Source organism: Ornithodoros turicata, chromosome 4 (genome assembly GCF_037126465.1).
Source record: "Ornithodoros turicata isolate Travis chromosome 4, ASM3712646v1, whole genome shotgun sequence".
NCBI lineage: Eukaryota > Metazoa > Arthropoda > Arachnida > Ixodida > Argasidae > Ornithodoros > Ornithodoros turicata.
In genome coordinates this window covers 18,827,788-18,894,032 of record NC_088204.1, presented here as the reverse complement: position 1 = coordinate 18,894,032, position 66,245 = coordinate 18,827,788, and the positions used below count along the sequence as shown (strand labels likewise).

At 46.2% G+C, this 66,245-nt stretch overlaps 1 protein-coding gene across 1 annotated transcript; it reads right to left on the bottom strand.

The window, feature by feature from the left end:
* Positions 1–5,670: 5,670 nt before the first annotated feature.
* Positions 5,671–42,148, bottom strand: LOC135391320 (leukocyte elastase inhibitor-like). The gene is made up of 2 exons (XM_064621553.1): positions 41,701–42,148; positions 5,671–7,255 (listed from the first exon to the last, which is right to left on the bottom strand). The coding sequence occupies exons 1-2, from the start codon at positions 42,146–42,148 to the stop codon at positions 6,129–6,131; spliced, it is 1,575 nt and encodes a 524-aa protein (XP_064477623.1). The 3' UTR covers positions 5,671–6,128.
* Between the last annotated feature and the right edge of the window lie 24,097 nt (positions 42,149–66,245).

Genomic DNA, 66,245 nt, shown 5'->3' with positions numbered 1-66,245 from the left:
AACCACGTGCAAGAACGAAACTCATATACTTCCGTTCTAGAGGGAAAAACACGAGGGCGAAATGTGTCGAACAGTGTGTTTATTGTGGCGCCACCGCAGTCGTGTTGGGAACGAAGAAAGGAAAATATGACAGGAACAGCTACGTTCTTTTTTCACGCCAGCTGAAAAGCGACAATCCAGCATGGAAACATTAGTCCTAAAGCGTTTCCAAAAACCACGTGCAAGAACGAAACTCATATACTTCCGTTCTAGAGGGAAAAACACGAGGGCGAAATGTGTCGAACAGTGTGTTTATTGTGGCGCCACCGCAGTCGTGTTGGGAACGAAGAAAGGAAAATATGACAGGAACAGCTACGTTCTTTTTTCACGCCAGCTGAAAAGCGACAATCCAGCATGGAAACATTAGTCCTAAAGCGTCTTCCAAAAACCACGTGCAAGAACGAAACTCATATACTTCCGTCTAGAGGGAAAAACACGAGGGCGAAATGTGTCGAACAGTGTGTTTATTGTGGCGCCACCGCAGTCGTGTTGGGAACGAAGAAAGGAAAATATGACAGGAACAGCTACGTTCTTTTTTCACGCCAGCTGAAAAGCGACAATCCAGCATGGAAACATTAGTCCTAAAGCGTTTCCAAAAACCACGTGCAAGAACGAAACTCATATACTTCCGTTCTAGAGGGAAAAACACGAGGGCGAAATGTGTCGAACAGTGTGTTTATTGTGGCGCCACCGCAGTCGTGTTGAGGACGAAGAAAGGAAAATATGACAGGAACAGCTACGTTCTTTTTTCACGCCACCAAAAAAGCGACAATCCAGCATGGAAACATTAGTCCTAAAGCGTTTCCAAAAACCACGTGCAAGAACGAAACTCATATACTTCCGTTCTAGAGGGAAAAACACGAGGGCGAAATGTGTCGAACAGTGTGTTTATTGTGGCGCCACCGCAGTCGTGTTGGGAACGAAGAAAGGAAAATATGACAGGAACAGCTACGTTCTTTTTTCACGCCAGCTGAAAAGCGACAATCCAGCATGGAAACATTAGTCCTAAAGCGTCTTCCAAAAACCACGTGCAAGAACGAAACTCATATACTTCCGTCTAGAGGGAAAAACACGAGGGCGAAATGTGTCGAACAGTGTGTTTATTGTGGCGCCACCGCAGTCGTGTTGGGACGAAGAAAGGAAAATATGACAGGAACAGCTACGTTCTTTTTTCACGCCAGCTGAAAAGCGACAATCCAGCATGGAAACATTAGTCCTAAAGCGTCTTCCAAAAACCACGTGCAAGAACGAAACTCATATACTTCCGTTCTAGAGGGAAAAACACGAGGGCGAAATGTGTCGAACAGTGTGTTTATTGTGGCGCCACCGCAGTCGTGTTGAGGACGAAGAAAGGAAAATATGACAGGAACAGCTACGTTCTTTTTTCACGCCACCAAAAAAGCGACAATCCAGCATGGAAACATTAGTCCTAAAGCGTTTCCAAAAACCACGTGCAAGAACGAAACTCATATACTTCCGTTCTAGAGGGAAAAACACGAGGGCGAAATGTGTCGAACAGTGTGTTTATTGTGGCGCCACCGCAGTCGTGTTGAGGACGAAGAAAGGAAAATATGACAGGAACAGCTACGTTCTTTTTTCACGCCACCAAAAAAGCGACAATCCAGCATGGAAACATTAGTCCTAAAGCGTTTCCAAAAACCACGTGCAAGAACGAAACTCATATACTTCCGTTCTAGAGGGAAAAACACGTGGGCGAAATGTGTCGAACAGTGTGTTTATTGTGGCGCCACCGCAGTCGTGTTGGGAACGAAGAAAGGAAAATATGACAGGAACAGCTACGTTCTTTTTTCACGCCAGCTGAAAAGCGACAATCCAGCATGGAAACATTAGTCCTAAAGCGTCTTCCAAAAACCACGTGCAAGAACGAAACTCATATACTTCCGTTCTACAGGGTGTCCCAGAAAACGTGTCATTGAATTATAATAAAAAAACTACGCCACCTAGAATCATGCGGTCAACAGCATTTGTTCTTATTAGGTTTTTGCCACCTCCTAATGTGAATGTCATGTACTCCAAGTTTAATTATGTAAATATTTGCGAACTGAACCCGGAAATTTGCCAAGTTAAGGTCACTTTTTTACCAGACCAATATGAAGAGCGTGCCGAATTCACTCAAATTCATGATAATTCACAGTGATATTCACGAGCTATTCAATCGGAAAAAAATAGCCGAATATCATGGTTTTCGGAGCACCGGACCATAGCGTGCGATGACTTTTTGAGCGCAATCGCTCGCAGTGCGACGAAAGGAGGTTCCGAAGCCAGCCCACAGAGTGATAGTAGAAAAAGTAACAGTTCCTAATAGCGTCCTCGATAAACTTTCTCCGGAATTGCCCCGAAACCACAGTGGTGCGTGGCGCTCTACACTGGCGGTGCCCTGGGCGGAGGCATTATCGAACATGAAACTGCACTGCACTGGTGGATCTGATGGATACTAGCATGCGCTACCTAGAGATCTGTGCTCGTTGTGGCTCGTAGGCTGCGCGACCCGTAGCGAGAGGCACCTGGCGAGCGGCACCGATCGAATGCCATGCTGACGATGACTGTCTGCTGCTACTTGCCCGGCTACACCTGGCTGCTTGCCGCTTCTGCCTTCCTCCGTGCTTCCGGCAATCGCGATGCTCCTTGGGATTGCACTCTGGCGCTCGCCCGATTTTCTCGGTGTGGGTTCGGGGCAACTCAGTGCTGCACTGAACGGGTGCACTCCTTTAATCGAAGACGTTCAGTGCGCACCAGTGCAGTTTATCGAGGATGGCAAGCCGCACCAGGTCGCACCGGGGCGCACCGGTGCAGTTTATCGAGGACGCTATTAGAGATATCAATTGCGGTGTACCGCAGGGAAGTATCCTGGGACCCCTATTATTTAATAGCGTCCTCGATAAACTGCACCGGTGCGCCCCGGTGCGACCTGGTGCGGCTTGCCATCCTCGATAAACTGCACTGGTGCGCACTGAACGTCTTCGATTAAAGGAGTGCACCCGTTCAGTGCAGCACTGAGTTGCCCCGAACCCACACCGAGAAAATCGGGCGAGCGCCAGAGTGCAATCCCAAGGAGCATCGCGATTGCCGGAAGCACGGAGGAAGGCAGAAGCGGCAAGTAGCCAGGTGTAGCTGGGCAAGTAGCAGCAGACAGTCATCGTCAGCATGGCATTCGATCGGTGCCGCTCGCCAGGTGCCTCTCGCTACGGGTCGCGCAGCCTACGAGCCACAACGAGCACAGATCTCTAGGTAGCGCATGCTAGTATCCATCAGATCCACTAGTGCAGTGCAGTTTCATGTTCGATAATGCCTCCAACCCAGGGCACCGCCAGTGTAGAGCGCCACGCACCACTGTAGTTTCGGGGCAATTCCGGAGCAAGTTTATCGAGGACGCTATAGGTAGCGCACGCTAGTATCCATCAGATCCACCAGTGCAGTGCAGTTTTATGTTCGATAATGCCTCCGCCCAGGGCACCGCCAGGGAAGAGCGCCACGCACCACTGTGGTTTCGGGGCAATTCCGGAGCAAATTTATCGAGGACGCTATGAGAAACGTGTACCCTTCCACCACCAAGTTGCCACCATCCTCGGCCGGGTTTGAACCCGCGATCTTGGGATCAACAGGCGGACACGCTACCGACTGAGCCACCGAGGCCGGCCTTTCATAGATGTGATTCATTACATCATGGACGCATTGTACTGCACGCCAGAATACCGAGGAAAAACGAATTATTCTTCTACGTTTCGTACTTAGCGAGGTACAAGCCCTCGAACATACTCCGGAGCAAAGTGCAGACGTCAGAGAGCTCAGAGCTGCGTCCATTCCCATTGGCAACATCAAGAACGTGACCTCTCGTGGGCTTCGTTACTGGCGACGGCGAGGGCTGTGACGTCAGAGCGCATCAGTTTCGGTATTCGCGGAGCGCATTTTCTCCGCTTCTATTACCCTCTTCGCTGTGAAACTTTCCATGCAGGTTCACATTGGTGCAAAGGACCGTCTTTTACGTTTATCTGGGATAACCTGGTATGACCTGTCGCAACCCCTTTAAGCGGGAATCTGTAGCTGGGTGGCTTTGTCGCAGGCATTGTGCACTGCGGTTCCTGGCAGATTGCTTGATGAATGAAACAGGGTATCGATCCATGTTAAATGTCACTTCTGTGCTCCTTTAATGCACATATGTCATCATTATTCACCTACGGATAATCTAGTTAACTGTGTACAATAAACGCATCCTGCAACAAAACGAACAAATAAGTAAAACTAACTAAATATTGGGGGTCTGAATAATACAGTAACTACAACACAAATGCAACACTTGATGTCAATAAACACAGCGGAGCCGCTAATCCCTTGACGCAGGATGCGTTCGAAGGATTGGTGGAAATTAAAAAAAAATAATAATAAAGAAATAGAAGACGCAAAGCGCAACACCAACGAACAAACGCCATTGAAGAGAACCTTAGTGGGTCGTACGGTATTTTTCAGTGTTTGCGGAAGCATCTCGTAGGATTCCGGCTAGGATCGGCTATTCCGGATCGGCTATTCCGGCTAGCGAAGAAGGGACAACGGCAAGTCGGTTTTCGTCACCACCACCACCAGTGCAGCTCCGCGTAACATCATCCAACTCGGATGGACGTCAGCCAATCACACGAAAGCGGTGTCCCGGCGGAGCAGACAATACGCGCGAATTTGTCGTGTGACGAATTCAATCTCGCCTTATTATTTTTCTTCATCAACATCAACATCAACGATACGCGCTTCATTGGAGAGACAGCATCCAAGAAGGCTGACGTATCGCGAGGGCGAGGAGATATTGGCGAGGCCTTCTCTTCCTCCACCAACAGTACAGAAAGCACTCACAACGATATTGAGTGAAACATCTCAGAGTCCATCAAAGTGGTGGCGCTAACTCCAATTCTACGGTGGCGCGTTCTAGTGCTGGCCGTGAAACACGGCGAGTGTCTCAGGCCTGTGACAGAAGGCCTGCTTATTGCCTCATCTCCATCCTTCGCTACGTGGACATATAAAGTCAGAATTCGTCTGCTATTAGTGCGATTCGAGGTTCTGCAAACTGAAGAACTCGCAAATGATTGCAACTACCTTACAACCTGTAGACCTGAATTTGTAGATAAAAAGTTGAACACGCTTTCCAGAAAATCAGTCTCGAGAAAGATATGGGACCATTTTGCGCTTGATTTTAAAATTTTCCCATTTAGTACGCGGGGACGTTCAATCACTACTCGCAGACGACAGTGGCTAGTCCCCATTGACCGCTGAAGACACATTCGTGATTGGCAACCGCCGTTGAAAACACGATCCTGATTGGCTGACTCTTAGTGGTTACGTCTCCTCGACGAGTAGCAGGCTTTCACTATCTAGGTGGTGTTGCCACTTCTAGGGGTGTTCACACTATTGCGTTCCAATGCGTGCGTACGCGTTGACATGCGTCTTCTTCTACCTGGAGCGCAACCTATGAATTCCCTATAACACCCGAGGCGACGCACAGATTGGTTACCACGTCATCTGCATGCACACGCACTGGAACGCAATTAAGATCGAAAAGTAAAGTATACTGATAGTGCAAAATAACGTGAAATAGAGTATTGTCTCGTTTAATAGAGTCTTGTCAGTTGTTATTACATTCCAGCTGTCCGGTTGCCTGTAACCGTTTGGTTACAGACGACCGCTTGGCGACACTAGCGTCGATAGCGTTTGTGGAAAGAGTTTGCGGACGAAGTGCGCTATCACTAAAGCGTATTTTCGCTCATTCTGACGCTGAACGCGTAGCGTACGTAAAACCTACCGTGTATTTCCAGCACCGTGTATCGGAGATTTCCGGCGCACGTCCAAAGAGCTTCAGATGGTCGGAATTATTCGCAGCATGTCGCCACACTAAGTCGACACATTTTACGTGTAACTAAAGTTACCATTACGTAAAACGATAGCGTGCGATCGACTGAATATGTCTAATTACCACAATAACATGCCGATAACAAAGGCGGGCCTCCAAATCCACCACCGCTACCTGTAACCAAGACACACAGCAGTACTCCACTTGCGGCTCCGCACGTGACCCGCGCCAACGTGATTTAAAGACTTGTCAGTTTTCGGACGCTTCCCAGAAAAAGAACAACGCCCGAAGGCTGGTCCCTCACGAAGAATACGAATGGTCGATGTGCCTCCGCACGGCCAGCCGCGTAATCAGCTTCGGCGTCGTCAAATGTCAGCGCTAATGCCTCCGTACCACGTGGCCCGACCTCCATGACGACTCTGTGAAGCACTTTCGAAAGGTACAGATCGTTCAAGTTGCTTATTCCCGTCATATCCGAACGGAACGGCGCAAACACTGACCGAAGTCCCATTGACATAAAGGCACTCTTCAGATCGTACTGTTCTTCAATGCGGAACTTTGGAACACCGACATCACTTCCATTCACTGTGAGGTAAGCGTCGATGTCTTCTAGTGTTGCAAAACTTAACGACTCTTCTACTTGTTCAAGATGATCTGGGTTTCGTGGAGCGATCATGTAGAAACTGAGGTTTCCGGATCTGTACTTGAACTGCGTGACGTCAGATTGCAGCGCTGGATGATAGCCCGCTTTTTGTGTTGAGACATCCGCCCATTTGTCCCGGAAGTAGATGGCGTTGAGCAGCATAAGGCTCGTGTCGGAGTCTGGTGGTCGATGCAGGACCTTCTGGACGCCATCGCCAGTCTTCCAGCGTACCCACGCGTTCACCCAGTTAGTTACAGCAGCTGAGTCGCTTTCAAACAGCGTTCTTTGAACGTAAGCATTGTAGAACTCCTTCAGGCTGAATGTAAAGAAAGGAATAACTGGATAAGTCTCCTGACTGAGGAGGACGTTGGCGGTTTTTAGCGACGTGCAGTTTTCCAAGTGGTGAGACAACTTTCGGAAGCCGTCGTGAATATGGCTGTTCTGGAGGTGAAGGTTCTCCAGTTGGAAAAACTTTCGGACTTCCGTCGACGTCGCACCTCGTGTGCCGAGGTAGACCATGGCGAAAGCCGTGCTGATACTGTACGGGGACACGAGGATGTTGTCGTCAGCTTTTGCGATCCGCCGGAACAGGGAGAGGGCGAGGTTGTTAGTGAGAATAGCCGCTTCTCTGGCAACTTTGGGGGGCTTTTTGGTCGATTCTTTCGTGTGCGTGAGGCTGATGAATGCCAACACAAGGATGAATGTGGATGGATGAAAAGTTTCTTAATCATGTTGTAGAACGCCTGAAAGAAGAACAGTGATGAGAATTGCAAGCTTTCTTCTCTTTCGTTTTTTTTTTATTGGGTGTGTTTCTTTCTTTCATTTTTTAGGTGACAACGTGGTTTTGTGCAGTCAGAGTTCTAGGCTCCAAAAGGTGTAGACTGTTACATCACTTTACTTGAACAGTACGCAGAACTTGCAGACTTGTGCGTAACGCGTTACTAGTAATTGCGTTACTTGTAATCAATTACCTTTTTGAGTAATTTTCCGAGTAATCAGTTAGTTTACTGTCAAAGTAATTTATCCAGTAATCAATTACTTTTCTGAGTAATCGATTACTCAGTAATTGATTACTTTTCCGGCAGAGATTAGCTTATCTTTCAGATGTTCTGCCCCAAGTCAAGCCCCTGGTGCCATCAGCCTTTGTTGGGCTGTTCTACTATTGCAAGCGGAGGTCATTCTAATAACGCTCTGGAATTTCAGAGTCTCTCTCCCTAATCTCTTCCTACACCAGTGTGATGGTACCTGAAGCTTTGGCGGTTTAGTGAGTCATGGAGAAGTTCCATGCAATGCTCTTCCACAATCGGGTCAACGTCTTCCCGGGCGTACAGATTTCCTTGTCCTACGTGTTTTTGTTTGTCTTGTTATTTCAGCTGTTCCGCTGTTGAACCTTTTTTTTTTCTGAGGCACACAAAGACGGTTATAATTTGCGTGAATGCAGAGTAACGACAGAAGTAACGCGTTACTTTTCTACTCGTTACTCAATTACATTTGAAGTCGAGGAATTGGTAATGATAATCAATTACTTTTTCCACAGAAGTAACGGTAACGGTAATCAATTACTTTTTTCGAGTAACGGGCACAAGTCTGCGCAGAAGTGATCATAATCACGATTGTACCGCGGGATTGCAGCCGGGACACACAGTGCTTCCACTGCTTCCGGTGTGCCAGGTTCGTCCAGCGTCACACTTCTCTCATTTATTTCCATTGATTATTTTTCTTTTTCAAATAAAAGACTCAACAGCTACAGTCAAAAGAAATGCAAGTGAAAGGAAATACATCACTGACAAGCCATGCCGAAGCTGAAATTCACTCACATATTCATAGCTGGGTTCAATATCTCTATATTTTTCTTTATATATGGTGTTTCCTTTTACCTGCAACAAATTTTCATAAAAAGGGGAGTTGCCTTAGGGCGTTTTTACTTTTGGCATTCGATTACTCGGCGGGGCTGCTACTAGGAATCCAATTTTTTCCTCAGTTGGGGGATTAATTAACAGAGATATTTCAATCAACTTTTTAATTATTGACTTTAGGGAGCACATTGCAATTGCAATATTAAAGCCCGATCACCACATGATCCGCTGGAACCACTCATGCAGCGAGTAATCTCAGCGCGTGCTATAGATCCAAGTATTTCACCTCGGCCGTCCGCTGGAAACAGAAAGTGATCACAAAAAGAGCAACGGTGACGTCGATGGCAAACCCTTATCAAGATATGTTTCACGACCTTTGTTTTGTTTTTCTTTTTCCTTCCTTTCGTTCTTTCATGTGTTCGCTGTTGCTTGCCGTATATCAGCCATTTCATCCTGCCAGACACAGCTCTTGCCCTTCCCCGGTACGATAAGCGTTGATATGTATAGTGGTGATGCTCCAAGCTCTTTGGAAGCAAAAAAGAAAAACAAAACAAAAGAAAGATCATAAAGCATTACGTTTTTCTGTGACGGTAAGTGAGGGCGGCGAATATTGACGTCACCGTCGCTCGTTTGGCGATCACTTTCTGTTTCCAGCGAGCGGCCGAGGTGAAATACTCAGGTCTATAGCACGCGCTTATGTTACTTTAGTGCTTCATCAGTGGCTCGAGCGGATTATGTGGTGACCAGGCTTTGATATTCAATAATTAATTTAATATCAATAATCAATAATTATAAGTTAATTAATTATAATTAAGTTATAATCAATAATTAGAAAGTAGATTAAAATATCTCCGTTAATTAGTACACTAGTTGGGCAAAACATTGGTTTCCTAGTAGCAGCCCCGTCGAGTAATCCAATGCCAAAAATAAAACCGCATTAAGGCAACTCCCCTTTTTACGAAAATGTGTTGCAGATAAAAGGAGACACCCTGTATATTCACCCCTTCACCTACCACTGTTCAAATTTCATTAGCTACTTCTGTTATTGCAAATCCCTGCCAAAATATTTTCGAAATGAAATTCGTTTTAGTGTTTTAACACTTCAAAATTGAGTTTGCGGTCAACCACCATCAGTCAACTCAAAACCTAGGTTTGAGCTGACCTCCTGCTTTTTTTCATTGAGGGACTGAAGCCCGATTGATTGATTGATTGATTGATTAAGAAATAAAAAATATAGAACTCCGATTTTAGTGCGCTCCTAATGACGTGTTCATAATCTACACATCGCTGTTTCCTAATTCATCAAATTACAAAGGGAGGTCACAACGACATGGACTCTCTTAAAAGACTTCTCTGTTAAGCTGTGACAAAATGAAGAGAAATTTGTCGAAAACGTAGATAGGAACGCTAACTTACTTACTTGCAATCCACAGCAGCTCCTCGCGTTGCGGACTGACCTTGAAAACGGGCGATTCTGGTGTCAGCAGAAGAGGTGACCCAATCACGTGATAGGAACAGAAACTCGTTCATTGTAACCAATCCACTGCAGCGAGGGGGAAAAAAAGAACAAGAAAACAAAAAGAAGCAGTCGGTTCCGTGTTCCGGTAACCTCCGACGCAGTGATATCAATTAGTGCTACTGCCTAAAGGGGCACCCCTCCCCCATGGGTCTTTCTCTCGTTTTTTGTTTCCAATCGTTGCTGACAACAACAACAACAATAAATGATGACGATGAGATATGGGGTTGCTGACACTAAATAGCTGTTCTCCGAAATAATGTGCTGTTTTCATTGCTTTTTTTTTTTCCTTCTTGTGTTACATGTTTACATGGGCGCTCATTCAATTTCTTGTGGTTACAGTTACCTGCAGTCTTCCCACAACTCGTAACGTAGCCCCATTAGCACTGGCTGTGTATTACCAACAGCGTAATCAACCCTCCTACCGATCTCGCATCTTTCGTAGTGCATTTGGGAAAGGGAAGGCGAATGCAAATATTCCTTCCGCATGTAGAATTCCGATAGAACACCTCCCGAAGTATTTTTCTGCGTACGCCACTGTCTATTACATATGACTGTGGTATACAGTGCCGTAGCCAAGGTGTGCGTGTGTGTGTGAGGGGGGGGGGGGGCGGAGGGTTCAATCCCTCCGAAACCGTACCTTTGGTAGTGCTTCTGGGAAAGGGAAACGAATGTGCAATCCTCCTCCCCCATGTAGGGTTCCAAAAGGGCGCCTCCCGAAATATTTTTCTGGCTACGCTGCTGCTGTTGTGTACATAAATAGCGACAAAGGCTTAGAGTCCCTCCAGTAGACCTGTGGCTGTTGGGGAAGTCATTCATCAGCGGTCGGAGATCCCAGCGCTGCTGTGCGTTGTTTGAGCCAAGGTCCAACTGTCCTCGCACACGAAATAGTGTTGGATGTATCGAGTTGAGATATATTCTCCTAGTGCTTAAAGAGATGAAAATTCCCAGCTGAGGCATCTTTATTTTGTGAGTGATAATGGCAAAATTGAAGAAAGCACGGAATGCGATTTTTGTCGTCTTCCCCGAGCGCAGTAGAAACATTTCTAAGGCGAAAACCAAAAATCTAAATAACTTCCAGCTTTGATACACCTCACTGCTGAATAAGAAAACGGGCAAATACTAAAACAAGCAACTAGACTCAACGTAATTATCCGCAGACGCCCTTTAACGAGGCAGCATCGTAATATAGTTTCTTCCCGGAACCGCAGACGGATTACTCTGATTAACGGTACACAGCAGCAAATGACGCAGCCTTCGTTCGTTATTTGAAACACCGTAAAATATATACACAAACTAATTACTTAATGAGTCCATAAAAATACCTCTCTCAAGTGTCAAAGGAAGAGGCCGTCGGCAACACGTAATGAGAACCTTGATGAGCTGCACTTGCAGTCGTCGCTACCTTAGCTGTCAGCCGCAGCGGCCTGCTTTCTTCGAAATGCTTTCTGAAAGTAAACGTGAGCGAAAATGTCTATTGTGATGCTAAGTACACGCGAATGCAAACCACGTTCCTCGTCGGCTTTGCATGGCTGCGATGTCCTTTTGTCTTTGCGGGTTGTTCGAAGCCGTGCGCTACAGGGAAGGAAATAGCGGCAATGGTAAACTATATAGGATTGAATTTCTTCGAGGGAAAGAAACCGCATCCTCGTGCTCAGGAATGCTGATGCCTTAGAGGTACCTTAAAATAACAAACAATCAGTTCACATGTTTGGAGAGAGTTAGTTGCTGGCATCTGTTCGCGAGTAATACTTTAATGATTTTATAATGTTCCTGATGTTCTCATAATAACAATAATAACAATCATGGTTTCGTTTTCCTTTCCTTCACAGAAAAAGCAGTAGTTAGTTGAATAACACGCTCAGCGTTCGGAATGCAAACGTGCTGACTTGCAGTCGTTGAAAGCAGGTGGCATACGCCATATCTGTAGCATTTTCCACGGAGTATTTCCCCTGACGTGTTATAAGAGTTGTATTGAAAAACTTACTTGTCTGAAAATTTACGTGTTAAAAAGCGTATTAAAATTTACTTCTATATGAAAATCTACTTGTCTTTTTGCCATGACTAGCCATGACTTCTGAGCTCTTTATCAATTATAAATCGCGAGAAATTGAGTTTAAGTCGCGAGAATCGGCAGCGAAGTGTTCGTCTTGGTTCTTTTGTGTACTTGTGTCTTAGGCGCTGCGTAGTTATGGCAAAAGCTCTCCCGAGATAGATAGCGTTGACCCCGCGATTTTGAGACAGGTGAGATGTTTAAATACGATTTTTAACACGTCAGGTGAAACACCTCGTGTACGTAAAGTGTCACAAAAACGGGCGTACGCCCCCCGTCCTCATAGAACCAGGAGACAGAGCAATATCAGCCTGTGTGCTTGTTGGCCGTGAGCACCTTACGGAGCAAAGCACGTATACGCTCCCGATTGTAAAACTTTCTATCAGTGTGCGCAGCCCACGAGATCCTTAGAGGGGCATTAAAGTGCCAAAATATCTCCTCGCAGAATGGGAAATGCCATTACCTTGAAGCGAACACAGAAGGAACGCGACGCATCCGTTGCGCCCGTTGGTGAGTTATGCGCGAAGGAAAGCGCAATTTGCGCTCTCCCTCTTCTTCTCAAGACAACGCGGAGCGGGGCGTCGTTGGTTTCCTGGGGTCGTTTGAGGAAACCAATGGGAGGCCGTTTGCATTTTCACTATACATCGCAATGTAGGGGAATTTCGGGGGCAAATGCACAACAGGACATGTATGTTCAGCTGTTTGAGTACCCTTTCGTTTCATGTCGCTATTTTCATTTCATAAAATAGGTTCATTTTCTTAGGAACAAGTCCCTGTTCCCCACTACGGCTACAGCTTAGGCCTTCTTCATGGAACGTTGCCCTCGAGGCGCATAAAACCAGATACAATAGCGCACAGCATTTGAAGTACAGTGCCCGTTAACACCACAATGTTCGCTCCCCTGTGGCATCCTTGGCAGCCATTTGTTTTGTATGCCGATAAGGCAAGCGATAACATTATGCCCGCCATTCCCCTTTTGGCGCTAACTATGTCTGAAGATTGGCATCTTTTCTGGGGCTTCTCACACAATAGACTTCTTTATGGCAGGCGCGACATCGATTGTGGCCTCCGGAAGTTTCATTACACCCATAATAAATGGATTGGATCAGCCAACGCGAGGCACTAAATGCTACTGGCCTTCGCCGAGCGGTCGCGAACGGGTTACCTAACGTGAGATCTCATTAGTAGCACTATGGTATAGAGGGGCTCTGCATGGGGTAGATTAGAGCTGTTTAGTCGCGTGGTTGCTTTTGGAGGCCATTTTTAGGTACTTTACAGAAGAAGGAATGCGAGGCTGGCGATGCTTCCGCAGGAAGTCGATTTTACGCGTAACGCCCCCTATACTGTTTGTGCGTACCTGTTAAACGAATGGTTCGCTCACAGAGCATCAAATTGCAGATTTTTCTTTTGTCTTTCCCCGGGTATAGCGCATTCCCTGACTTACGGAATTTCTGCTCTACTTTTCGCCAAATTGAGCGGTATAATTTGTTACCGGTTTGAAATTTCCACTCAAAGGGACGTGCGTCACTGTGACGACACGAGGGCGTTCACTTGGCGCCATTTTCGCGTCACTTCAACGTCGACCTGCGTCATGGCCGAGCCGGCTAAGGCGTCCAGCTCATTGGTGGTATAGCCAAGGTCGTGCTCAAGTCTGGGAGGTGGTGGGTTCGAATCCTACTACTGACTGTGTTGTCCCTGGGTTTTTTCTGTTTTCTGTTCTTTCTGTTTTTTTTCTGTTCTTTTTCTGTTCTTTCTGTTTTTCTGTTCTTTTTCTGTTTCTGTTTTCTGTTCTGGGTTTCTGTTCTGGGCTGTTTTCCCTGGATTTTTTCTGTTTCTGTTTTCTGTTCTTTTTCTGTACTTTTTCTGTTTCTGTTTTCTGTTTTCTGTTCTGGGTTTCTGTTCTGGGCTGTTTCCCCTGGGTTTTTCAGAAGACTTTCCAAACGAATGTCGGCACAGTTCCCCCTGAAGTGTGTCCAGGACGCATACTAACCCCCCCTGTCTCCCACTTCTTCGTGCTGTCCTCTACCCATCTGTCCACATCTGTACGCCGCTCACAGCCACAGTTGCTTCGCGGCGCTAACACGGAAAAAAAAAAAAAAGAGACACCCTCAACATCGTGAATGTTTTGTTTCGGTCGGTTCGTCCGTTGCTGAGAATACGTACGTGTGGAAGAGGTTTGAAAGAGGGCGTTCCTGGCGCAAAACGTCACAGAAGTGTAACACGGGGTGACAGAGATGTAAGGACTCGCTGCCAACTCGTGACAAAATACGTGTAACCCTGGAAACGCGTCGATAACGAGCGAAAGAGCTTCCAGGAGAGTTGTCTGCTGTGAGACGCTCCCCTGCTGGACATATTTATTTCAATTACGCTAGGGAGCGAGCTTAGGGAGCGTGAATGGCGACAAGGGCAATTCCTCCCCATCAGGACGCCAGTTTGCTGCAGAAATACAATTGGGAGGTTCTTGCTTGAGTCACGACACAGGTTCGAACGGGTCTGCTGGTATCTTTCCCTGTGAGCGACAATATATTAGAAGGCTATGCACTCTTAAAGAAAAAGGTGGAGCAGTTACACCTACAGGTACTGTAGTATAGTTGTCGCATATGTTGTGCCTAAAAGGTTGCAAAGTTCTACCTGCTACGTACCAATGATAGGGCTACCGCTTCTGATTCGGTGAGCGAGGGGGGCGTACGCCTTGTTGTAGCAATTTGGATATATGATAATTGCTTTTATCACCCTTTTACACCCTTTATCAGACGCTATGCTGACATAGGTGGTAACTATAGAAGTAACCACCTGTTCACATGTTTTTTTTTTTTCTTAGGGTGTGACGCGGGTCCAACAGAATGAAATGAAACAGGTTCCGCGTTGAAATATTGTAAACGTTGCCTCATCCCATGCATCGTCATTCATGTAGTTGTTGTTGCCAGAGACGTTTCTTTCACCGTGTATGCTGACGACACAAATATCTTCTAGTGGGACTGTGCGTTGCTTCTGACGAGTCTGACGTTGCTGGAGCTGGCTATGTACGAATGGTAAAACAGGTTATTGGTTATATTAAACTCGCTATTGGGGGTTCTAACAGGAACCGAGGGCTTATTGATCAGTTTACGAACGACATTTCCAGGACGTGTCGAGCTAATGCTTTATTGCGTGAATATGTATTTCCGGTTGCTTTATTGGATGCTAGTCTGGGCTTCGACTACTACCACAAATCTCTTTCTCCAACAGCGTAGACAAAACAAGGCCGTGCGGCCGTAGGAAGTCTCTTTCGCTGCGCATACAAATCTAGTGTAGCAAAAATACGAGATTTTAAGCCTATCAAGTATTGAAACTGTTGGTGAGAATTTTAAAGGAATGTTATTAATAATAATAATTCGGAGTAAAGTTAAAGGGACGGTAGTATGGGCGTTCCAGTCGATTTCGAAACTATAGTGTCATTTTATTTCCCGTGGACCGCTGACCACGGTATTTCGATGGAATACATGACGAGAGCAGACGCCGAATGTTGAGAGTATGCCGGAATTCCCTCTCTGAAAAAAACAACAACAACGAGAAAACATCACTCCCTAACAACCAGTGAGGGTGAGACCTGGAGGAAAGGAACGCCGCGGCGGCCGTGCGGGCGTCTCACAGAGTTACGTGACGTATAGACGGCGCCTTTCTCCTCTGAGAGCCGCACTCTCACTCCTCCGCTTAGGGAGTGATGTCACGCCGCCGGAGCCTCTGCAGCTGAGCAAGCAGCGCTGATCTTTAAAATTCGTGTATTTAATATCGAAGCACTTTTCGGACGAAAAAACAAAAACAAAAACAATACAGACAAGTATAGATTGTCGGCCGACGCCGGACATAGTGGTATCGGTTTCATATACAGTCAAACTCCTTTACAACGAAGCTCAGGGGACAGCAAAAAAAAAAAAATTCGCAGTAAAGGTATTTTCGTTCAAAAGGATGGCCATTATTCGACCTATAGGCTCCAGCGGGACCGCAAAAAAAATTTGCTGTAGTGGTATTTTCGTTAAAAAGGTGTTCGCTATAAAGGAGTTTGACTGTATGCATATATATGCTTCATCGTCGTTACGGTCGATACGAGCTAACGAGTGGCGGGAAATTCAAGAAAGGTGGGCGGGAAATTCAAAAAGATAGGCACGTGACACATTGCGCGTGACGTATACCACACCCTTCACGTATCGCGAGAAAAAAAAAAGCCCCGTGCACGTGTTTTATCACGTGGCCTTCTCGACGAGTGCCCCGCCCCTCGTTAGCCTACCCCTTACTCACTATGTGATGCCCCAGAGGTGTGTGTTCCACGGTATAGCTCTTGTTATGGCTACCAAACTCTGACACTTCTAACCGCCACATATTTTAACCGGTGCTGTATAATATAACTTCTGAGCGTGCTTCTGTTCGCGTTTAAGCAACGATTAACACAGGAGGGGGGGGGGGAATATGTTTAATGCTGACAGAAAAGAGAGAGAGAGAGAAAAGAGAAGGGAAATGTTAGCCATGAAGTAGGCTTGCTATTCCCAAAACGAATAACGGATGTTTTATTGTACCTATAGATTGGGAAGTTACCCGTCAAAAAGAACTCGTTACAAGTTGAGTTACAGTGTGAAAAATATAACTAAGTTAATAACGAAGTTCTTCAACCTGAAATATAACTCGCAGTTACTGAGTTACTTAAAAAAAAGAACGAGTTACTTCCAAGTTACTTCGGACACAAAATAGCATTACGCAGGAGCAGCGTGCGTGAGCAGTTGAGTTAGACCTTGAGTTGCCCGCGGAGGGGTGCAACACGCTTAGTTGGTTTATGTCCAAGAATAGACCTCTCCCTGTTTGTAAACAAATGACGTCATAGTGTTGGACAGCGCCACAAAAATTGAACTACGCTCGAAGCTAGAGGTGAACAAGGTCGCGCCCGAAAGCCACGGTCTTTATGGGATTACGATATGGTCCCTTAAGGGGACGCAACCCTCGGTCCTGCTTTTCTTTCAATGGGAGGCAGCGAACAAGTGCCCGTTCGTGGAACCCAGTCCTCTCCTTCCGATTTGTTTCGGTTTCAATCTGTCTACCAATGTCATCATGACTTTTCTCTGGTAGAGGTCTATTCGAACGCTTTGCATCTTACTGCCTGTGGGCGCACAGTGGTTCAGCTTCATTTCAATGGCAGCGGTTCTTACTTCCTGAATAAAATACTGTCATTGATTGAATATCACGTTTTATGGCAAAAAAAAAAATGCCATGAAGGAACCGGAGAGAAAGCAAGAAAATATGTGGACGCGAGTGAAAAGCGAGTTAAAAGTAACTTGGAACTTAACTTAAGTTACTTTGGCAAAGTTACCTAAAAAGGAACGAGTTCCTCTAAAAGTTACCACGGCGCAAAAGTACCGAGTTAAGTTACAAGTTACCAAAAAAAGGAACTTAGTTACAGCAACGAGTTACTTGTAACGAGTTACCTTGAACTGTGGTTGTACCCGATTGCGCAAGCCTTTCTTATATTTTCTTATATACTTTCATCTATTTTTTTCCTGTTACCCGAGTGTGAGAGTTCTTTCTTTCTTTCTTTTTTTTTGTTGTTGTTGTGTTCTAGTTCGGTGAACGTAACGTCGCCCCCGCCACGTGGGTGTTGATTCTCCTTTTGTGGAGGCGGGTAAATATGTAGAAATAATAAGCAAAGTACTCTTAGCGGAAATACTAGGCAACCAAAGTGTCGGACAGGGATGTGGGGACGGCATTTTGGGAAATTGGCTCGATTACTTGCCATCTTCCTCGGAGACGTTTAAGGTTAATGACAGTGACGGGGGTAGCAAACATAATTAGTAGAAGCAGGCGTGGCTGACATTCCTAGAATGCGAGATATGTCGTCTGTGTATACCGGTTCATTAACGGCGACAAGGATCACAAACACGAAGTTCGCATGGTTACATGAAAGAGAAATTACGCTGTCCTCATTTAGAACAATTACCATTTCCGAGCTTTAACCTTTGAGTTGCTGCGAAGACAATTAATCTTATTTCTTCTTTTTCTGAATTGATTCTGGCGCGTGTGAGATAGGCACGTGAGTATACTACACTCTAAACACTGAACTTCACCGCATAGCACGCTGTGTGCGCCAACCATTGCCACGAATGATAGGGTTATCGCTTCTTAGTTAAAGAGAGGGGTGTACGTCTTTTTGTGTCAATTTGGATAACGCCAATAATTCGAATGAGAAACGATAACCCTGCCATCCGTGGCAATGGCTGGCGCTCAGCGTGTATGCTATGCGGTGAAGTTCTGTTTTTTGAGTGTAGCCATCCATCATCCTCAGTGACATCGTTCTCTCCCCGTGATTTGTAAAAATGACAAGGGAAAACGCCTTTTTGTGACAATTATGCAGTTATGTTAATTGTCACAAAACGGCGTACGCCCTGAGCTTTCCGCAAATATATAAGGAGTGATTGCGGTATCACTCTCTGCAATGGTCGGCCTCCTGTGGTCTGATGCAGTTTTAATAATACACTCTTAAAAATGAACTTCACCGCATAGCACGCTCCTAGCCAACCATAATCTCGAATGATATCGTTATCTGCCCTAATTTATTGGAAACGGGAGGCGTACGCCTTTTTTGTGACACTTATGCTGTTCATAATTCTCACAAAAAGGCGTACGCCTCCCGTTTTCAACAAATCAGGGCAGATAACGATATCATTCGAGATGATGGTTGGCTAGGAGTGTGCTATGCGGTGAAGTTCATTTTTAAGAGTGTAGTTCTTGATACAGAACTTCACCACACACTCTAAAAACTGAACTTCACCGCATAGCATGGCTATATGTGGTGAAGATACGGACCTATCGGATTGATCTATACAAAAGGCGTCACAGCCAACAATTTAAAATCGCCGTTTGGAGCCGACACTGTTTTAACCCTTTGTTGGACACGAGAAAGTGTGACATTACACATCACCAGGAACAATTCCACTGCTCTCTTAGTGCAGTTTTATACAAACACACACACACACACAAAGATAAATAAACCCGAACGCTGACGAACCATTTGCAGGTGAGAAAAAAGTGGGACTAATTTGTCCCCTGAACCAGCTAAGGAATTTCTATAAGTGGGACAGGGTATGTCCCACGACCCACTTGAGGCCCCTTTTGACCGCCTGTGAAAATGCCCAAAACGCACTACAGAGAGCGGGACACTGTAGCGCACACTGCACAGGGACTTGGCACAAGCCTCTTTGTGCTTCGTTGTGGATGCGTCTTTGGGCATTGTCATCCTCAGGCACGCGAGTCATCGCTCGACAATTCTTTATTAGCATTTGATGTGGTGTAATGTCGTTCTCGTTCCTCTTCTGGTTGTTATCCCGGGGTTTTCCTTCGACATTTGAAGACAAATGTCGGCATTTCACTGTGAAGTCGGCCCAAGACGCACGATCCCCCCTGCGATAGTCGTCACGTTGCTCGCCTCAGCGTAGCTGACTACGGCAAGCTGTTGTGTCATCACCACAGTAGTTTTCTTTTACGTATGCGGCTTCTGCACGACTTTCCTTTCCTCTTGCTTCTGCTTTAGGCATAGCACCGTGAGCTCATTCTCATCCTCGTTAACCATGTTGGGATATTGTCGGGATCATTCTGATCGTCCATTAAACTAAAAACACGTCATCCGCGGTCATACCCACCCGTTTTCCTATAAATGAATCAAATAGAGATACTACAACTGCCGACTGCCTTCGATGTAAGCACATCGGTAAACTAAGCCTAACGCTAAAGCCAGGCAGAACACCCCCTCTGGCGAGAATACGAGAGCGGTCTTCCTGTCTTCCCTCTTTGTCCGCGTCCTTCTGCTGCTTAATCAGGATTAATGTACACCAACTACCCCGCCTCCACACACTCCTTGAGAATACGAGTTCTGTTTCTACAAGTGTACGAACGTTCTCTTATGCAGGTTGCGGCTTTTTTTATGTCATTATCAAAGTGCAAGAAACAAGAACAACAACAACTTTATTGTGATATGATGAATGGGGAGTTTCATCGCTAGGGGTGATACTCTACCTCATTGCTGGTGGTGATGCGGGGAATGAAATAATGAACCCCTTCACAATAAGGATCAAAGTCCAACGGTATCCAGAAAGGTGAAGAGAGCTTTGAGGGCAGAGCGTTGGTTTGCTGGATGTGGCCAAGGACCAACCAATTTTGTGAGAGAGAGGGGGCGAGAGTCCAGCTCGTTAAGGGATCCGGAGAGTACGGTTCGGGAAGGTTGGTAGTGTGGGCAGTGTAGAAGAATGTGCTCTAGATCTTCTACAGCACCGCAGTGAGCCACATCGAGGCGCATTCGATGAACTAATGCGGCTTCTTGACGAGAGGTATGTCAAGGCATGCGGAAAGCGAGCGCTGGGTCAACTCTGGTCAGCATGGCTGGGGGGAGAACGCCAGCGGTCTATAGGCGGGAAGCCAGGGGAGTCACGAGGCGACGAAGTACGGAACAACGATCTCCTCCCAGCAGCGCAATACGCGTCCGTCTCCGAGACGAGAGAGCTGCTTCTGCGGCGCTGTCGGCCTGTTCATTCCCTTCGACACCGCAATCGGCTGGAACCCATTGGAGAACTAGCCTGTCGCCTGCTTCATAGACAAGGTTAATTGTAAGCCATTAAGACATCCATCACCAACGTTGCCGAGACCAGGGGTCGTCCGGCGGTGTGCCGTCCTTAGCTATGAAGCCAGTGAGAGCCTGGCGTGTCCTTTGCGCTACGCGATGGAAATCACTTTCAGGACAGTATCGAATTTTCCTGAGGAGTGGATGAGGGGGAATGTGCGCAAGCAAACGTAGGAAGTGTCGAGCCGTTTCACGCTCACGGAGAACCTCCACCGGGAGTTCACCAGCTTCAGCCAGGACTTGCCGTGTTTCAGCCATTCTTGGAACTCCAAGGCAGCGACGAAGGCTTCGGAACATAGGGTCCGAATGGCACTTAATGACGTTGTGGAAATCCTGCGCAGGATTGGAAGGCTTTAAAGCACAGTCGCCCTCACCAAAGCCGCGTGAAAGAAAATACGTGTATTTACATACATGTAGTTCGTGAAAAGAAAATACGTCCTAATATGCCCTCACCTCTTGATAGGAGTGCGAAACTTCACAGCAGGTTACTATTACTCCTCACAGATGGAGCAGCAGTAATTTGGAGAGAGAAAGATCGCATGGCGTAGCTGGAGCCCGCATAAAAGATTAGGTGACAAGAGGGACACCGGTGTCCCAGCGTCCACTACAACAACTAGATAATTTTTTAAACATCTCTTTGGCGTACGTTTTGAGTCATTTGCAACATGCTTTTCCGCCCGATGCACAACTCCTATTAGCGGAAATACAGAGTTTCTCTCTCTCCCTCTCTCCCACACACGCACACACACAGAAAAAGAGGCGTGCTCTTTCATTTTTTCATGAAATCGGGATACCATTCTGATGCGATTCATTTCTACTTTCAGAATGTTCCCTTTCGCTGTTGTCATAACGTAATAGCAGCGCTGGTTTCCCCAACAAATGTCATAATGCGTGGCAGAGCCCAGCTATATCGCTCGCGAGACAGCAACATTCACTCGAACGCTCGGAGCTACTAACCAACATTTCTTGCATGAATGACCAAATAAACCTCACGCGTAAACCAAGCCGACATAACCGCCTATTAGATAAGCTAATAAAAAGTAATGAAACCCGTTTCACGAAGCGAGTCTGCAATTGGACCCGACCCTACTTATCAACCTTAACGCGCGTCGTTTATCATTTCCCACTGTCGCCGCGCTGCACAAAGTAATAAACGAAAGGCAGTCACAACGTGCCAACAGCAAACTACTAATTATACTTTCCTTTTGGGCCGATAAGTCTCGAATGAAGTATTCACTGTACGATGCAATGGCCACACCCAAGTACAAAGGGGAAGTTCATTTCATTGGGAAGTTCACGTCCGTTTGCGGGGACAAACGTGCTTTGCTTTGAAGACTATTGAGGAATTTTATTCTAGAATGGATCCTCGTTAGAGTTGGAGTTTTTAACCACGCTGGAGGCGTACTCTGGTCATGTCCTATTTAGGCTTTAACGATATATTTTTGCTCCCGTTTTGCATCCACTCCCATTTGTGACCGAAAGTCTGCGGTGCTGAAGCGCGTGTCTGTAGTTATAAGTGGTTTCAAATCAATTTATGGGCGCGTATGTTTGCACAGAGGAATGTGACAGAAAAACGAATGTTTTTTTTTATTCCGTTATGGCGCCGCGAAGCAATGGTGGCTATGAGAGGCGTACAGATGTGGACAGATGGAGAGATAACCGCAGGAAAGAGTGGGGGGTTAGTATGCGTCCTGGGCCGACTTCAGAAGGAACTGTGCCGGCATTCGTCTGGAAAGCCTTCGGAAAACCCAGAGAAAACCTCAGTCAGCGCAGCCGGTGGTAGTATTCGAACCCACCACCTCCCAGTCCTCAGCACGACCTCGGCTACCACCAACCAGCGGGACGCCGTAACCCGCTCGGCCATGCCGCTGGTAAAAACGAATATGAAAGGATGGTTAGATAGCAAGCGAGTTGGTGATAAGTATCCATGATAGTGAAATCCCGAGACGACGGGCAAGGAGAGATTAAACAACGTCTCAAGACGTTGACAGAGTGTGCGTTGAAATGTTGCGGTGTATGTCCCTCCTTGTCCCTCGTTTCGGGGTTCTGCTATCGTGGAAAAACAAATGTATTTCGGCGCGGGGGGGGGGGGATGTTTGGGGGAAGGTGCGGTTAGCCTGCTCTGGGTTGGCGGCGCGGTGCACCAAGGGAGGGGTAAAAGGGAGGGACGAAAGAGGGAGGGAGAAAGGTCATGGTGGTACAGGAGAGGGAGAGGGTGTGCAGTCCCTTTTGCTTTGGGATTCGTGTCCGGGTATAGTTCAAAAGAACTCGGCCTCGCTTGCCGGCCTCGGTAGTTGAGTCGATAACATGTTGGCTTGCTGAGCTCAAGATCGCGGGTTCGAACCCGGCGGAGGACGGTAGCAATGGGCGGGAGGTAATCATTCCTTCCTTACTCTGAAAACAGAGCTTCACCGCATAGCACGCTGTGCACCAAACATTGCCATGAATGGTAGGGTTGATAGAGAGAGAGGGGCGTACGCCTTTTTGTGAAAATTTGGCTATATGGTAATTGCCATAAAAAGGCGTACGCCTCCCTCTCTCCTCGAATCAAAAGCGATAACCCTATCATTCGCGGCAATGGTTAGCGCGCAGCGTGCTATGCGGTGAAGTTATGTTTTTATAGTGCATAGCACCTTGGGTCGGAGACCCTACACGCTTAAAACAGATGGTGGTGGTGGTGGTGGTGGTGGTGATGGCGATAGGGCTACTGAACTTCACCGCATAGCACGCTCCTGGCCAACAATAATCTCGAATGACATCATTCTCTCCCCTGGGGGCTTAATCGCTTCATCGTCGTTGCGTTCGTTACAATCTAACGAGTGGCGGGAAATTCAAAAAGGTGGGCACGTGACACAGTGCGCGTGACGTGTATCACGGCCTTAACGTATCGCGCGAAGAGCGCCGTGCACGTGTTTTATCACGTGCCCACCTTTTTAAATTTCCCGCCCGCCTTTTTGAATTTCCCGCAACTCGTTAGCTTGTGGCGACCGTAACGACGATGAAGCGATTAAGCCCCCTGGTCTGCTGGAAATGGGAGGCGTATGCCCTTTTTGTGACAATTATGAACCGCATAAGTGTCGCAAAAAAGGCGTACGCGTCCCATTTTCAACAAATCAGCGGGGAGAGAATGATGTCATTCGAGATGATGGTTGGCTAGGAGCGTGCTATGTGGTGAAACTCATTTTTAAGAGTGCAGGAGGTCGAAATTATCCGAGCTGTCTTACCCTGCGGCACGTGCAGCATGTCGCCACACAAATATACTGACACACCTTGCGTATACCCCTCTGCCCCCAACTCCTTCCTGCTGTCCTCACTCCATCTGTCCACATCTGTACGCCGCTCATAGCCACAGTTGCTTCGCGGCGCTAACAAGGAATAACAAAAAAAATACAAATAAAAGATGTTAAAAGGTTCCCTTATTAGCCCTTGCATGCCACAGGAGGCGCTTTATTTTTGAAGCGTGATGTGGGCAAGCTTATGCTTACCCCATCCTACACTCTTAAAGATGAACTTCACCGCATAGCTCGCTCCTAGCCAACCATCGTCGCAAATGATATCGTTACCTGTCTTGATTTGTTAAAAACGGTAGGCGTACGCCTTTTCTGTGACAGAAAAGGCGTACGCCTACCGTTTTCAACAAATCAGGGCAGATAACGATATCATTCGAGATGATGGTTGGCTAAGAGCGTGCTATGCGGTGAAGTTCATTTTTAAGAGTGTAGAGTTGGAAATACGAGGTCCATTACATTAACTCGGCACAATATTTTGCGAAGTGTACTGCAAATTTAACACCGGCGAAACTGTACCCCCACAATGTGAAGACGCTCTGTCTCTCCTGAACGCTGAGTATGAAACGGTGTGCTGGCAAACGTTGTTGCCGGCCGGCTGGCGGTTGTGTAGAGATACGGTCGAGTATCGAATGCGCGAATCAACAGAGAAAAAAGCGCTGCGCTGTTCATTAATGTCACTCCCTCCTGTCCGTCTCCATTCGGGATCCCTGTTAGGAGTGAGGTGCGGATTCTCGGTATTCACTATAACAGGACTGGGGTCTCTTCTCTTTCTTGGTTGCGTGTTCACGAGCGCAGCGTCTCGGTTCTCACGGATTTAGGGGGCCTAGTGCTCCCTATCACCTGTAGAGCTCGCCTGGCTGCGTCGTGGTTCCTGAGCAAATACTGGTATCACGGGACAGTTTGCCTTCCACCTCGTCAGGTTTTCCTTGCAGCAACTCGTACGGCCTTTCGGTTCATCTGGGGCAACGGAGCTGAGTGGGTATCCCGGGCACGTATGTACCAGCCGAGAGAGGTGGGCGGTTTGCGGGTTCCGCACGTAAAAATCAAGTGTCTTGCGCTCGGGATAAAGGCAATTTTCGACGCCCTTAGTGACCCTGGCCACGCCGCCCACGATCTCCTGCAATACTGCTTAGGTCCAGACGTACGTCTGTTTCGCCCGCTTGTGCAGAATAGACCGCGCTCTGAGTTTGTGGCCTCGCACTTGAGAGAGTACGTTTTGAACGTCCGTCGCCTACGCGCATCATTCCCGTCGGAGGATTTCTTTGTCTGGTCCGTCAAGCAGTTTTATGCCGCTCTTCTGGAGCTCCTTCCGACGGCGAGCTCGGCTGTGCCTCGCCCGATCGCGTGGCTTCATATTACGGCCGGCTGGTTGGATGCGCGCCGTGCAAGCTTGCAGTGGCGTCTTGCTCACGACGTTTTACCTCTCAGGGACAGGTTGTCCCGCTTTGGTTTGACGAGGCCTTTTTGCCCTTTCTGCCCTTCCTTTGAAACGTCGGAGCACGCTTTTCGCAACTGTCTACTCCCCGATTTTTTGTGGCACAAGGCTGAGGTGCTTTACGGCATTCCGTTCATTCGGCGGAGCACGGTCCAGTTACTGAGCTCGCTCCCAGTTCCGGTCTGCGATAGACGCCAGTTTGTACTCCTGGCGGTAGAAATAAACTACCAGGTCTGGATAGCACGCTGCATAGCTGTGCACGGTGGCCGTGCTCGCACCGCCGTTGAGGTACTGAACAGGGTCAGAGCGGGCATCCGTAGAGTGTTATACAGGGAGAGAGCAGTTCTTGGGGCCGTGCAGTTTGGTAGGCGGTGGCAAACATCAGCGACCCTCTTCGAAGAAAGCCATGGTAGGTATGTCATCCGCTTCTAATATCCTTCGTGCTGCTGTCCCACGAGCAACTCTCCGTGAGTTTTGGTTTGTTGCGAGGTGGCATCTAGCACGTACATCAATCCCAGACCTGCCGTGAGCTCGTCTTTGGGTGTTGGCATTGCGATGGTTGTAGACTAGTGCGTTTGTTGCGTTAAAGGGAGCCAGCCAATATGGCTGGTCTTCCACGATGATGCCAATACATTCAGGCAGTGAGAGCCGGGCTGCGTGCAGATATCATCCGTGAGCAGTCATTATTTGGGTCTGTGGAGTGCTGTCGCCGCTTGCTTACAGCGACTCGGCTCTTTGATCACGATCAAGGTGAGTGGCGTATCAAGTTCTAGTAAGCCCACTAGGACTGTACTGCTCCCCCGTAGCGACTCTTCCGGAGTTTAAGGATTGTTCGCAGGGTATGGCGCGTACAAAAAGCAATCTCCCTTTGGAGCGTTGTTATCTGGTATGTAAGATAGAGTTTGTGTAAAAGAGGCTACCTCCATAGGTAGTTATCTTGCTTGATTACAATACACACGCTGGCGGTTGTGTAAAAGAGGCTACCTCCATAGGTAGTTATCTTGCTTGATGACGATACACACTTTCGGTGGCCAAGACTTCGGCGACGCAGCTATATTTCAGGCTGTCAGGGCAGGGTACGGCCTTCTGGAGTGCTCTCGCCGCTGGCTGACAGTTCAGGGTGGGTGGCAAGGACTGCTAGGACTGTTCTGTCCTCCGCAGCGACTCTTCCGTGTTTGGATTGTTCGCATGGTATGGGCAGTACGAAAAGCAAACTCTCCTAGAGAGTGTTGTTATCTAGGTTGTGGGATTGTAACGTGCAGTTAGTGTCCGTGCAAAGGGGACCACCTCCATAGGTAGTTCGCCTGCTTGATGACAATACACACCCTTCAGGTCTCCCTTCAACTTCGCGTAAGCAGTGGAGGGAGGCAAAGGGAGCCGGTCCTCCATATATTTGAGAAGGGCCCCTTGATAAAGCGGCCCTCACCCGGGTGGGCCGTGTCTTTGAATGCGCGGCCGATAAAAAGGTCGTCGGGCAGTATGGCCAGTACGAAAAGCAAGCTCTTCTAGAGGGTGTTGTTATCTAGCTTGTAGGTTTGTAACGTGAAGTTAGTGTCTGTCCAAAGGGGAATACCTCTATAGGTAGCTCTCCTGCTTGATGACAATACACACACTTTCTCTCGTAGCTATCCTGCGCTTGATGATAATACACACGCTCTCCTGCTTGATAACAATACAGGTCGTTAAGGTGCCCAGTATGTGATGCTGGCATCAGATACTAATCCGAGATGGAGAAATTAGTTGTTTGCCCCATCCTACCAATGGGTGGCGATCATAAGGCCGTAAACCAGAAGACCGAAAAATGAAAACACCAAACAATCAGAAGGCCGAAAAGTTAGAAAACCGAATTATCGAAAGGCCGAAAAATAAGGAACCCAAGATATGAAAACTGTTATCCTAAACGCGATAAAAAAATTAGCTCTACAAATTAAGTAGGATAGACTTGTTGGGAATTAATATGGTAAATAAATAATTTTACCGAACTTCGCGTTAATAACGTGCTTTCGATCACTTAGGGGGATAACAAAATAAAGGAAAAGTAGACATACGGACCAATGTGTTATTGCGTGTGTTTATTGTACATCGTGGCAATCACGTTCGAGTCACCCAAATGTAGTGAAACACCATCTCCTCTGCAATTCATTCAGATGGTGATACAAGTCATTCACTGTCATTCACCCACCAGGCACTTTCTTTTTGTAGCAAACATGTTATACAGTGTTATTGGACAGTTACTTGTGTAATTAGATAATTATGTTAATAAAATATTCTGAACAGAATGTTGCTTTTGTTTTTCTCTCTAGCAGCGTATATCCGAGCACCAAATGCTGTACATTCCAATTATTTGATTTCTAATACAAGACCCCCAAAGAACGATCCCCTTCAGTGGTCATTAACTGGGGTGCTCACCCTATTGGTCTTCTGTTTCTTTGGCCTTTTTATTTTGGGCCTTCTGATTGTTCGGTGTTCTGATTTTCGGCTTTTTTACTTTCGGCCTTCTGATCGACCTTATGCTTGTACTGCTCCTTGCGAGGTTTTCCTAAATCAATCTCATCTAATCAGTCAGGACTTATCTAATCAGTCAACAATACAAGGTGTGGAATCCTATCGCTCCTTCAATTCTCAGTATTTCCCTATCACCACTTTGTGTGTGTGTATCGTTTACACCGCCGTTTGTGAACTTTGCGAGCGTCCTTGTTGGGGATCCTCGTTAACCGCGGTCTTCCAAGCGGCTCATGATATCCTCTGAGTTTACGCTGAGAGAGTGGTGTTTCGGCGTCGGTGCACCGAACGACGTCGAGGACGCTGGCTTTGATGTCGTTGGACCGGGGAATTTCTTCGGGATATCTCACCGTGGTGGTAGTCTCTACGAGGTAGGTGTTGTAACGCGACCCACCCTGGACAGTGTCCTTGAACTGGGCTGCACGCCGACCCTCCTGAAGCTGCTCCTAACAGGGCGGCGGAAGGGTGGTGTCTGTCCGCCAACCCGGGCCGGCTCCAACTTTGTCTTTTGCGAACGTTGAGGGTCGCCACCGCTTAGTTTGAAAAGTGTTCAAAATAGACTTCTCCCTGTTTACAAACAAATGACGTCAGACGGTACAACAGCGCCGCCAACTTGGTAGAGTGGAACTACTATAGCAAAAAATCAACAAGTCACAAGAAAGTCTCGTTTAAATGTGGCTTCTCATATTGTTTGATCTGTTTGCAATTCTTTACATATTATTATTTGTATGGCCTTGTTCTGCTGGATTCTACCGGTAGCCCTATCTTTTCGGTAGCCCTTTCGAAAAATGGCTACCGGGCTCTTCCATCCTCAGGAGCTAGATGGGTACGAGTCTCTCTCGGAGTGCACGGGGTGTCTCTATACAAAGCAAGCGCAAACTAAGTCGTAATAACAAAGGACATTCCGCACACGATTACGAAATTGACTTTCAGACGATGCAACTCTTGGGATGAAGCCTTTTTTTCTTTCCGCGGTGGACTGGGAACGCGAATGAAGACTCGAAAGCAGCGAAAAACGTTACCTCATTTGTGTGTACCAAAAATACAAAGAAGCCACCCGTGACCTTCGTGAATATGGCTTTGTGAAACTGCGGTGTTCTACGCCAGCGCTGTTTCGGTTTCACTATGTCTACCAACATGATTACGTCACGGTGACGTTTCCTTGGTAGAGGTCTATTAACTAGTGCGAAAAGTATGAAGAACTTAGAGGCGATGACTTGTGTGTGTGCGCACAGCCAAGTTCTACATCATGGCACCTTGGAACATTGTGGTTGGTTTCCGTGTACGCGGACGATGTGACCTTGCTGTCGCCTAACACGATGTCTCTTCAGCGGGTGTGCGAGATTTTCAGCAGGTACTCGACCTTGTCAGGCGCCTTGCTGAACGAGTTGCTGAAGTGTAAGATCATGAGCCTGGGCTTGTTTTATTTGCCACCCTGTGTTTCCTTCACAGCGTATGCTTCCGTGCGCATCTTGGGCATTGTCTTCGACAAGCGTGGCGTCCTGTAGCTTCCAACAGGGACGTCGTTGTCGCTGTCAGGACCAAGGTTGCCTCCAGCCAGGTTTTTCACCTTCTATCTGGCGGAGCGGTGCTAGATTGTTGTTATTTGAGGAAGTACAGCATTTAGAGTGTAGGATTGTACTGCCCTCTGTACTGCCGACTCTTCCGGAGTTTCAGGATTGTTCGCATGGTATGGGGTACGTACAAAAAGCAATTTCTTGGAGCGACTTCCTTGGAGCGTTGTTATCTGGTATGTAGGATAGAGTTTCCGTAGGTATAAAGAGGGTTACTTCCGTATAGGTATTTCTCCTACTTGATTACAATTCACACAGAGCGAGCGCCATTTTCCTCGCATAAATAACGCACCCTCTCCATGGCGCTAAGGTTTTTGTGTTAAAGGATCGCTGAAGTGCGAAACTTTCTCGTAGCAGAGTTCGTTCGCAGAATTCTCTTCGCGATGCGTCTGTCTCTGTGCCCTCTTACGCTCTACCCTCACCTAACGCCCTCACGGGCCCTTGAGGTGTATACCGAAATAGATCAACAAAAATAAGCAAAAAGGAACAAGTACATTTCTTTAACCTGTAGTGGCACCTTAAGCGGACGTCAGTACGAGGGGTGTTCAAGTCAAACCGGGACTTTCTGTCTCCTGAGAGCACAAATGGCTCGCGCTAGTTCATTTTCGTCATTTTCACACGCGACAGGCCTCTGCGTTTCCCAAGTGCTGGTCCAAAGGTTGTGCAAAACAGAAGACACGTGCTGGACAGGATGGCTGACAACGAGGTGAGCGCGCACATCGAACAGCGAATTGTCATGAAGTTTCTCGTGAATGAAGGCGTAAAGTCAACTGAAATTCACAGAAGGCTTCATGGTCAGTATGGCCACGATACACTTAGCCGCAGCAAAGCGTTTGTGTGGTGCAAACTGTTCCGAGACGGCCGTAACTAAGCACAGGACGATCCCGGCCGGAGCGGCTCAGAGCCCAGTGTCAGAGTTTCTGAGAACATCCAACTTATGGAGCGCCTGATCCTCAAGGACCGACGGATAACATGTCTCGAACTGGCTCGAAAGACGGACCTTTCTGTGGCAACTTTGAACACTATCATTCATGAACACCTCCAGTTTCGGAAAGTTAGCGCCCGTTGGGTCCCGAGGCAGCTCTCCGTGTTTGACCGGCAGAGAAGACTGGAAATCTCCCAAGAGGTAAGGTACCGTTTCGACACTGAAGGACAGCCGTTCCTTTATCGAGTCATCACGTGCGATGAAACGTGGGTGCACCATTTCACTCCTGAGTCTAAAGGATAATCAAACCAGTGGAAGCATTCGTGCTCGCCAGCTCCCAAGAAGTACCGAAGCACCCCGTTTGCGGGTAAGGTCATGGCCACGGTTTTCTTTGACAAGGCTGGCGTTGTTCATGTTGATTTTCTGCCAAGTGGTACCACCATCAATAGTGCATATTACTGCCAGGTTCTCAGGGATGTGCATAAGGCGCTGAAGCAAAAGCGACCGGGCCTCATCGCCAAAGGAGTCCTCCTCCTACAGGACAATGCACGACCGCATACCGCGCATCTCACGACACGCACCTTACGGGAACTTGGCTGGGAGTTGCTACCATATCCCCCTTACAGTTCAGACCTCGCCCCCAGCGATTTCCATCTCTTCGGGCAACTGAAGGCGTTCATTGGGGCCGCGCCACTTCAGCTGCGACGACGAGGTCAAGAATGCGGTCCGATCATAGCTGCTACGCGCCGGTAATGGTTTCTACGCTGCTAGCATCCAAGCCGTCGTGAAACGCTGGGACAAGTGCATTAGTGCAGCTGGAGATTACGTTGAAAAATTTGAAAAAAGAAAAGAAACTAATTTCTCGCCTGTAAGTTCATTTTACTTTTGCAAAAAATGAAAAGTCCCGGTTTGACTTGAACACCCCTCGTATTTCTATATGCACGTATTGACACGACATGACCATAACTTGCAATTTATTTATTTATTTATTTATTGTCAGTGCCCACCAGCAGCTGAAGCCTACATGGAGGTGCACTCTAATTGACAAAACAACAATACAGTAAATACTACAGATAAAACAGAAAAGCACTAAGCAACATTAGACAGACAAACAAGAATAGACAGCAGTTCTAAAAACCTTAAAATCAGAAAAAATATCAACATCATTATTTTGGACGTCATTGTAAAAACACTGCAGTCGAACAATCGGAGAGGATATATAAGGGAAACCAGGGTAAAATGTAGAAGGAAACCTAGTTAGCCTTGGAGGGGCGTAAACGCAAACTTCATACAAAAGTGCGGGAACATCCATTGTTCCATGAACAAGTTTGTGAAAAAATATCGTATCACGCAGCTGTCGTCTGTTACTTAGGGGCATCATGCTCAGCTTAGATAGATTATTGTTATAGCTGAAGTACCACGTCCGACTCACAAATCTGTCGTAAACAATTCTGACAAGTCTCTTTTGCATAGTTTCCAAATGGTCCGACGATAATTTCGATAAGCTGTTCCAAACTACAGAAGAAAACTCCAGTTTGCTTCTCACAAGACTATAATACAGACTAAGAAGTGAATGCATATTCTTGAATCCCTTAGAGATACGAGAAATAAATCCCAGAGATTTCATACTGGCAGAGTACACATACGAAACATGGTGATTGAACTTCAATGGACTATCGAAAAAGACATCAAGATCACGGATAACCTCAACCCTCTCTATAGAGAAGTTATCAAAAACACAATTAAATTGTGCTATTCGGGTCTTCTTCCGTGTGAACGATACAATGTTAGTCTTGGACACGTTCAGACACAATGCGTTAACTTTACACCAGTTCTCTACTGCATCCTCTTGCAGCAATAAACTATCCTCCATAGTTGAAACGGAACGAAATATTTTTATATCATCCGCAAATAAAAGTACACGAGACCGCTTAACAACATTTACAATAAACACTAAAAACAGGAGCGGTCCTAAGTTACTACACTGAGGTACGCCAGAGACAGAAATGAATGGATCAGATGACGCAGTGCCAACTCGTACAATGTTACCTCGGTCCGAAACATAGCTCTTCAATAACGTGCAGTACTCTTCACACAAACCATACAGCTGTAATTTCGAAAGAAGTAACTCATGATTAACTTTGTCAAACGTCTTGGTAAGGTCGAAATAAATTGTGTCCGCTTGCTCACGGTTACAAATGAACGGGACCGTATAGCCCATAAACGTACACAGATTCGATTCGACAGATCGATTTCTCATAAATCCACATTGCTCAGTAGTAATATTATGTTGAGAGACTACGGGGATGAGAAACTCAGACACTGCCACCAGGGCAGCGCCACCGTCGCGTCTGGGTCGTTCGCGTATTTTTCCCCGCGCGGCGCATGTGCGGAGGGTTGTCCGCGCGCTGATAACATGCAGAGACATGCAAAGAAGGGTCATACACAAAAAGTACAAATGAAAATATATTTATTAATGCGAATTGTAATGCCAATCAAGTTGAGATATATTTATTAAAGCCAATTGTGCTGGGAATTGTGCCAATTGTGATGCCAATCAGGCGAAGGAGAAAAACCCAACCGAAAAACCTTCACGACCTGTAACAGAAGAAACACAAGACAGTGCATGTAAAGGAAACATACATTTATTCATCTGTTAATATTTCATTCAACGTATTAACTATTGTACTCCTTATTAGTTCCATCATTTCCAACCCTGAAAGAAAACATAAAATTAACATCATCACATTGCTTGCCACACGATAACTCACGTTGGACACAACACTGACCTGTAAAAAAGCGGTTATTATTATTATATGAAACCACCCTTGTATTTCAATAATACATACAATGCGGTGGGGGCGAACTCCAGTAATCTGTAAGTGAATCTAAATTAATATCAACTTATTCATTTCAATAATACATACAGTTCACTGGATCCAACGTTGGGTAATCTGAAAAGATAGTCACATTATCAACATCCATACTCGTTTTATAATAATACATACATTGCGGTGGCGGACTCCAATGATCTGAAAGAGAATCTCATTTATTATTGTAATCGTGTCCTATAACTTTTACTCCCATTCGGGGTTGGCCGTGGTACAGGCGTGTAAGCTGAAAAATATATTATCAATTAATAATACACACACACACAACTACACAACAACTATATACTATATACACAACTATACACGTCTATATTCCAATAATACATACATAACGAGGGTGGCGACTCTGGAGCTGAAACAAGAAATCAAATTTAAACACCTTTTTCATATCCATTACAATTCCTTGCCATTTTCAAAAAATGTTGGGCTTGAGCTAAATGCTGAAAAAGACAACAGTCATGAGAAAAAAGAACTACATTGCAAATCAAAAACTTACTGCTCTCGTCGGACACCTGCGTGTAAGCTGAAAAGATATTATCAAATAATAATAACTAAACCTGCACGATTGTATTCCAATAATACACACAGTTTGGCGGCGGCGACTCTGGAGCTGAAACAAGAAATAAAATTTAAACACCTTTTTCATATTCATTAGAATTCCTTACCATGGAGCTTTAATTACAAGTGCCGATAGATGTATGTAGTTAATTGTGCACAGCAGAGAACCTGGAAGACCATGGGACATGAATGACAAGAATGACACGAACACAAGAGAAAATAAAATCTATAACACTACATTTGACCAAAGAAGATATTCTTAATCAAAACAACAGAGGAGGAGAATAATCTCTCATTTTAACTATCATAAAATCATCCTCGTGACTTAATCTTGTCAAACCCCATACAATTTTCATTCTAAGAGACACTACAAACATTACTTTGTTTTATGAATCCAACACAGAAAATATATTAAAAAATGAACTTCACCGCATAGCACGCTCCTAGCCAACAACCAGCTCTAATAATATCTGCCCTGATTTGTTGAAGACGGGAGGCGTACGCCTGTTTTGTGACAGTTATGAACATTTTCGAGCGCAATAGGGAAGATAAGTTGATTATTCCAACATTACACAACTTTTAGTTAATCAATTTCTTATTAAGTAAACAGCATAGATATATGGAAATAATGAGAAACAAAACGATCAACAGCTAGCATTAATAGAGAGCCAAAACAATGCACAATCCAACGTGTAAACAACAGACACATGCAGGAAAATAATTGAAAAAGAATCTATCAAAACGATAAACGTGCACGGATGAATAGCACAGAAACACTTTGAACGGCACATGATGAATAATTTAATACAGCACAGAGCTAACGCTGAATAGCAGAGAAACGCTTTGAACGATGCATCTGCCAACATGTAAACAACTCACAGGAAAATAATAGCAAAACAAACTATCAAACATTACAAATTGAAATGGAAATAATATATCTTTTGAACTATCATAAAATCAACCTTGCGACCTAACAAATCCAGAAGATGTGGGTTCGAGTCCTACAGCTGGCTAACCTTTTCAGTGACTTTCATCTTTCATCATTAACAATATAGAATTTTCATCCTACTCGGGCACTATAAACATTACCTTGACAGAGGTATCCAAACACGCAGCACAGCTATGCTTTACACAGTACAACCAGACTCGACCCCGTGGGGTCACTCTCTCCCTCTATACACTCCAAAAGCAAAGAACCCGCATATCCTTTGTCAATCTATGGGGTGGAGAAACCCTCTCTCTTTTTCACATTCTTTCCTCCAAAAGGAAATATTCTTAGGACCGGTGTACAGAGACGAAATTTTTTATTGATCGCAAATAGACATTGGAATTATTCGATTCTCAAGAACACAATAAGAATTCTATCAACAAACAATAGCACGCAAAAAATCTAAGAATAGACTTTTATGTCAGTGCAAACTGGTTTTGGAGAAACATTATCTAAGCAAATGAGAAATATTATCTACGCAAACAATACTCAACCAAAACGAGAAACGATGCATTTTAATGTATTTCAGATCTGACACAACTATTATGCATACATTATTCTCAAATCACAAAATATCAATCGAGTGAATATCTGAAGCAAAAAGAGAAAGTCAAATTTATTCAATGATAGAAACAATACTCATTCGAAAACGAGAATCAAATTTAGTTACATCGTTTTATGATAACTTTGCAATAATTATTTCTACACGCAGAAGCCGCAAACAACTCATCTGAAATGCAAATTAATGTAAAAGTTTGCTACAGGGCAAATCAACGCACACAACTTAAAAATACTTTCCACTCCTAGAGTGGAAAACCTCCCCACCTCATCATCACAATATATATGTTGTTGTTACTTTCCCAACTAGTAGAATATTTTTATTAAAACAATCGAGCGATCATCTGAAGCAAACTCAAAGCAGTAATTAATTTAGGGAAACACTTTCTGACCAAGCAGGACGATAGATCACAGGAACACATCTTTTTCATTCAAAGCCCACTAACAAAAAAAAAAAAAAAGAACGAGTGAGAGAGGGAAGCTGAGCTCCCACGCACTTTCGCGAAGGTTACGCCCCGCAGGGAGAAGGGGGATCCCACAATGGTCGTGGTCAAAGTCATAAACTAACTCCAACAACTCAAGCCGGGAATTGAAGGTTCTTCTAGGTTTTTCTCGCTCATCACATCTTTTTTGTAAATTGACTTTCATAATTCTCACGTCAGGTGGATATTAATAACATTCTAAACGCGATAACATAATAAATTTTTAATAAATAAAATTAGCACCGATATGATTTAATTAAGTGTCGAGGCACACTACAAAACAGAACAGACAATTGCTATACATTGAAGAGATGGACGGATTTTGTACTCGTTACCATAGATCATGGGAGGACCTGATAAAAAGCTGCTTCGAAAAGGAGGAGCCTCGAAACGATTCAATTATCGCTGCATTTCAATACGTTCTAGACATGATCGTATTCGGAGATATGATGCAAATTATGGAATTCAAGATGCGAGAACTTGTATGCCGAATCTACATAAAAATATTTGCACGTCAACATCGGAAGGACCACTGGGATTGATGGTGGAGTTTTTTAGGTTTGCTAAAGAAGAATTGAAGTACACTAGACCAAACGTAATTGTAGTCATTGCAATGGGCATTGCATTAATCAAGAAAGCAATCAGATCAAATTATCATATACAAGCAGTCTATATCGCACGATTCATTACGGATTTGTTGAAGTTACACCTAACGGTTGAAATGGAAAGTACATAAAAATCTTATCACGTGATATATTCCACTAGAGCCTCTACACATTTGTTTTCTTTCATCAGTTCGCGCAATGATGTCGAATGAACAGAAGTTCAATGTTGTGCAAGGTCTGATGTACCATCACTTATTGAAACTCAACAAACATATCAATTGCGGTGGACCACCGGACGATTTTCATCTAATACTCTCTTGTACGCCATTCAAGAATCTTCGTACAGAGAAAGGACACATCAATAAGAGACTGTGCAAGTTCATCGCGACGAAGTGCAAGTTGTTGAAGCAATCCAAACACGGCGACAACATATCACCTGCGTTAATCAACGCTCGATTCAAGCGCCCAATAATCAGAATAAACTACTTGATGTCTTCGGAATTCATCAGTCAAGACAACAAACCAAAACTTCAGAGTTTGGAATAGAACTGTAATTTATCGAAATAAACAAGTGTATAATTGAAATAATAATTGTATTCTTTGTCATCATTGTAATCCCCAAGAACACTCGCGATCCTCAGGACGTCCTCAAAGTGTCATCGCGTCCTCGTCCGTGATGGGATGTCCGGAGGAGATCCGGAGAGTGTCATCATGGGATCTTCCAGTGATAGTCATTTGCGTTCATCCTGCGGCCGCCAGCCGGAGGACATATATAGGAGAAGTAAATTAGTTTAATAATGCGATGTGCATTTCTATGCCCGCGCCCATTAATTAGTGTGTCGGTTTGTTTGTCATAACAAAATTGAACCAAATCAGCAGTGATCATGTATAAACTACAAAATATTACAAAGAGAGAATAGTAGAATAGAAAGAGAAACTACAAAAATACAGGGATACAGAAACAAATTGAATGATTTCAACGGATACTCCATGCACTGGGTTCAATGTGCGATAAAATATAGCTTGCTAGACCTTTCATTGTGACCTCGTTGCCATGAACATCCGTGCAAGGTCCCTGACGGGATGCTGCACGGAGCACTTCCGTGGAAGATACAGAAAAGTGATGGCATATTACAGCGCGTGCTTGACTTTCGGTGGATGTTTTAAATCCACTAAGTAGGAAACACGGACGCTACCTTGGTTGTATCCTTATACTCAAAGGAATTCGTCACTGGTCTGTTACTTATACATGAAATTGAATTAAACTTAGGTTCCTCACCCTTGGTTTTGACTGCGATGCTAGGAGGACTCTTGCATATGCGGAAGTTCGCAAGATAAGCAATATATAGTATATGATTTATCTGCGAAAGACAATGCCACTGTTGGATATTCCTTTCAAAGTCGGCTGTCTTATACCCCTGACACACGGGCACATTCAGGACCTCTTATCTCAAGGCCTTTTGGAAATCCCACAATTGAAATAGAAAACATTCACGCAGCACTGTTTCGCGCTCTCTCCGCCATCGAACTTGTTGCCCTATCTATAAAACAGTTGAGATAAAAGGCCGTAAATGTGCCCGTGTGACAAGGGTATTAGTCTTACACTTAGTGGCACATGATCTTTTATATTTTTTGCTTTTTATACCGTCTGCACCTTTCTAAAAGTGAGAAATGAAAGCGGACTTACTGGAGAATTTTACATGATCCTATAGTGCTCCTGAGAGTATCCCAGTCTTGTCCCCAGATGTTGTCCCTAGGACCATCTCTGGAGTCTCATTCTAACACTTTTCTAACAAATTGAGGATCATGTGGGGATATTCCCAGGATGTCACTGCTGTCCCGCAATGACATCCTCAGGATAAGTGAGGGATGTCAGCGTGTTCCTAGGGATGTATTCTACACATCGCAACGAAAACAGCTTATGATTAGATTGAAGATTGCTAAGGAGACGTTTATTCCACACTATGTACAAGGATCTTCGCATGGAATCAGCGCTGGCAATCAAAGATATTTTACACGGCCACACTCCATACAACACCGACACCCGAAGGAAAGAATTGTAGAAGAATCGCTAATAGAAATTTAGAGGCATGTTACATCAATCTTTGTTTACAAAAGAGGATCACTAATATTTTGCGAAAGCTTATTTTATGAATTAAATTGCACAGTGTATATATTTCCTCAAACGATTGGACAGTTGACAATACTATATTGAAAGGAATCTATTATAAAATGACGCGATGCAAGTGATGGACAAGTATGATGCGCAGGCGGAGTCTACAATTCTAATCATCATAACATGCGGCACACAGTTCCAATAAGATTTTGGGAGAATCGAATCACACACTCTCATCAGAAATGTTTAACCACTATACAATGAAGATGAGCACTATGCATAAACACAATGGAAGATACGTAATTATAATAAATAAATATTCCTTTTGCAAACTTAACCAAAGCAGCACACATAAACGTAGCTCCAATTCACAGAATGTACCCGAGGTTTTTTCATTAGCCATACTGAAAACTATGAGTCTATTCATTATGTCACGGCATATGAGACACTACAAATAGGAAGGACATACTTTAATTTTAGAAGATTTTAGATCATAATGAAACAAAACGCAAACCCCAACACCAAAGGTTCTTGTTTAAATTTTCAAAGTCAAAACTGTATACTCTTTCTTACAATTTTTTAATATATAGATTAAAAAGCTGTCTATATAGTCACACATTGTATATATGATATTTGTTTGTACATTAATTGCTCAAATTTATAAGATCACATTCCGGAGCAGTGGTGACTATCACACACCAGTAAGTGTTTAATTAAAATTGGAACTGCTGCCGCAATTTACGAACTGAATTGTAGAAAGTGTAATTTCACAGCTTTAGCTGGCTCACTTTGATACGCGAAGGTTTTAAGAACTCTTTCACGATGACAAAGAATTTAATCGAGTGTATTGATATTTTCTATATACTCTATAACGTAACGTGAATTCTCCATGTCGCGGATAGTGAAAGTTACGAATATTTTTCGAACTAAATTTACTTAAAACACGAAGAAATGGTCATCCGCGTCGTCGAACCCGTTTCCGGAAGAAAGCAACACGCTCGCGTAGGGTGCCGCGTGAACGCGTTGGGCGCCGAATCGCGTTCGGTTTCAGAAGGGTGTCAGGGAAACGCTGCACGGCGTGTTGCCGAAACGCATTCGACGACGCGGATGACCATTTCTTCGAGTTTTAAGTAAATTTAGTTTGAAAAATATTCGTAACTTTCGATTCGAAAAATTTATTATGTTATCGCGTTTAGAATGTTATTAATATCCACCTGATGTGAGAATTATGAAAGTCAATTTACAAAAAAGATGTGATGAGCGAGAAAAACCTAGAAGAACCCTCAATTCCCGGCTTGAGTTGTTGGAGTTAGTTTATGACTTTGACCACGACCATTGTGGGATCCCCCTTCTCCCTGCGGGGCGTAACCTTGGCGAAAGTGCGTGGGAGCTCAGCTTCCCTCTCTCACTCGTCCTTTTTTTTTTTTTTTTGTTAGTGGGCTCTGAATGAAAAAGATGTGTTCCTGTGATCTATCGCCCTGCTTTTTCAGAAAGTGTTTCCCTAAATTAATTACTGCTTTGAGTTTGCTTCAGATGATCGCTCGATTGTTTTAATAAAAATATTCTACTAGTTGGGAAAGTAACAACAACATATATATTGTGATGATGAAGTGGGGAGGTTTTCCACTCTAGGAGTGGAAAGTATTTTTAAGTTGTGTGCGTTGATTTTCCCTGTAGCAAACTTTTACATTAATTTGCATTTCAGATGAGTTGTTTGCGGCTTCTGCGTGTAGAAATTACTATTGCAAAGTTATCATAAAACGATGTAATTAAATTTGATTCTCGTTTTCGAATGAGTATTGTTTCTATCATTGAATAAATTTGACTTTCTCTTTTTGCTTCAGATATTCACTCGATTGATATTTTGTGAGTTGAGAATAATGTATGCATAATAGTTGTGTCAGATCTGAAATACATTAAAATGCATCGTTTCTCGTTTTGGTTGAGTATTGTTTGCGTAGATAATATTTCTCATTTGCTTAGATAATGTTTCTCTAAAACCAGTTTGCACTGACATAAAAGTCTATTCTTAGATTTTTTGCGTGGTATTGTTTGTTGATAGAATTCTTATTGTGTTCTTGAGAATCGAATAATTCCAATGTCTATTTGCGATCAATAAAAAATTTCGTCTCTGTACACCGGTCCTAAGAATATTTCCTTTTGGAGGAAAGAATGTGAAAAAGAGAGAGGGTGTCCCCACCCCATAGATTGACAAAGGATATGCGGGTTCTTTGCTTTTGGAGTGTATAGAGGGAGAGAGTGACCCCACCGGGGTCGAGTCTGGGGGGGGGGGGAATATAGGTTTATTGCAAAACAAAACAGAACAAAAAACACGAAAGAGGGGAAAGGTTAGCCTGGCTCTAGCAGCCGACTTGCTATTCCCGCTTACAAAAAGGAAAAGGGAGAAAAGGAAAAATAAAGAGAAAGAAGAAAAAAGAAAGACAAATCGGAAAGAGCGAAAGAAGAGGCGCAGTCACAGGCTCAGCGCGAGCCCTGCGTCGGTAAGGAAGCGTAGGAGTTCCCTTCCGACGCGCCACTGAATGGGGCGTTGCAGAGGGCCCAGTAGCGTTGCCAGCGTGACCTCCCTGAGCCCTAGGGCAGCTAGCCGCTCCATCAGAGTGGCACGGGGAGCGGCGAACAGGCGACAGTGGAGGAGTAGGTGGGAAGTGTTGCCCTCGGTAGAGCAGGCTGCACATGTAGGGGTGTCAAGCGTGTTGAGTTGGAAGAGCCGTGCCGGCGTTCGAGCCACGCTTAACCGAAGACGGTGGATAACGGACGCCTCCCTCCTCGTGATGTTTGGGGGAGGGACGTATTGCATTTTTGGGTCGATGGAGTGCAGAAATGTATTGGGCGAGATGGCACGTGCTGTGAAATCTTGGACACAGCGAGAGCGCAAGCGACGTATTTGGAGCAGGCAGGCAGACATTGAAAGCGGGATGCTGAGACTCAAGGCAGCCGTGGTATGGGCACGTTTCGCAGCAATGTCGGCACGGGTATTTCCGGGCAACCCGACGTGACTGGGTACCCACTGGAGCCGTACGCTGTGGCCGGAAGCCAAGAGCTCGTTGTATCTGGCGATTACAAGCGTGCGGAGATCGCAAATAGCACTGCACCGGTACGACGCCAAGGTCTCCAATGCTGACTTGCTGTCCGTGAAGATGGACCACGAGTCGGCCTGTGAACCGGATATGGCGTTGAGCGCTTCATAGATGGCTGTCAGTTCCGCTTCGGTGGATGAAGTTTCATGCAGCAGCTTGAAAGTCTGCGTAGTATCGCTGTGAGGTATGTAGAAAGCTGCAGACGACGCGCCGCACACAACCGAGCCATCTGTGAAAATTCCTTTACGCTGACCGTGGACAGAGTTCAAATGGTCAAGAGCAAACTGGCGCGCAGCGAGGACAGGAGTGTCGTTTTTCCGGGACATGTCGGGAATATGCAGGTCCGTCGGAGGCAGCTCGAGGGTCCACAAAGGTGGAGCGTATAGCAGGCGCGACGGAGGGGGCGGAAGAGACTGTGCCAGCCTGCAAATAGCAGCCCCGAAACCTGAGCTTTCATACAGTAGGTGAATGTCCCGTAGGTAGTGGGCAGCATGTCGTGTGCGGTACCGCGCACATGCGCGCAGGGTCTCCATGTCGCGTAGGACGTGGGCTGGCGTCTCCTTCGCCTCAGCCAAGACCAGGAAGGTGTCGGTCGTTTTGGGGGTCGAGTCTGGTTGTACTGTGTAAAGCATAGCTGTGCTGCGTGTTTGGATACCTCTGTCAAGGTAATGTTTATAGTGCCCGAGTAGGATGAAAATTCTATATTGTTAATGATGAAAGATGAAAGTCACTGAAAAGGTTAGCCAACTGTAGGACTTGAACCCACATCTTCTGGATTTGTTAGGTCGCAAGGTTGATTTTATGATAGTTCAAAAGATATATTATTTCCATTTCAATTTGTAATGTTTGATAGTTTGTTTTGCTATTATTTTCCTGTGTGTTGTTTACATGTTGGCAGATGCATCGTTCAAAGCGTTTCTCTGCTATTCAGCGTTAGCTCTGTGCTGTATTAAATTATTCATCATGTGCCGTTCAAAGTGTTTCTCTGCTATTCATCCGTGCACGTTTATCGTTTTGATAGATTCTTTTTCAATTATTTTCCTGCATGTGTCTGTTGTTTACACGTTGGATTGTGCATTGTTTTGGCTCTCTATTAATGCTAGCTGTTGATCGTTTTGTTTCTCATTATTTCCATATGTCTATGCTGTTTACTTAATAAGAAATTGATTAACTAAAAGTTGTGTAATGTTGGAATAATCAACTTATCTTCCCTATTGCGCTCGAAAATATTCATAACTGTCACAAAACAGGCGTACGCCTCCCGTCTTCAACAAATCAGGGCATATATTATTAGAGCTGGTTGTTGGCTAGGAGCGTGCTATGCGGTGAAGTTCACTTTTTAATATATTTTCTGTGTTGAATTCATAAAACAAAGTAAGGTTTGTAGTGTCTCTTAGAATGAAAATTGCATGGGGTTTGACTAGATTAAGTCACGAGGATGTTTTTATGATAGTTAAAATGATAGATTATTCTCCTCCTCTGTTGTTTTGATTAAGAATATCTTCTTTGGTCAAATGTAGTGTTATAGATTTTATTTTCTCTTGTGTTCGTGTCATTCTTGTCATTCGTGTCCAAGGTCTTCCAGGTTCTCTGCTGTTCACAATTAACTACATACATCTATCGGCACTTGTAATTAAAGCTCCATGGTAAGGAATTCTAATGAATATGAAAAAGATGTTTAAATTTTATTTCTTGTTTCAGCTCCAGAGTCGCCGCCGCCAAACTGTGTGTATTATTGGAATACAATTGTGCAGGCTTAGTTATTATTATTTGATAATATCTTTTCAGCTTACACGCAGGTGTCCGACGAGAGCAGTAAGTTTTTGATTTGCAATGTAGTTCTTTTTTCTCATGAGTGTTGTCTTTTTCAGTATTTAGCTCAAGCCCAACATTTTTTGAAAATGGCAAGGAATTGTAATGGATATGAAAAAGGTGTTTAAATTTGATTTCTTGTTTCAGCTCCAGAGTCGGCACCCTCGTTATGTATGTATTATTGGAATATAGACGTGTATAGTTGTGTATATAGTATATAGTTGTTGTGTAGTTGTGTGTGTGTGTATTATTAATTGATAATATATTTTTCAGTTTACACGCCTGTACCACGGCAACCCCCGAATGGGAGTAAAAGTTATAGGACACGATTACAATAATAAATGAGATTCTCTTTCAGATCATTGGAGTCCGCCACCGCAATGTATGTATTATTATAAAACGAGTATGGATGTTGATAATGTGACTATCTTTTCAGATTACCCAACGTTGGATCCAGTGAACTGTATGTATTATCGAAATGAATAAGTTGATATTAATTTAGATTCACTTACAGATTACTGGAGTTCACCCCCACCGCATTGTATGTATTATTGAAATACAAATGTGGTTTCATATAATAATAATAACCGCTTTTTTACAGGTCAGTGTTGTGTCCAACGTGAGTTATCGTGTGGTAAGCAATGTGATGATGTTAATTTTATGTTTTCTTTCAGGGTTGGAAATGATGGAACTAATAAGGAGTACAATAGTTAATACGTTGAATGAAATATTAACAGATGAATAAATGTATGTTTCCTTTACATGCACTGTCTTGTGTTTCTTCTGTTACAGGTCGTGAAGGTTTTTCGGCTGGGTTTTTCTCCTTCGCCTGATTGGCATCACAATTGGCACAATTCCCAGCACAATTGACTTTAATAAATATATCTCAACTTGATTGGCATTACAATTCGCATTACAATTCGCATTAATAAATATATTTTCACTTGTACTTTTTGTGTATGACCCTTCTTTGCATGTCTCTGCATGTTATAAGCGCGCGGACAACCCTCCGCACACGCGCCGCGCGGGGAAAAATACGCGAACGACCCAGACGCGACGGTGGCGTTGCCCTGGTGGCAATGTCTGAGTTTCTCATCCCCGTAGTCTCTCAACATAATATTACTACTTTGCTCAATGCAAATTTTTCTACAAAACTAGTTATAGAAACGTTCGTAGAGATTAATCTCAAATACTTTCGAGAACGCACAAAGTAAAGACACTGGACGATAATTGTTAACAATACAAGGATCGCCAGACTTGAAAACAGGTACAACAATTGCTGATTTCCAGGTGATGTGATAGTGACCAGAACACAATGAAATATTGAAAATATGTGTAAGATTCGGTAACAGTAAATCCGTGCAACCCTTGACGATGAAGCTGGGAATAGTGTCAACTCCTGACGTAGTTTTCGGTTTAAGTTTCTTACTTGCGCGTCGAACCTCATCTTCATCAACTTCCTGTAAAGGAAGGCAGTCATTACATTGTATAACTGAGGGCTGCACACATACAGTTGAAGAAGAAAAACAAGAGCTGAAATGGGCAGCAAATAATTTGCTCACCCTGCTGCATCAGATACTAGACCACCCTGTTCTCTCAGTGTAATGTTGTCCTGATGATTTTGCTTCTTGTGCTGCTTAACATACTTCCAGAAGTCACGAGGACTTCGTCTAAGGTTATGTTCGGTTGATTCCAAATACAAAGCCTTCTGTCTGGCAAATAGCCTCTTAGACAACGCATGTGCCGCACTGAACTTGTCATACCAGTGCTGTGTTAGGTTCTTTCTAAACATACGATGATAATGAAGATTGCTTCGCAAGCATCGTTTCAGTTCCAAAGGAAACCAAGCAGGATATTTATGATGTTGTGATTGCCTTTTAGGAATAAACTTCTCTATCGCCGAAAACACAATATCGGTCAACTTCAGAGCAGCCGAGTCGGCATTCTCCTCCTGTATAACACAATCAAATGGCTGCTCCGACAAATATTTGTATAACCCGAAATAGTCGCCATGCTTGAAGGAATAATATTCTGCACTATTTTGAGATCTACCAACATCAGGAATTGTAAAGCAAACTACAAAAGAAATGTGATACACATGAACTCGCGAGAGCCAGTAGCCAGTTTGACTTCGTCGAAACTAACATCCCAATTTTTTTTTTTATTCACACCACATCACATCACATCGCGAGAGCGGTACATCGGCTACCTCAAAAGAAGCAATTGGAAAGTTCGAAAAGGCGAAATCTAGTAGATTACCTGCACAATTATATCTTTGATTGTATTGCAATAGACCACAAAGGTTAACAAAATCAGAAAGATGAGCAGCTTTTCTTGCAACACCAGAGTCAGTACTCGTATGGGTCATACAGTCCCAGCTAGCACCAGGTAAGTTAAAATCGCCGTATATCTGAGCCCGGTATTTTGAGAAGTCAATCTTCTGCGACAAGGCGTCAAATTGAGCAACAAACAGGTCACAACAAAAACCGGGAGGGAAGTAATAGTTCCCTAACAAAATATCAAAACCATGAAAGACGGGAATTTCAATCCATACACATTCTAAACCATATCCAAGGTCACTTCTTCTAAATGCACAAAGACGGCAATCCGTGGCGATCAATGCCCCACCTCCGTGTATTTGTCCAGTTGAAGCGTAATCTCTGTCACCCCTAAAAACCTGATATCCAGGTGTAAAATAGCGAGAACTTGGGATACTGTCGTTCAACCATGTCTCCGTAAGACAGATAACACTGTAATTACAAGAAGAAATTTATAGAGAAACTCATACGATTTCGCACGCAAGCCACGTATGTTTGATAATAGTGTTCCGTGATAATAGTGATAATAGTGTGTGATAATAGTAGTGTAATAAGTGTGTAATAGTGTTCATAATAGTGTGTGTAATAGCAATGTTCCCGGTCTTCGGTATTTACCGAAAAGAACCGATAAAGGTACGCCGGTAAATCTTTTACAAGTTCGGTGGAAATAGTTATTCACCGATTGTCGTCGAAATGTGGAATTTAAATGCTTTGATTTCATTTCCTGTCCCTTCGTTCGGAACGGGTTGGCAGCGGACAGTGGACATGAGGTCGTTCTTGAAAGAATAGATATTCCGTATTTACCTTCTGACGGGGTGTTAATGTTGCCGATAGTCAGGATCCAGGCTAGTTACATAAAGATTTGCATAATGAGAATATGTCTGTTCGGTCAGGAAGTGCCCCAGCTAGAGCCTAGAGGCCATGGAGTGTACCAGTGCGAACTATCCGCCTATTCCACAAACACTGAAGACTAGGACACGGACCGACTGAAAGATTTGCCTTCCACAACAAAGCACCGACGCTAGTTCCTTATAGTGAATAGAGCGGTGTATGATGTCATCTGCATCGCTAACATGAACCTTACAAACTTATCAAACCCTTATAAAAAAAAACACACAAAAAAACACGAGGACATAAAGTGTTGGTTCACTGTGTGGGAAACTCTCACATGGGAAACTCCCGTCACGTCCCCCGCTGGTTTCCACGGGGCGTCCTCATGTTTCAAAATGTTACCACCGAAAGATACCGATTCCTCGTGAGCGAAATAGCCACCGATTTCTCCCGCTGAATCTCTGAAAAATTAAGCACCGAAAACCGGGAACCCTCATAAGATATTAAATTCAAATTAAGTGTAGAGGATGAGCCCACGGGATCGACTGGTTTACCCAACACACATCTTTAATTGCCCATATACAGCACCGTTTTCCAGTTTGATAATGGTTAATAACGAGTGTCAGATGTGTTGCAGACGACCTGAACACAGTTTCGAAATTCTCGGCAGACGTCGGAGCTGTTGAGCGCTGCGTGTTGCCAAACACACCATGATCTATGGTGGCGTATTTTAGGGAAATTAAGGCCTGGACACATAATATCCCACTGCAGGTAATCAAGGCAGCAAGGCGTCTTTCGAACGACTCTCCGTATAGATGCCTTCTCTGGATAATGAGTCAGCATGACATGGAGCTATATACCTGAGTCCAGGAATGGGCAGTATTGCTCGTATTTTTTTATTATTATACATCATACGAGCCAGTAATCAGTGTTATAATACTAATGAGTAATACTTTGGTTCTGAGGCGTCATAATATTTTTTTATTCAGTGTTAGCGCCGCCAAGCAACTGTGGCTATGGGCGGCGCACAGATGTGGACGGATGGAGAGAGGACAGCAGGAAGGAGTGGGGTACAGGAGGGTTAGTATGCGTCCTGGGCCGACTTCAGGGGGAACTGTGCCGACATTAGTGTGGAAAGTCTTCGGAAAGCCCAGGAAAAAACCTCAGACAGCACAGCCGGTGGTAGGATTCGAACCCACCACCTCTCTGTCTTCATCTGTCCATCGAGCGGAACGCCATAACTCGTTCCGCCATGCCGCTGGTGCATTATAATACACAATACTAACACTTCGGTGTATTACACGAGTAATACTATGTACTCACACTACTCACACACACAGTAATGCTCACACTAGTGAGGCCAAAACCTCAATTTTATTTTTTCTTAAAACCAACCACCCAACGAGCCTAACCATGATTTATTTTAACAGCGTTTATTTTGAGGACGTGTATTTTTAAACGGTTTATTTCTGAAAATGGATTTCGAAGGGTGGAATTTTAAGCGTGGATTTTTTAATGTTATTTTTAAACGATTTATGTCGGCGTACAACCAGTAATACGTACTAGTAGTACATTCATACTCAACCCAGGGGTTTTCAGGAAAGAAAAGGCGGATGTATCACTCTTAAAACAGAACTTCACTGCGCAACGCGCTTATAGAACACAATCATCCCGAATGACAGCGTTATCTGTTGTTGAAAACGAGGGGGGGGGGGGCACACCACATCGTGCAGTCATTGATCACGGTCATGCTATGTGGAGAAGGCATTTTTTTAAAGTGTACGCTGTCCCCGCTCATCACCATCCAAATAAAGTTGTTATCGTTGTCAGGACATCTCTAACACCTCCTGGTTAACCATTCCTACCCAAGCAGCACAATGTACTGGAAGTCGAGTCCAATAGGGGTGGACGGGTAGGTGGAAGACCTTGAACGAACTGGTGAAACTAAAGAACATTGATAAGACACATACCGTCCACCCCTATTGCACTCGACTTTGTGCTGCTTGGGTAGCAGCACAATGTACCGAAAGTCGAGTGCAATAGGGGTGGGCAGTATGCATGTGTCTTATCAATGTTCTTTAGTTTCATGAGTCTGTTCAAGGTCTTCCACCTACCCGTCCACCCCTATTGCACTCGACTTTCAGTACATTGTGCGGCTTGGGATGACACTGGCTGATATCGCTCGTCGCTGATTTCTCGGAAATGAGAGGCGTATGCCTTTATGGGACAGTGTGCATTGACGGTGGCGGTCATAAAAAAGCGTACACACGGATTCTCTTCAAGTCAGAAGTGATAAGGCTGTGGCGGCCCGTGGAAGACGACGACGACGACGCGCCTCTGCTGCCACGCGCTACGGCGCTGGCACGGCAGTTCTACCGGCACTGTCCTAGCGTGAGGCCACGACCATCTGCCCGCTGGGACATTCCACCATCGCCGGTCAGGACTCATGTAGAGGAACACAACCTCCTCTACATTTGGTGACCCGAACAACGAGCATCATGTTCGGCGTAATTCGGCCACTCAACATCCTAAATTTTTCGTCGGCAAACCAGCAGCGAACCACCCTCTAGCAGGCAAGGCGCACCGGGACCACTGTTCCACCGGGGACCCGCAGGGAGACCACAGTAAGCTGTCTTTCCGGCCTCCACCTGCTTCATGATGGTCCTCCCCGGCACTTCTCTGGCGGCAACCGGCATTCACGCTGTCGTACCGGTCGCGGTACTGTCGCCCACTCAGCAACTAAACACAATCAGCAACAAACAGCTCTCAACAACGATCACTCAACGCACTCCCTCAGCAACAAGCAACGCAGCAACTCAAGCACCCAACCACTCAGCACTCACAACTCATCTCTGGAACCCGCCCGGACAGCAGCGCCCTTGTTCCCGCCATCCCGCTGCTGCATCAACAGCCACAATCGCAAGCCGTATCTCCAATCGTCCACCATCCACGAGTCGTCCTCATTCTCCTCTTCATGGTATCGACGCGGACCTCAACCGCAGGCACCGCTCCGCGTCTGAGGGGGGGAGTGATGTGGCGGCCCGTGGAAGACGACGACGACGACGACGCGCCTCTGCTGCCACGCGCTACGGCGCTGGCACGGCAGTTCTACCGGCACTGTCCTAGCGTGAGGCCACGACCATCTGCCCGGGGACATTCCACCATCGCCGGTCAGGACTCATGTAGAGGAACACAACCTCCTCTACAAGGCTATCATCCTGAGCTACCATTAGGTCCGGAGTGCGTTATGTTGTGAAGGTCAATTTTTACTGTGCATCTCATTACCGTCTCTTTACGCGCGTGTGTGTGTGCGTCGTGTCTTCAAAATCTTACCGAATAAATGCCGGTGCAATCCACACTTTAGTATCCCAAAATACAATTTATTTACGTGAAGCGGAAGTATCAGAAAATGAATTTCTAGTTTGGAAAAGTATGACATCATAGGATGCGCAATCTGCAATTATGTCTGGTAAAATTACTACCCGAACACCGATGCTGCTACAAAAGGGACAGTACCCGAGACATGCGGAGAGAGAACAAACAGAAAACCACTCCTCAGCATACCCCTGGCAATAGACCTCTCCCTGTTTGCAAACGAATGACGTCATAGTGTTCGACAGCGCCACCAGTTTGGTAAGTTGAACTATGCTCGAAGCTAAGGGGGGACAAGGTCGCGCCCGAATGCCACGGTCTTGAGGGGATTACGATGATCCCTGAAAGGGACGCGACCGTCTGTCCTACTTTTCTTTCAATAAACCTCTACCCGATAAACGTCATCATGACGTTGGTAGACATGGGCAATTGTTCGCTGCCTCCTATTGAAAGAAAAGTAGGACCGAAGGTCGCGTCCTTTCCAAAGACCATCGTAATCCCCTCAAGACCGTGGCTTTCGGGCGCGACCTTGTTCTCCACTAGCATTGAACGTAGTTCAACTCTACCAAACTCGTGGCGCTGTCGAACATTATGACGTCATTTGTTTACAAACAGGTAGAGGTCTATAGGAGGAGCGAACAAGTGCCCATTCGTGGAACCCAGCCATCCCCTTCCGATTTGTTTCGGTTTCATTCCGTCTAGAAACGTCATAATGACCTTTCTCGGGTAGAGGTTTATTGTTCAATTCTGGTGAAAAGCGGAGTCGCTCGCGCTGTTTGCTAGGTGAAAGAGACGCCAACTTTCGATGACGTCGCCTACTCGTGGAGACGCCTGGGCCTACGCCGACACGATCCTACACCGTAAAGTCCTACGCCGACGCGATCCCGTATTCGGAAGTTATCGCGTACCGAATATCTGTCACTGCAACCGGGGCCTCCTTCGCTCTCTTCCACAATGCCCACGAATATAATACGTATTATCGTGGGAAACGGAAAAACTCATGTCTCCTCATCCGGCACACGTCAAAAGAACCCTTGGTGGTCGAATTATCCGCAGTTCTACCCTGCGGCACGTGCAGAATGTAGCCACACAAATGTGGGCGGACCCTTCATACGTGTAAATCTACTCCCAATTATTATTATTACACATATCTTCAAGGGAAGGTGTGAGGCGTACCCGTTTCCGTGGTAACCGTCTGCTCTTCCGCAGGAAAATTCTCCCTTTGGCGTTTCGCGCTCGTCTACCGAGTTTTTGGAAGTTCATTTCTTCGTAAATGTTAATGCAAAAACAGCGTGCTAAGACGGGACAACAACAGCAATGAACTTTATTTGATGATGATGATTGGGGACAAGTAAAGCTTCGTGTATTGAATATACAAACTACAACATTGCGAACAGCGCATTAAGCACGTGTGATTACAGATTGCTTCCCAACTCCTCTGACTACTACACCCGTAGTTCCATTGCTCGCGCTCGTTCTGGGCCTATTCGTTCGTACCAATCAGCTAACGAGCTTCCGCTTCTCGCCTCAATCCTCATACTCCGAATCACATTTCCGAAAATTAAAGAGCACGCACGTTGGAACACGCGTATGGGCCTCCCTACCCGGAATCTTACACCGGGTAAACATGGAACGGGACGGAAACTTTACGACGGGGCGCTAATACCGCGTTACGTAGGTACTTCGTTTAAAACAAAAAGGTCGTTCGTTGTGGATAGCCACGTTGGAGACACAATAGGACGGTATGTATACTTGGGGGGAGGGTATTCCGTTTTTCATCTACTAATGGACCGGCGGGCGGAGAGTGTTCGATGCTTGAGCCAGTAAAGCGCTAATGGTTGAGCAATAGCTTTCTCTTGCTCTCCTCTGGATAATATACGTGTTCCCGCGAGTCTCGAGGGAGTACGGTGGCACTTCCGTGGGGCACAGTGTGGCTGAAAGAGTTTTCGTTTTGTTCCCTTTAGCCTTCGGTCTCATCTCCCCGTGCGTGATTCGTCCCGTTTTGATAGCCGTTCCCGGGACTGTGTCTGTGTATTTTGCACTGCCACATTTATTGGCTTTTTTTTTTTCCCTTCTCCTATACGTATGACTGTACCTGCGCGCGTTTCGCGGATAACCTTCGAGGGCGAGGAGGGTTCCCTTTCTGTTAACGAGAGCTCATTTGTGTAACATGTATTTTGTTTAGGATTGCAGTTCGAGTGCTAGGAACGCTTTTTATTGGCGGATTTCATGTGTTCGTTGGCTTTCCTTCTTTAGTTTTTGCTTTTTCTCGGATCCCGTAAGCTTTTATATTTTCGAAGCTACACGAATGACACACGTGTGCACAGTCTGACCTTTCACGTTTTGTCCTCTTCCATTTCTGTCGAAGTCGCCCTTGAAGTATTTCATCGTTCTTTTGCTTCGCTCCAGCATCTTCCACTGAAGTGTCCGAACTTTTTCGTTATTATTTCTTTTTTATTTTATGCTCCGGCGTGTTCTGCAATGAGTGAAATCAGCTCCTGCGAAAAAACGACGGGCGCAGGTTACCTGCAGCACGTGCGCGCGAGGCCTTTGTTCCGCACACCTTTAAAAAATCTTCCCCCTCTTGTAAAGAGCGTATCGGAGAATGAGGGAGGAGGGTATACGTCGTGACGTACCTCTTTCCTTGGCACGTGACTCGTGACGTACACCGGCGCAGCTGAAGCGGAAGCAAGCAGCTCGTGAGCCGAGAAGAAAGACTTGCCGATGTCACGGGAGCCGATCGTGCCGGCTGTCCGCGGTTGCTTTCTCCGAGCGCTTTTGTAACTTCGATAGCGCAGTGAGAACACACCGCAGAGCGAAAATATATCGCATAGTGGCTCCCGATGTATAGCTTGGCGAACGAAACGGGGTTTCGAGCCACGTTAAATGTTGACGTTGATGTTGATGAAAAAAATAATGTCTCCTCATAATCCAGTGTCATTTCAAGATTCAATGTTATTCATGGCGCAATTGACTGCTTTGACTTCTTAATTACGTATGTCTGCTTCCGTGTATAGCTCGTAAACCACGAATACGCGTTCTTTGTTACCGCGCCCTTTCCCGGCTATTTTGCCTCAAGCCTCCCCCACACTTGCAGTGAATGATAAATTAAACTACATTACTCTTGTACCTCCCTGTTCGTTATAATTCTAGTCTGTTAATCTTACACAGCACGTGTTTAGCGTAACTTCCTCTGCCATCAGTGTTGACATATATCAGCCCGCTTAATTTTCATGCGTTTTGAGTCGGGCTTGTGGAGATTTCTGGTTGAACAGGCTTGTGATGTGTAGCATTACATCTTCAACGTGCGTGTACATTTCATTTATGTATGCGTAGTATTTTGTGTGTTTATTGTTATAATTGTGTTTAGTGTTATTGATGCACCTCCAAGTAAATAAGTTGACGGGGTCGGCATCACTAATGCGGTCACTTTTCTATCAATCCATTCTACATGGAGCTATATACTATATAGAACAGTGGTGGTGGTGGCGGTGAGTGGAAGTGCTTGTCATAGCCGGCCACGCCCAGGCGGGCAACGTCACGACTATCGCAGGGGGGAGGGAGGGATCGTGCGCCCTGGGTCGACTTCACAAGGAAACGTGCCGGCATTTGTCTCGAACCGTCTAAGGAAATCTCAGAAAAAACACCCAGACAGCACGGCAGTCTCAAGGTTTCGAACCCGGGTCACCTCCCAGGATTGACCGAACTATATAGTGGGGGTGGTGGTGGTTCTGAAAGAGGGGGCTGTTGTCGGCCTCACAGAGGTGGGCAATGTCCCAACTAACGCTCTGGAGGAATGTGCGTCCTGGGTCGACTTCTAAGGGAACTGTGCCGACATATACAGGCTGTATAGTTGGGGGGGGGGGTCGAGGTAGCTTGCCGTTGTTGGCCGCACACAAGTGGGCACCGTCGCGACTATAACAAAAGAGAGAGAGAGAGAGAGAAAGGGGGAGAAGAGAGTTGACGGCTGTACAGTGGTTGTGGTGGTGGTGGTGTTGGTGGTGACGGAAACCGGCTTGCCGTTGTTAGCCTCACGAATGTGGGCTGCGTCACGACTGTAGCCAGGATGAGATGAGATGATGTGATAACAGATGAAGGAATGATGACGACTGAAAGTTACGATCTAGGGCAGTCACTGCCAGAGTTGATGAAAAGTCCGAGCAGTACTCATAGCCTTTGAGCGAGGACAGGTTCCTGGAGAAAGCAGACGAGGCTGCGGATTTTGGAGTGTCTTTCCGTGAAAGAGTCTCTAGGGCGTAGAACATCATCCACCTTACAATTCCTGCAATGGTCAAAGTATTTCTCCCGCACCGCAGCATATGCACAGCAATGCAGTAGGATGTGTTCGATAGTTTCAGTTTTCTGACAATGTATACAGTTTGCATTGTCTAGAGAGCCAATCTTGAATAATTGCGATTTGGTGAAAGCGCTTCTTGTTCGCAACCTGAAGAGCAGAATTTGTGCACTGCGGGAAAGTCCTCTCAGCGGGAGATCAAGTCGATGATTTTCCAGGATGTCCCGGATCCCAGGGTGCTGCATAAGAACTATCTCATTGATGACCAATTTTCTGTCGCTGTCACCCGGGGTTGGCAAACTAGGGCTAGTGCTGTGGTGTGCAGCAGATGCTAGTTGGCCCGCTTTTTCTTTGCCACTGATGCCGACATGGGAAGGGATCCATTGCAGGGAGATGTCCCCACCTCTTGTGTTGGGCACATGACGTTCTGACACACCGGGCTAGAATGCTATTGCATGTAGGGTTCATCACCATTTGGAGAGCGCTACGCGAGTCCATGAGTATGACAGCCTTGGTGATTCCCTTGACCTGCACCGCAGCTGCTGCATGTAATACTGCCAGAAGCTCAGCTGTCGTAGAGCATATAGGGTATCGAACTGACTTTCCTTGCCATGCTACATTTAATGATGGTATAGAAAAGGAGGAGGTAGCGCTCCTACACTCTGCGTCAGCGGAGCGGTCTGTGAACACCAGAGTGTGAGCGTGAAAAGTGTCACTAATTAGGACCTTAGCATCTGCCTTGGATTCCAGTGGGCTGGATTCGCCCTTCTTTCTTAGCCCTGGAATGTGCAATGAGATATTGGATACATTTCTTCACGCCATGGAGCAGCAGGTCGAGGGATACATTCGTCGGGCGGTAGGGGGCAATTGGCGTGCGACCTAGCCAGGCGGCCTGGGGACGTGGTGAGGTTGCCTTGAAGACCGGTGAGCAGTTGTTTCTTGCCCAGAAGTGTTGCGTTGTCAATGAACTGGAGCCCTCTGAGTTTTGGATGGATGCTGACAGGCTTTTCTTTTGACTCCAGATAGGTATAGGTAATGCAGGAGAAGCTGGGTAGACCAAGCGCTGTTCGTATACCGGCCCGATGGAGACGCTCGAGGTTCAGCCATTGTGTTGGCGACAGATCAACGTACGGTGTCGCATGCAGAATCCGAGATGTATCGTGCACTACAGCCCCATGTTTTGCCACTGATTCGAATGCGTCCTACACCATATGCGCCACAACTGACCATATACGCCGATGATATCTGTCTCCGCATACCAGGAACGAACAAGGAGAAGATTCGCGGCTCAGCCGACGTAGCGCTAAACGCCATCAACGAGGCCTTATTGGAGAGAGGACTGGAGATATCACCAGAGAAGCCCCAATGTCATGTCTGCATCCCCCCAAGGAAACACGTTGGTAGGGACTTCCCACGTCTAAGCATCAATAACGTCCCAGTTGCCAGATGTAAAGCATGCAAGTACCTTGGGGTCACTATTGACAGCGCCTTGCGCTGGACGAAGCAGGTGAACCAAACCATTGCTAAACGTCCTCCGCCGCATCTCTGTTTCGTCCTGGGGCCCATCATACCCTGACCTTCGCCAGGTGCATACCTCACTCGTCCTAGGGCTCCTGCGTTACAGCTTACCGGTATTGCACGGTCTAAGTTCAACAACAGAGCGCGAACTTTTGAACATCCAGGCGCGAAGCCTTCGAGTGTGCCTTGGTGTCCCCAAAACGACCGACACGTACCTTCCTGGTCTTGGCTGAGGCGAAGGAGACGCCAGCCCACGTCCTACGCGACATGGAGACCCTGCGCTCTTGTGCGCGGTACCGCACACGACATGCTGCCCACTACCTATGGGACATTCACCTACTGTATGAAAGCTCAGCTTTCGGGGCTGCTGTTTGCAGACTGGCACAGTCTCTTCCGCCCTCTCCGTCGCGCATGCTGTACGCTCCACCTTTGTGGACCCTCGAGCTGCCTCCGACGGACCTGCATATTCCCGACATGTCCCGCAAAAACGACACTCCTGTCCTCGCTGCGCGCCAGTTTGCTCTTGACCATTTGAACTCGGTCCACAGTCAGCGTAAAGCAATTTTCACACATGGCTCGGTTGTGTACAGCGCGTCGTCTGCAGCTTTCTACATACCTCACAGCGACACTACGCAGACTTTCAAGTTGCCGCATGAAACTTCATCCACCGAAGCGGAACTGACAGCCATCTATGAAGCGCTCAACGCCATATCCGGTTCACAGGCCGACTCGTGGTCCATCTTCACGGACAGCAAGTCAGCATTGGAGACCTTGGCGTCGTACCGGTGCAGTGCTATTTGCGATCTCCGCACGCTTGTAATCGCCAGATACAACGAGCTCCTGGCTTCCGGCCACAGCGTATGGCTCCAGTGGGTACCCAGTCACGTCGGGCTGCCCGGAAATACCCGTGCCGACATTGCTGCGAAACGTGCCCATACCACGGCTGCCTTGAGTCTCAGCATCCCGCTTTCGATGTCTGCCTGCCTGCTCCAAATACGTCGCTTGCGCTCTCGCTGTGTCAAAGATTTCATAGAACGTGCCATCTCGCCCAGTACATTTCTGCACTCCATCGACCCAAAAATGCAATACGTCCCTCCCCCAAACATCACGAGGAGGGAGGCGTCCGTTATCTACCGTCTGCGGTTAAGCGTGGCTCGAACGCCAGCACGGCTCTTCCAACTCAGCACGCTTGACACCCCTACATGTGCAGCCTGCTCTACCGAGGGCAACACTTCCCACCTACTCCTCCACTGTCGCCTGTTCGCCGCTCCCCGTGCCACTCTGATGGAGCGGCTAGCTGCCCTAGGGCTGAGGGAGGTCACGCTGGCAACGCTACTGGGCCCTCTGCAACGCCCCATTCAGTGGCGCGTCGGAAGGGAACTCGTACGCTTCCTTACTGACACGGGGCTTGCGCTGAGCCTGTGACTGCGCCTCTTCTTTCGCTCTTTTCGTTTTGTCTTTCTTTTTCTTCTTTTTATTTTTCCTTTTTTGTAAGCGGGAATAGCAAGTCGGCTTCTGGAGCCAGGCTAACCTTTCCCCTCTTTCGTGGTTTTGTTTTTGTTTTGTTTTGCAATAAACCTATATCCCCCCCCCCAATTGCTAAAGGGAAGAAATCGCTAATTTTGCTCAGACGGCTGTACAGTGGGGGGGAGGGGGGAGGTAGTTTGCCGTTGTTGGCCGCACTCAAGTTGGCATCGTCACGACTATAGCAAAAAAAAAAGAGAGGGGGGGAGAGGGGAGTTGACGATTTCAAAGTGAGGCATAGGCAGGATGACCGATGCTGATGGGACGGAGGCACACTGTATATAGATACAGTACACTGTACACTGTACAGTACTTCACCGCACCACGTGCTGCTAGCCAATCAGCATCGGGATATCGCTCTGTCTGTGTAGATGTAGGCTTTGTGTAGCTGTTAGCCTATTTGTGTAGCTCTGTGTGTAGTTAGCTTTGTGTAGCTTATGTCTTGTAGATGTGGGCTTTGAGCTTGTTATGGGGTGAAGCTCTCTTATTCACGCAAAGCACTCAACTCGTATTGCTCTGCGTTAACGGAAGATGCCGCATCATCATGTATGTATCAAAGTATATAGAAGCCCTCGACCGCGTTTTGTTCATAGTCTCCAACTAATGAAGATCGATGTGTGTTCATGTTATCAATGCGAGGCATGAAGGGCTAAAACCTGTGCTGGTCGATACCTCCTTAAAATCGATCAAATATATGCTTTGTTGTGTCGCTATGTCAAACTGGCAAAGGATATTTTATCGTTTGAAAGCTCGACTAAATGATTAGCTAATAAACGAAAGAGAATCCACAAACAAACCACATGTGGAAATGGAGCCACAGCGGCAACTCGGCCTCGGTAAAATCGGTAAAATAATATTTACCATAAGCATTTCAGTATATTTCCTGGATCCACTTGAATATACGTAAGAAATACGAAGAAATGACATAGAACGAAACATCGCGAATTTATTAGAACAAGCTTTCGTGTGGAGGCCTCCATCATCGACAACTCCCTTATCAAGTTGGTTCTCAAGTTCTTCAAAGCTTCCTATGTGACGTTCATGTCCGTTCACGAATCCCGTGTATTGGATGCCTTTCTACGTCATTTCCTTCTCCCTGTCAGTCGCTATATAGCGCGGCGTCCGTATACGAAAGCTTCTTCTGTTTGTTTGTTTGTAAGGAGAAAAAAAAAAACGAGGAGAAATTGAACAACTCGTCTCCCGACTTGTTCTGCTACTCCTAACATAAATTCTCACCCCATCCCACCCCCAACCCCAAAAACTACTTCTCAGGTGCTCTACTCGCAAGTTCGCTATTCAGAAGTCCACTATCCGCATGTTCACTAGAAGTCAATTCTTCACCATTATCCCAAGATCATGCACAGAGAATCCTAGAAGGTTGTATTCATCCCACAGCTCTGAAGAAATTTCACAAGTGCCGCCAAGGCAGCATCCCTCATGTTCAGTGCCCAAAGTCCCAACGCCTTCACTGCATCGAAGACCCTGCTGTATAGTCGAGCAAGTGTAGCTTTCAGTGTATAGCTCTTTGAGGTGCATACCTAGTGCAGTGCATTATAATATGCTTGTTCTATTAAATTCATGATGGTTCGTTCTATGTAATTTCTTTGTATTTCATACGTATTAGTTGCTGACAACAACAACAACAACAGTAAACGAAGAAGCGATGATAGCGATGATGACATGGGATGTTTCCCCGTGGTAGCCACAGGACACTACCCCATTTCACAGTGGTTAGTATGAGAGGATGAATTATGGTGAGATTGAAGCGACGACAGGTCGGAGTTCTGTGTAGAGCTCTTCGAGGAGTCCAGTGGCTTGCATGAAAGCAAAAAGGGAGCGAAGAGCCCGGCACTGATGCGCAGAGGAGCTACATGGGCCAAGTACTTTGGACAGGCTGAATGGTCTATGGTCGAGGAGTTCAAGTTGGCGTCGAAGTACCCGGCGTTCACACGTGTACCGCTCACAGTTAGTTGCTGAACTATGCTTCAATCTTCGTATTTTTTCGGTTCTCGTCTGAATATACGCGAGGCGAAGGCCGATATCTGTCACCAGTTTCATTCCACGGAAACGGAACGAGACAGATACCGTACCGTTCCGAACGTTGCCTGATGATCACCTCTCGTTCTCGCCGTTTTGTGTGTGACTTGGCGATATGTGATCACGAGTCGCCGTTTCTAGAACTTAAAAAGCGAGAGATATATGTCTCAGAGATATGGCGCGGATGTTTGGTACCTTGGTATCTCGTATAACGTTAATTCTTATTAAAATTGAAGATGAAACGAAGCGTTAAAAGCACATAGTGCCCTCTCAATGCGGATAGCTAAATGCTTGCGTAGATTTTTATACCATAAAATGGTTTGATTCCAATTTTTGTCGCTGAGCCGGCAGTTCAATGCATCTGCACCCCGCCGCCGAACGATGTTATAAAGATTATTTTAATCTAATGTAGACTGACATTATAAACATTGCTCATGTAACGTTCAATGTCTTGTTTTATAAAAGAGACACTATGTGAAAAAAATCTCTCGCCGCAGAATCAAAGATCTGGTTACTTTGACGCCAATACAAAAGGAACGGGATTAATCGGTTCCGTCGTTCGTGATTTATGATCGCTAGCAAAAAACGCAATTTACTCTTTTCCCCTTCCTCTTCTTCTCAAGAAGCGTGACAATGCGGAGGGGTCTCGGATTGGTCTCCTGACACGATCTCACGTGATGATTGCACAAATCGTTTCAGGACGAGTCCAATGAGTCCCCGCTCCACAATGTCTGCCATTGAAGAATTGCCAATTAAATTACATTGAATGGCACAGGCAAGATCACCATCACAGCTGTCATGGCTCGTGAGGCGCCGCAAACATCGCTTAATTTTTCTAGGAAAATGGCGGCCAGCAACATGCACTTCATGTTGCCGAGATTTTTGTCTACTATGAGTTGCACATCGTTATATGCATGTGAACTGCTTTTCTTCCTCAACGAATCTTTTTGGTTTGTTTTTCTCCATATATACAGCGAACCCTCGTTAGTATGACCCCCGTTAATCTGACATGCTCGCTTTATGACCGCTTTGCTTGGGAACCGTTTCGCCGCCATGTAAATCCACCTCGCTAATACGACAATTTGCTTATCCGACAAAGACCATGATTTTTGTCACAAGCATCGTGGTCACAAGTATAGGGTCGAATACAGCTACTATCTTCTCGTTATTACGACTGCGTTACATGACCCTCAGAACAGCCCGAGGAAGAGGCTACCACATGCATAGGGCGTGTTAAACCAAGGTTTGAGATGACTCCTGATGTTGTTCGCTTCCGGGCTCATAGCGCGTGCGCGGTTGATGATGCTATTGTCCGTTTATAAAACTTTATTGCTGACAACTGCTCCAAGTAGACGGAACTTTTGAGAAGATCGATCATCATGATTACGTTGTCCCAACCCACCCAACAAACCCACCCGTTCTCCGTAGCAGAACCCTGTTCACCCTGTTCTACGTAGCAGAACAGTGTGGGTTTCTCGGTAGTATGACAATAGACCTCTACCAGAGAAACGTCATGATGACGTTGGTAGACAGACTGAAACAGAAACAAATCGGAATGGGAGGGCTGGGTTCCACGAATGGGCACTTGTTCGCTGCCTCCCGTTGAAAGGAAGGTAGGAACGAAGGTCGCGTCCCTTTCAGCACGTACTTTCAGTGACCATCGTAATCCCCTCAAGACCGTGGCTTTCGGACGCGACCTTGTTCGCCCCTAGCTTCGGTCGTAGTTCAACTCTACCAAATTGGTGGCGCTGTCGAACACTATGACGTCATTTGTTTGCAAGCAAGGAGAGCTCTATTTCCTTTATGACCAAAATCCACGGCAATCGTAGCGGCCAGAGGCGGAGAGTTGCCATTTTCCCGAGGGGGGGGGGGGGGGGGGGGAAGGGCAAGGGCGCACCGCGAAGTAAGTACTCTGGCGGGGGGTGGGGGATATGTTTATTAAGAAAAAAAAAGAAAGGAAAGGTAAGCAAGATGGATGTCGACTTGTTATTAAAAAAAATGAAAGGGCGAAGACAAAAAAGGTAAAGAAAAGAAGAACACACACAAAAGAAAACAAAAAGAAGGAAAGAAAAGGAAAAGAAAAATGAAGAACACAAAACTCAAGCTGTAGAATCACACACTCTGGCGGGATCCTTTGATGTATGCAGAACTGGTATAGAAATAAGAGGAAGGAAGAACAGAAAAAAAAAAAAGAGAAAACAGAGAGAACGTAAACAGTGAACATGTGCACAACTGAAGGCATTACGCCTTTGAAAACTGAGTGCAAAAGGAACAAAATGCATTGAATCCTCGGTGTTTGACCCGAAATGCGCGCAATATAATGAATATATGGTCAATGAAATGGAGCAGTGGAGTTGAACCCGCTCCCAACGGATATGCGTTCCGAAGATCCTACCGTTACACCTCACTGGCAGCTGCTAGTACCTTTTCGACTGCTTCGTTTCATTGGTCTGATTGCTTTGGGCGAAATTCAGGCTTTGCGTTGTGTCATCCTCTGTGTTTCTTCGCCTCACCTTCTACTGTGATCATGAGTATGGTGGGCGGATACATATTTTACAAATTGCAAGATGCATTTTTGGGGTTGGTTGCCTCTTCGCTCTTTTGACCCGGGCGCGCCGAGCCTCAAAGGCTGGTGTCAGTCTCTTAGCGGGACCTCCCGGGGGAGGCGGCGCCCCCCCCCCCCCCCCCAGTTCATGTTCCGGGGGGGCAAAGGCCCCCGCACTCCCCCGCAGTCGGCGCCTATGGTAGCGGCCATTTTAACGAGGGTTCACTGTACTCGATAATATGGCCGACTCGCTTTATAGACAGTTTTTGTCGGGGACAAAGAGGCTCCATACTGGTTGGTTGGTATAAAAATGAAGAAACTGGTTGGTCCCAATAAATTCAGTTGGAAGTTAGCGCTTGTTCTTGTCCTTCCAGTTGCGCTATCCCATCCGTTACAGCCACCCGCGGCTTTTTTCTCTTTTTTGGATCACGTAGTATACGTGCGTGTAAACATGATGTGCTACGTCATTCTGGGCTTGACAGTTGCTTTACTATCTCAGTTTGCTCTTTTCACCGATACCGTGCCGTTCACGACGAGCAGCGCTATAAATTGCGCATCCGTGTTGGATCATTTTTTGTTGTTGCTGCCAATATTGCGGCTGTATAGCACGTTGTCGTTGGCTTCTGTGCGTGAGGGTCGACATCGTGAACGAATGATGGAGAAGGGTGGGGCATCGGATAACGTATGGGGTGAAGAAACTGTCTTCTCGCTGAAATGTTGCGTGAGAGACAACGTTGTTTGTTGTACCACGGGCGAACGCAAGCGTCACGTATACGCTGCATGTTCCAACATTAACAAAACAGGTCTTTGTGCCGTCCTCGCCAAAAAAAAGAAAAGAAAAAGGGAGCAATTGCAACTTCTTGTCCCCTAGATTCTAATTACTCCCTGTTCTAGTACCCTGACCCTGAAATATACTCCTCAGTGCTAGCAATAGTCCTATAACCTTCCACAAACTTCCGCTAGTCCTGAAACGGATTAATTGTTGCGGCGAATACATCTAATCCTCAGGGGGAGGGGGCAGTGATGATTGAGGGAAAGAGCGGTACTGCTCACCACAGAAAGCATGCGAGCATCCCCCGGCAGCTTTCATTGGGATGCTCCCTGTATCACGGTAACCGCCAGGACGATTGGCGAAGTTACCCCATGCATCTAATCCCCCAAAGGACTTAACTTACGTCTTTTCTTTTTTTTTTTTAATTTTTGCAGTGCTTCTTTGACAAGAGCTGATGGCAAGATGGCAAGGGTTTGCAATCGCTTCCTAAAGACCTGTCAATACTGTATCCCAAATTATCGGTGAGCCTCGCACTTGTTGTTTCAACCGTATATAGGGAGCAGGGTAGGTTGTGGAAAAACATGAAGACGTTTATAGTCTCGGCGCGATGGGGAACGGTATCGCAGATACTCGGAGTATTTTGGGGGAAATAAGCAGCAAGTACCGAAGCATCGAAGAGACCCAGACAGATAAACGCAGAAAAAATTAATCGGAACAGGCGGACCTAAAAGAGAGAGACAAACAGATAAAGGGTAATAAGGTTATATAAACTGGGTATAAGGCGACCCACACACACACACAAATAGAGATACGATGATGAGATGGGGCTGATGCCGGCCAGCAGGCTGGGCGCTGCCCCAGTGCCACTTGTACGTGATGAGAGATGATGATGGATATGATAAGGGGTCCGGTAATCAAAGCAGGGTGGAGAGGCCTGTTGATGACAAGAAGTCCCAGAGGTGACGCAGACCTTGGCGTGTATGAGCTGGACTGGACCATGGGCCCAGCACCTTGCCTATGGTAAAGGGGCGATGATCGATCGCATGCAGTTCGTGCTGCAATATCGCACGCTCCCGCTGGTAGTCCGGGCAGTCCATAAGTAGGTGGTGCAGGTCTGCACGCACACTGCATGCTGCACAAAGGTCCGAGGGCGCACGGCCAAGACGCTGCCTCATAACTGGTGTAAATGCAACATTCAGCCGCATGCGGTGAAGCAGGGATGCGTAGTGTCGCGGAAGGCGATGAGGAAGCGACAGTGAAAGAGAAGGATCCACTGCGTGGAGCAGAGAGTAGGGTGTAATGTCATGCAGCCACTGTGATCTTGTCTTGTCTGCAGAGAGAGCACGGACGAGGGCCCGACGATCACCTTTGGGCAAGATGATAGAGTGGGCTGAAGCTATATGATGACCCCGCAGGGCCGCCCGGTCGGCCTCTTCATTTCCGGGTACGCCGACATGACCAGGTACCCACTGTAATACTACGCAGTGGCCCAGGTCTAGCAGCTCCTTGTAAGTTACAAGCACGTCAGCAACAATGGACGCGAGAGGACCTCGAATGCCCATTGTGGCGAGGCATTGGATAGCAGCTTTCGAGTCTGTGTAGAAGACCCATGGCCGAGATGAACACTGCAGGATCTCGCGCATGGCAAAGAGCAAAGCATGTAGCTCAGCACAAGTTGACGACGTCAGATGCGAGAGACGGAAGATACCAGTTATGTCTTCGAACGGAATAATATAGGCGCATGCAGAGCTGGATTTTGTGGACGAGCCATCCGTAAAAACAGGAGTAAAGCCTGCATACAGCTCGCTCATCATATCCAGTGTGAGCGCCTTGGACACACCTGCAGCGACATCATCCTTTCTCTGCAGCCCGGGAACGGATAGTGAAGCAGATGGCAGAGGGAGGGTCCAAGGTGGAGTTGAACGCGCCTGGGGTTCAACTTGAAAACGTGGCAGGTGAGGCTTTAGCTGTTGAATGCAGGGCCTGAACTTGTTATTCCTGCGACGGGAAAGCTTCAGCAGTAAAGGGTGGTGCCGGTGATGAGCCAACAAACGGAGATAGTGACGGCTCGTCTCATTAAAGCGCTGGATAGCAAGCGGAGTCTCTCTCGCTTCTGCCATGACTAAACAAGTATCCGTTGTTCTTGGCACGCCCAGGCACACACGAAGGCTACGTGCCAAAAGACACTGAAGCTTGGACTCGGAGCATGGCGAAATCCCGTGTAATACTGGAAGGCTGTATAGGAGCGGACCACGCACCAAGCCTCGATGAATGGCCAAAAGAGATCGCGCATCGCAGCCCCACCTAAGGCCAGCAATGTGTCGCATTAGGGCGATTCCTTTGGAGAGTTTCGCCTCTAGGCCCGCTATATGTCTTCTCCACGAGAGTCGGGAGTCCAGCCTTACACCCAAGAACTTACATGAGGTGGAGTACTGGAGCTGCTGTCGAGTCACAGAAAGACGATATGGAAGCATGTTCCTTCGCGTGAAGGCGATGACGTCTGTCTTCTCCCACGAGATATCTAAGCCTGCCGTCAACAGGTATTGGTGTATGGAGTTAAGGGTTGACTGCAGTCGCCGCTGAATGGCGGGGCGAGATTTTCCGGTAGTCCAGATGCAGATGTCGTCAGCATAAAGAGAGAAATATACTTTCCTCCCTATGCAGTCCTTAAGACCGGCCATAACTACGTTGAAGAGAAGCGGGCTAAGCACACTTCCCTGTGGCACCCCGTAGTCTGTTGGAACAGGCGCAGTATCTCCCTCAGTTGTGCGGATAAACAGGGACCTATCGCGAAGGAAATCCGTGATCCAACGCATGGCCCTTAATGGCAAAGAAGCACAAGTAAGCATGTATAGGATGAAAATGCGACTGACGGTATCATACGCCCGTTTCACATCGAGGAATACAGCCACCATTATCCTTTTGCGGACCATTGCTTCCTGTGCTGCGGACACTAAGTCGATGATGGAATCCAGCGCTGATCGGTACTGACGGAAACCCGACATTTCTTTGGGAAAAAAGGATCTCTTTTCGAGCCACCATTCAAGTCTGTGAAGTATCATGTGCTCCAACAGCTTCCCGACACAACTGGTTAGGCTTACAGGCCTAAATGAGGACAATTGTGAAGGGATCTTGCCTGGTTTCAGCAAGGGGACGACGCGTGCGCGTTTCCTGGCTTCGGGCAATTTACCTTCCCTCCAGGATGCATTCAAAAGTGACAGAAGACACCCCCGTGACTCCTCATCCAAGTTACGCAGCGCCAGATATGATATGTCGTCCGGACCAGGAGAAGACCGGGCTCGAGAGAGATGAAGGGCGTTCATAAGTTCAGCCAGCGAGTCCATATCCATGGCGGGATCACTGACTGGAGCGGCATCTGCAACTTGCGCAGTTATAGAAGATGCGTAGCACCGGAATGCCGTAGTCGACATTGCTTGTGACCCAGCTGTTATAAGGTGGCAAAAGGAGAGAGCAACGTCTTTTTCGCTTTTGTGCTGCGCCAAAGCAAGGGCGCCCAATGGGTTACGCGAGGGAGGTGCATCCTTGAGGGACCGCAGCACACGCCACACTTTTACAGGACTGACAAACGGCGTAAGCGTTGCACAAA

What these genes read in the sequence shown, in the direction of transcription:
- LOC135391320 (XM_064621553.1), bottom strand. Translation starts at nt 42,148, where the DNA reads ATGGAGACCCTGCGCGCATGTGCGCGGTACCGCACACGACATGCTGCC. An exon ending in AGCGCTCAACGCCATATCCG is followed by an intron (nt 7,256 to 41,700) that starts GTTCACAGGCCG and finishes AACATGATTAAG; the next exon opens with AAACTTTTCATCCATCCACA.